The following is a 72,089-nucleotide window of genomic DNA, read 5'->3' as shown; positions in this document are numbered from 1 at the left end:
AGACTTAAATTTGTAAGTCTTTTCTTCAATTTCTTGTTTTTGAGTTTCTGTATTTTCCCTATATTTCCAAATTCTTTGGTTTATCATACTTTTTATGAGAGGGATTTTACCCAAGTTTATAGGATGCCTTATTAATATTACCAAATATTATATAACACTCTGGTTAATATGGATTTGGACACATTAAATATTATTTGGACACTTAGTTATTTTTTGTCACAAAATTCCAATTTGCCTTCAAGTTTAATGATCTACTTTTTTTTTTTTTATCCCTAACCCTAACCCTAACCCTAATAATGATCTACTTTTTTACAAGTTTCTGAGTTCTGATTTGTTTAAAAAAATGAATTAGGGTATCTGCAAAGTCCAATTCACTTCTATGTTTTTTATGCTAGAAATTAATGACAGGGGGATAATGAAGTAAAAGAAACCCTGAATATGTGATTGCCATGCATAACTTTTGGTCAAAATAACTTATCATTTTACCTTATGTTAAATGGTTAAGGCTTCTGCATTGACTATTTAATTTAAAATAAGTACCATATTGCCCTAACTGGTGTAGCTCAGTGGATTGAGTGCGGGCCTGTGAACCACACGATCGCAGTTTGATTCCCAGTCAGGGCACATGCCTGGGTTGCAGGCCAGTTCCCAGCAGGGGCTCATGAGAAGCAACTATGCATTGATGTTTGTCTCCCTCTCTCCTTCCCTTCCCCTCTAAAGATAAATAAATAAAATCTTAAAAAAAAAATAAGTACCATATTGAAAAAACTATTCCAAGGAAGACTGATTCAAAAAGACCTAGTAAAAAAATATCTTAAGTATAACAAGTGACAAGATGAGTTTATTGCTATCTATTGTAAATAGACTGTGTATCCATAAAAACACATAATAGAGAATAATTTCTATTACTATAAAGCTAAAAACACTTAACAATGGATTCCAAAATTGCCTTCCATCTTGTTCTTTGTTCCAATTCCAATTTTCTGGTATTAATATTCAGAATTTATCTTTCACCAAAAAGTCTAACTATGGAGAAATGGTCAGATTGGTGATGAGGAATTCAATGGAAATGAAATTCTACATGTAATTTAATATGAACTGCAATCAGGAATGACAATGACATTTTAAGGCTTTTCAAACTGCTTATTTGAGTCTAAAATAGCAAAGCTAAACCAGAATATGAGGCAGAAACCAAATTTTCAACTGATGCATTTTTTTAAATTCATAGTATATTAATATTAGTCTGGAAATGGCAGTTAACTACAAAATGAGCCTGTTTTAAAAATGTATAGACTTGTGGGGTTATTTTTTATAATTTATTTTATTTTATTTTTTCCATTACCATTTATCCCCCTGATACTAAAAAAAGATGCTTTTTCCTCATCATTTCGATGAATCATAAGATTACTCCAATTTTCTAATTATTCTTCCTTCATAGTGTTTCTTTTAAAATTATTATGACTACTTTTTGACACATATGCCCATATTGATAGACATCTTATGTTGACTTCTCACCTAGTATCATTTACTTATCCTAAAAGTACCTTCAAAAACCTGTGTTTTCTCTGCAAGTGTGAACAGACATATCCAGGAAGAAAGGTCAGACAGGCTGGCAACACAGGCGTATTCTGAACTCCCTCCTCCCAGGGACACATCAATGTACAGCAGCTACACAGCTACACATGGAGCCATCACTTCTGAGAGAAACTCAGAAACCAACTGAGCACCTTCTCCCCATTGAGAAAATTCCCAGATCAGAACTGCTAGGAAAAACTGGGACACACACTTGCTTTTGAAGCCCACCACAGACACAGTGCCATACAATCAGGAGGGAACGCCCAACTCCTAGCGCCTCTCTAAGGAGTGAAGCATTTGGATCCCACATCTAGCACCCAATTTTTTGAGACTTTCACCCATAGGATGGGCACCCCAAACACCTCAAAAGCTAACAAGAAACTCACAAGACTAGAGCAAACAAAATAGTTGTGAACCGGATTAGCACTCACTGTGGCCTTCCCCCCCCCAAGGCTAATTGCCAGATTATCACTTGCACTCACCATAAACATTTATTTGATTGGTTCCACCAATGTGCCTTGTATTTCTTGGTTAATTTGTGTATGAGCTGTCTTAATTGTAAGTTCCTCAAGTAAGGTACTACTGAAATTATGGCTTTTTTATTTTTAAGAATCATTATTAAATTATCATCTTGGAGTGAGTTTTTAATACATGTTTAAAACATTAATGAAACTTAAAGTATACATTATGGGCATACACAGTTAGATGTATATTCTCAACACCGACCAGGTTAAGCATTTTCTCTGGGCCAGGCACTGTTAGGAGCTTAGACTGTGTTAGTCACAGTCCCTCCTTGCAGAGGTTCTCATCTGTTAGAATAAACAGTTTAGAGCAGGGGTCCCCAACCTCCAGGCCGCAGATGGAACCAGTCTGTGGCCTGTTAGGAACAGGGCTACTCAGCAGATTGTGAGCTTGAATGTAATGTGCTAGAATCATCCCCCCACCCAACCCGCTCCGTGGAACAATCATCTTCCACGAAACCAGTCCCTGGTGCCAAAAAGATTGGGGACCTCTGTCTTAGACAATGGAAAGGACTTTGAAATATTCTTGTTTATCAACATTTTCTCCCCTTCACTATTGATGCTCAGGTATCTAAATATTTTGTGTTATTTTAAAGATACAGGTGGCAAATGCATTGGAATTTCTAATTATCTTAATTACCTTATTTTTTAGCCATATCAGTAACTTAGTGTTTTTCTTTAGTGTTGTTTTTGACATTATATGAATATGTAAAAATATAGTTGTAAATATTAAAATTGGAAGTATCCATCAACTGTCTGTGAACAAAGTCAAGAAATCAAGGGACATATTTACATTATATAGCATGTTGGTCAGACAGTTGCAATCAAGTCCTAGATTTTCTTTACATTACCCAGTGTGTGATATTAACTAGTCATTTCTTTACATTAACTAGTGCTTTTTAACTGTGTGGCAAGTTCTGCTCCCTCACCCCATCTGGTTTCCAAGTAGTCTATGTATTGTGGAACCAGAGTTCTCCTTGTAGCTTTCTCCAACCGATCCAATGGGACACCTCAGTTTCTGCAGGGTCACATTTCTTACTCTCTTCTAAATAATTTTCTGTTTTTACTCCATCATCTTCCCTTCCTCCACACCTGCTCACATTCCTGCTGTGTGGATTTTATATACACATGCACCTAAAATGCCTTCTTTCTGCCTTTGTGTTACCTTATATCACTATTTCAACCCTTTATTCTCTCTTGGCTATCAAGCCTTTTCTTACTATTTCAGCCCCATTAATCTTTTTCTTCTGATGATCTTCACATTCTACATTATCTCTCTTTCAGATGAGCTAATCTTTTTTTTAAATTCATGCATGTAAGCTATATTTAAATTTTTTAATTTTTAATTTATTATTATTTTAATATTTTATTTATCTTTAGAGGGGAGGGGAAGGAGATAGGGAGAGAAACATCAATGTATGGTTGCCTTTTGTGCGTCCCCCGCTGGGAACTGGCCTGCAGGGAACTGGTCTGCAACCCCGGCATGTGCCCTGACTGGGAATCGAACCGCGATTGTCTGGTTCACAGGCCTGTGCTCAATCCACTGAGCTACACCAGCCAGGGCCTAAATTTTTTAATTTTTTAAAATGAAAGACAACTCAACCACAAACTTAAACAGAATATAAAAAAAAAAAGAAAGGATGCATTACAAAGGAAAATATTTTAAACTGAGTAATTCAGGTATTATCCATAAGCACACACAATATTGTGAGGAAAAAGAAAACAAGACCAAATACAGTAAAAAGTAAAAAATAAAGCTAACTTGGCTTCCCAAGTATATTTGAAATATCTTAGTAGCCAGAAGTGTGGTCTTCTTTTGTGTCCCTTCCCAAGAACACACACATTCAATAAACGCTTGAAGGGCATCATGTTGCACTGATTCAGTGTCTTGTTCAGACTTTCATGATAGAAAAATATCCAAAAATCACTTTAGGTCACTTTTGCTTCCTTACCATGAAGCTTTTGAAAAATATAAGAGTTCTTTTTAGAAATCTAACACATGTACCCAGCCAATGAAAATATGAGGAATTGAATTTCCACATGTAATTCATTTTACTTACAGCAGGTTGGGTTTAATTTCAAAACTACCTCATTGCAACTACCCCCTTCACCTCCCCCCAAAATCCCTTCCTCTGTACAAATGTATTTCCACGTTTCCATCTCAGAATATGCACAGCTGTGAACCCATTCAAAGTTCAACAGCTGGTTTTGTCTATCCTTAGCATTGCTAAGAAATACTGAATGTCGTCCTGAAGAATGACTCCCAGGCTCACTGTAAAAGAAGTTTATTTTCTTATTTTTTATTTTCTTATTTTGATTTCATACCCAATACAAACAAAACACATTTTCTTCCCTTTACAATGTCATTTATTTTTCATACTTGGTACAGAGTGGTAATAGGTATCTGTTTTTTGCATATTCATTTCAATACATTATGTGGTTGTTTTCAGTTATTGATAGCAATTAGATAAAAGAATACACTATGTGGCATATAGATCAACCTGTTTGTCTGAGGAATAAATACTTCTAGCCATCTGCATTGTGAGCATTTGCATAGGGTATGAAAAACAAATAAGTGTGCTTTACCTACTCTTTCTGGTATTGATTACACTCTTACCCTCTCCCCACCTGCCTAAATGGCTTTCATCATCTCAGAGAAAGAAGAACAAATAAAAGATTGATATGAAAGATATTCGCTAGTTTTTAGCATGGACTTATTCCTCTGCAAATTGCTCTCTGTCATTTTTTCTACTAAACTTACTGATCTCTACGTGTGAACAGACTAGCTGACAGGCAAACTCCACAGAGAGGGAACAAATATGCAATTAGCATAGCCTTTTATACCCTCCATTGGCAGACAAAAAAGAAGGGGAGTTGTTCTCTAAGCAACAACTAAAGGTCGTATTAATTTTCTTTAAACTCTCCCTCCGGTTTCCCCGGGAGAAGTTGCTATGAGATTGAGCATATCAAAGTGAACTAATTATTCTGCGTGTCCAACCTGATGGATGATCTCCTAAGCCATAGCACAGCCCCTATTGTGCATGCCTCTTATGCTGTGTCCCTGTTCTTACTTGTTTGAGATTACTTGATTCAGTGACTGACAGTTAAGTGTGAAAATGGTGTGAAGTGGAGAACAGACATAGAATTCTATTCTATGAAAGTTATTGATGTGTGTTGGGTAGCCATGGTTATTTGACTCAGTTAAAAATCTTAAGAAGAATCCTCTGGTTTCTGATTTGTAAAGTATACCCCTATTATTGATCAGATATCAAACTACAGTTGTTTTCTCTCTTGAGAGATCTCATACTGCCTGTTTGAACAGCACTCCCTTTTAAGGGAGCTCTTCTGAAAAAGCAGGTACTCTACTCCTCCAGTATCAACTGATGGGATTAGGCAGGCATCTAATCCAAGGAAATAAAGCTACAGGTGCCCTTGCCAATGATACATGACCTATGAATTAGAAATGAACAAACAAAGTCAGGCAATCATGTTACTATTTGAGAAATATTTAATTATAAAATAGAAAACTCAGGCAGTTGGAAGCAGGGTAGAGGAGGACAGAATACATCAAGACTGCTATAAAATACAGAGTCTAAGAAATGGTTAACCAAAGCCAGGTGTGAACTAGTTATGATGGAGAAGCAGCCATATAGAAGCTCGTGTTGGAAAGACAGAATCAGAACATATGTAAAGAAATACCTTGTGGCCAGGGGAGAATCAGAGTAATTTGCTCCTAGAGCTGTCTCATACATGACAGCATTCCAGCCTGAATCCTGGTGTTCATGTTTCCTCAGACTGTCATCTCAGGGAGCTTGGCCAGGTCATGTGTTCCATGCCACCGGCTGACCCAGTGTATTCCATTCACTAACATTTACTTAGTGCCTAGTACAGGCGAACTCTCCATTAATTGTTACAAGGAAATCAAAGGTTTCTTTTTAAAGTGCGCCTCCCCTCCCAAAATGATCCTGTTTGAGATTTTCTATAAATCAATATTACTAAAATATCCCCACATCTCTTTCTAGAAAAAAGTAAATTAAAAATTTTCAAAATTCAGGTTATGGATAATTATACTTTTTTCCCCTAAGCAAAAATGTAATGACTTTTCCCTCCATTGAAATCAATACCATATATGAGTTTGGTTCCATTTAACAGTATTGATTATACTAGGGCAAAATTAATTTCTTGTCAAAATTTAATAAAAATGGATCAATATGTATTATTAATAGCCTTAACGTGCATTTATATAATTAAACAGTAAAGATGTACTGAACAAATTTTTAATAATATTATATTGTATTTACTATTTGACTATTAGTTTTCATATTGAATACATGTTTTCTCCTTAATATGGCCATGCATTAAAATTGCTGGATATGAAGCCATTATTTCAACTACATGTGTAGAATATAAATCACCAAAGGCTACTGTACTTGATTTCATTGATAAAAAGTTTTTAATGTCTAGAAGCAGGTGGGGAGAAATAAATGGAACTATAATATCCAGCATTCCTAGAAATGAAATTTTTTTCTTTTTAGAAAAATGGCTTTGGAATAGAAGGTATACATTAAACTGTATTAATAAAGCTTTAGCCTGAAACATGAAGTTGTTTAGAAACTTCATTAGCTACCGAGGACCAAGCCTCTAACTCAGAGAGGGACACTGCCCGTTATCCAGTTTGTTATAGAAGTCACGTGATAAGTATCATTTTGCCACAGTCCTTCTTGCTCCATTCTTGCTCATTCTCATGAAAGATGGAAGAATTGCTCTTTTGTTAGTTTTATTTGAAAACAAAGAGCCTGTGGGGTTGAACTGACGGAATTTGCCTTTACTTACCCCCACTTTTTGGCTTGTGTACATTCAGGCAGAGAATAGCAACAATTGTTAATAAATTGCAATGTATTAAATTATTTTAGTTAAACCCCAGTGTCATCATGCAAAATGTTTTTTATGGATGTAATCTACTATCTACTGTTATCTCAGCATGAAGGACATGAAATCTAGGCTCTCCTACCATTAATAAAGTAAAAAAATCATAGGTGTGAAAAGATGAGGGGAAATAGACTTTCATCAGTAAATGCATCTTTTCTTTGGGGGAAGTGAAGATTTTTCTTGGCATGAACTTAGAAACAAAGAGTAAGTAGCCAGCCTTGTTATTCTGCCTCTGTAATTCCAGCAGAGAGAATTGTTCCTCTTGTTGTCAGGTATCATTGAGAGACTTTTCTCGTACTATTGGGCATGGATTAGGAAGAGGGTAGCTAATTTTTCCCAGAGCTACTGTTTATTATTACCTGAGAAATGAATGGTCTGAAAAAAGAAGAGAAAGAAAAAAAAATGTGACTTGAACTCATCGTGTCATTGTTTGCTCTTCTTCAACCCTTAACCCTCCTCACTTTAACCAAAGTGATAAAAAAAATTTGAACAAGTTTTGCCCATAATTACCCTGGTATTTCAATATGAAACCATATGCTTAAGTGACAGTATAAAGTCAAAGACATGTTCAAGTATCTGGAACACAGAACAGAAATTTCATTTGAAGAAATATGATTAGAATACAAATGCAAATTATGTTTACATTAAAATGCATTAAGCTGGCTTTATCCTGAAGAGCCTAATGAAAATTAGTAGAATAATATATCTAAGAATGGTTCACATAAATGGAACATCTTTCCATTTACCATCTGAATATAGAAAACTTTAGTATGTATTATGCCACATTCTATTCTTTGGTAGCATCCTCCCTCTTCAAAATGTCATCATTCTGCCTATTTATAATTAATTCCAGTAAACAGAACATAAAAATTAACTTTTAAAAACTCAATCATTTTTTCTAATTTCTTTATTTTTATTGGTCATGTTGGAATCACATTCACTTAATCTAAAATTCATCAACTTTTGAGTAATATTACATAGAATCATCAAAAATAGAATTATTTTGACTCAACATGAGCTACAAAGTATATGCATACTAGCATACTTTCTTTGATGTAAAAAGACAATTGAAATATAATATTCTGGTGGAAAAAATAAGACTACTCTTGAACTCTTTTCTTACACAGCCACAGAAATTACTATTATTATTATTACCCAAGTTTCTCATTTTCTGCCTAGCCTTAAAGTAAACCTCTTGCAATAGAAACAAAACTAGAATAAATACCAGATATCATTACTATTCATCATGGATATGGGTAAAGTATTTTATTTCAGATTCTGAGGCTTGCTACATACATTTTCATGTAATTCTTCCAAATTTCTGTGAAAACATAGATTTACCATTTACTTTCTTGGGCTGTCCTACAAATATAAATGATTTAATGAGAAAAGGCAAGATGGAAAAATAATTACTGGAGGAAAGTCAAGTCACTGTTTCCATTATGGTTACTTTAGATTCCACAGCAAACATGTTTAATACTCTGATTGCTGATCAAGAAAAATAGGCCAGAACAGGGCATGTTCCTAAAGAAGTAGCACTGAGGGACTCTGCTACAGGCAGACTGAATTTACATTCTTGCTGTGTTCGTGTGGAACTTCTTTCTTAATCTTTTTGCTTCTACTCAACATAAATGAGTCTATGCCAAGTGTTTAATAATTTAAACTGCAGAATAGCTTCATGGTTTAAAATAAATTGACATCTCCAGTAAACACAGGGCCAGTCAGTCCCTTTTACTTTATCCATTTAGCTTTGTGACTTGTACTCAAAGCCATGTGCCCCTCCCAACTTAATTGTGACTAAGCCACTGCTACTTGGTAACAAGCCGGTTTGCAATGGTAATTAGTTTCTGGGATGAGAGGGGGCTGCCTGTGGTTAGTAACTTATTTTTTTTCTTTTTTTTATTGTTCAAGGACAGTTGTCTGCATTTCCCCCACCATCACTTCCCCCTCCCCCAGCCATCCCCATCCCCCTCCCCTGATCAAATTCCCTCTTGGTTTTCTCCCTGTGTTCTTTTGTCCATATTTTCCTGAAAACCCTTTCCCCTTTCCCCACCATTATCCCCTCCTACATCCCCTCTGGTTACTGTCAGTTTGTTCTTAATTTCAATGTCTATGATTATATTTTGCTTGCTTCTTTGTTTTGTTGATTAGATTCCACTTATAGGTAGGACCATATGGTATTTGTCTTTCACCACCTGGCTTATTTCACTTAGCATAGTGCTCTCCAGTTGCATCCATGCTGTTGCAAAGGGTAAGAGCTCCTTCTATCTTTCTGCTGCATAGAATTCCATTGTGTAAATGTACCATAGCTTTTTTTATCCATTCATTTACTGATGGGCACCTAGGTTGCTTCCAGCTCTTGGCTATTGTAAATTGTGCTGCTATGAACATTGAGGTGCATAGGTTCTTTTGGACTGCTGATTCAGGGTTCTTAGGATATAATCCTAGCAGTGAAATTATCAGATCAAAAGGCAGCTCCATTTTTAGTTTTCTGAGAAAATTCCATACTGTTTTCCATAGTGGTTGTACCAGTCTGCATTCAGCGCCCAGCAGTGTACTAGGGTCCCCTTTTCTCCACAACCTCTCCAACACTTGTTGTTTGTTGATTTGTTTATGATGGCCATTCTCACCAGTGTGAAGTGGTATCTCATTGTTGTTTTAATTTGCATCTCTTTGTTGGCTAATGATGCTGAGCATCCTTTCATATGTCTCTTAGTCCTCTGTGTGTCCTCTTTAGAGAAGTGTTTGTTCAAGTCTTTTTGCTGATTTTTAAATTGGATTGTTTGTCTTCCTGGAGTAGAGAGTCATGTGAGTTCTTTCTATATTTTGGAGATCTATTAGCTCCTTTTAAACCAATGACTCTATGTCTTTACATCTTTGTAAGATGGAACAGGGGCTTCAAGTCAGTCATTAATGAAAAATAGTTTTGTTATTTTCTTTATCTTTTGGGAGGCTTGCATATTTATCCTTTAGGTTTTTCTACTCCCTCCTACCAAGCATTTATTTTTCAATTTATTTCAAGATTCATTTTGTCTTTATCTCACCATCACACTTTTTTAGTACTTCCAATGCTTTATGTTTTTCCCATTTTTCAAACTTTGCTTCTATAATAATTTATATCCTCCTTATAGTTTACTTGATATTATATTTAGATGATTAAAGTTCCAAATATGTACATCTAATCTTGATTGTTGTCTCTACTTAAACTTTTCTCAAAGTTTCCATTATACTTTGAGTCTTTTTTAATTTTCTAACTACTAAAAATGTTTTCTTAATGCATAAATAATTTTAGAATTATATAACCTGGCCGATTTTCTCGTACTCAAGTGAATTATTAGATATTATTATCAGTAAAGAGATACTTGGAATGGAAAGATCACATTATCCAGAGCTAAGAGATATGGTTTCCTAAATAGACTCCTCTCTTTGCCTCCAGCAGGACATACTTTCTCTGTGCTTCATTTTCCTGAGCCCTAATTATTATATTAGAGTTACCAAGAGGTTCACTTAAAAAAGTGCATATGGGATTGTTAATGTGACATCAGATGTCTCCATAGTCACTGCTATCATTAGTATTAACAAAGTAGATTTGGGTAAGATAAGAGTGGTGCAGTGATTCTCAATTTAGTTTCAAATGCCAATACTGGCTACAATCTTTAAAACAAATCTTAGTAAAGTAAATCATTAAAATGAAAGCAAGGAATTTGGAGTAGATAACGTGATCTGAATCAGATTTAATTATCAGTATTGGACAGGTTACTTACCACCTTTCAGTCTCATTTTTTCCCACCTTCAAAGTTAGGATGATTATAATTCCTCTATCTCACATGGGTGTGTCAAGAATGAAATTAAATGATAAATTTAAACACACACACACACACATATATGAAAACAGTAAATCTCAGTGTAATTTGAAAGCAGTGTTATTATTATTGATTTGATTAGCTATGTATGCTTTTCTCCTCTTTTCAAATGAAACAGATTATCATTTCTCATTTTGTTAACAGAGTAACCATTTGAATGGTATAATTACAAAAATCTTACTCAAATCTTAATTTATGATACACTAACAGCTTCATAAGAATGATCCATCCAGATATATTCAAAATAACAAAATGTTTTTAAAAACACAGTCAACGGTAACTGAAAAATGTGAGTGATTCTTTCAGACCCACTTTAGTAATTTGTTTTCTTGACAGGGCAATTTTTCTATTAAAAGATCTAACATAATAGAACTTGTTAAAAATTACTTCGTGTAAGTAAACTGTGCGCAGAAGTACTGTAAAATAGTATGTAGGATCACAGACACTGTTTCCGCTAGGTCTCCACACGTTCCACATGTGTCACACACTGCTGTGGCAGGACATATTCAAGTTGCCACCTCACCAAATTACAAATTAATAGAGTCTGTGAACCCTTGAAAGCTACATAAAAATAATTAAAACCACAAATGGTAAATTCTTGAACACCAAGAACCTACGGTGTTCACTTAGCTTTGTACAGATTTACTCATTGAATAAAACAGAGCAGTGACCCAAGGCACACGGCTGAGGTCCTGCCAGGCAAATGCGTGACTCAGAAACCTTTGCTGCTGCAGACTCGTACATATGCCAACTGTGCGGGGTGACACCAGAATGGACTATTTCACAAGGACAGGCATGTGAGAGGTGGCATGGCACAGTGACATGTCCAAATTATCAGCTACCATCAACCTTCAGCTTTTGCCATCAGCTTATGCCTTGGAAGTGTATTATTTAAGCTCTATGGAATTTAACTTTCTTGTTTGTAAAATAATAATTACACTCTTCTCATAGGGAAACTATGAATTAAATGCTGCCATGTACATAAAGCATTAGCACAATCCCTGGCCCAAAATGAAAACCAAGTAACTAGTAACTTTCATCATTTTGAATTCTAGTAGTATATGAAGGCCACAGATGCCACTGATGAAAGCCACAGGACTCCTTACTGGTGTGCAATATTTTAAAACATCTTTAGGCTATAGTACCATTCGTACCACTTGTTGACTAAACTCAGAAGCATGTCAGGAGTTCGTCTCTACCTTTGGAGCCCTGCACAATTAAAGTAGCTGGTTACCTATCCAGGCCTCGAGAAGCCAGAATTTACAAGGATTTGATCATTCTTCATGGCAAATAATTTTGAGACTACAATACTTACCAGAGTGATAGGCCAACAAATATTAGATGATGGGTTAATATATATTTTAATAAGGAGGTAAAATGTCTCAATCAAAATCAAGTTATTAGCTATTACCATATAGTTAGTAAAATAGATGGCATATATTAAGAATTTAGTGTGTGTTAAGCCCCTTACATGAATTATTTCATTTAATCCTCCTAACAAATACATGAGAGAGACCCCACTATTACTCCCATTATATAAATTCATAAACTGCGAAAGAGAAAATAAAGTACTTTGCTAATGTCATATAGCTACTAAATACTGGAAAATGAAATGTGAAAGCCGTGGAGCTAATATTTTAAAGACTATATTTTATTTTTGTGATTTTATGAAAGAATCGAATATTCAGACTGCACTGTAACAAAAACAGAATATTTCAGTGAACTGTGAGCTTTAGATATATGCTTTAAATTTCTTTAGGGTGCAAATGGTATAAGTGCCGCCTATAATCAGAATCATGAGAAAAAAACATTTCATACAAGTTTTTATAAGAAGCTGTCCAATGAATGAAGTGAGATTAATGTGTAACTCAATGTTGTACTCTTAGGAATCATTACAAAATACTTTTCATAGAGGTTATTATCATTGGCTTGAATTTCTTGAAGAGTTGTAGCCCATCTTGTTAGTTAACAGGTATTAAAGGCATGAAGTGTCTCTCTACTTTCTTGTTTAAAGGGGAAGCCTGTTTAGGTCGTTTAGATAGACAGAATATATCTGGCTTTTGAACAAAATAAAACTTCTCAGTTGAATTAAAACATGGGTAGTTGAAGAAAAACAGGAACTTTCCCATGACTCCTCAAAAATGTGAAGTAAGGTAACAACAGTAGAAAACCTTAGAGGTAAAAGGATGTGACATATGATGAAAATGTTTCCTTGGAATGCTGACTGGACTAAGAAGATGAGTAATGGAAACCAGGGAGTTTAGGTCTCTTATGCTTTGGCTGTCTTCTTAGGGTCGATAGTGGCACAAACTCCTTCTCAGGCCTCATAGGAAACTTCTGTGTGGCATATCTTCGAGCCCCTACACTGTGTTTATATACATGAACATTTATACTTCCACACTTTGAAAACATTTTCAAAAGAGATTTAGCACTATGAATTTTTTATAAAAGCACTATTCTTAGTAATCGCCATGTACCTACCACCCTGCTGTGACCTGAACATACAAGGACAAATCACGTACATGTATGTGGTCTGGAGTTACACTTGCTCACTGGCCACCAGCTAGTTCTCTTTGGTCCACGCAGTGTAATAAGGTCAGGAAGGTCATGTGTGAAGGCAGCATCCCTCAGTGTATATTAAAGATGTCCCTGACGTGGCCAGGAAAACTAACCAAACATTTGTAACAAGTTTTGATTTTTCTCTTCTGCTTTTATCCCTATTTTATTTTAATCATTAGGTGAGTGATATATTTTTAAACGAAGGTTCTTGTCAATAGGCTTAATTCTTTAGATATAAGTTTCATCCCCCACTAGATGGAGGCTCTCACCAAACATAGCTTTTAAGTACGAATACAACATGCAATCTCATCTCAGCTTGTGTATGGACACTGATATGTGGGTGAAGAAAAGTAGATCACTAAAAAGTGGTCATTTTAATGACTTGGGGAAAAAAGAACAAAAGGAGGAAGAAAGAAAAAGGCAAGATGGCTTCTTTATTTATTTTTTTATTGTTCAAGTACAGCTGTTTCTATTTCCCCCACCACTCCCCCCGCCCATCCCCACTTCCCACCCCCAATCCTACCCCCCCTTTGGCAGATGGCTTCTTGAAATCCAGCCTAAATGTAGCACTTTTTAAAATAAAGAAAATAAGAAATCCTATTTACCTAAATTTGAGTCAATTTCTATTCTGTTTCAAATGAAACTTGTTTATTTGGATAAATATAAGGACACTTTCTCAAAAGCTTTCCAAAGTCAGCCCTGGCTGGTGTAGCTTAGTGGATTGAGCGCGGGCCTGTGAACAAAAGGATGGGGTTTGATTCCCAGTCAAAGCACATGCCTGGGTTGCAGGCCAGTTCCCAGCAGGGGATGCATGAGAGGCAACCATACATTGATATCTCTCTCCCTCTATCCCCTTCCCCTCTAAAGATAAATGAATAAAAATCTGAGAAAAAATAAAATAAATTTAAATAATAAATAAAGTCAGTTTAAAATTTTTTTCAAAAATCAAAGTTAGATTTCTCACCCGCTATAATTTGGACCTGCCCTTTTTAGTATCAGCAACATAATTGAAGTGAAAATGCTACCACTCGTCTTTTTTTTTTTAAGGATTTTAAAAAACATGCAGTTAATTCAATTGTTTAAAGAATTATACAGATTTCTCAAATTAAATGCAAATAATCACAAAATGCTTATGTTACACAAAAAAATGCTGTGCTTTTTTTCTTTACTTTTGTGTCCTAATTATCACTAATGCTAAAAAAATTCTAAGAATTATTTGATGATTGTTGAGGCTGTTGTGCTTCCTTTCTGGAATTACTAAGGACTGAGTACTCAGTACTGAGTACTGAATTACTGAGCTACCTAAGAGGTTTGCTGAAGAGGAGGCATTTAAAATCTACTGCGTCCTTATTTAAGTATGGAGAGTAGATGACATGTGGGGAACTGAGTCTGTGCATTTTAATTTCACTGTTTGGGAGGCTTTACCAAGCTAACTGCCCAATATTTAAACTCACAAAATTTGTACTTATCTGAACCCAAGAAACACTGTGTGTCACCTTGGTACCAAATGTTCTCCGCATCTCTCTTCCAAAGGTGATGGCCATGCCCTGTGTGTTTGCACCTTTTATTTATTGATTTATTTATTTACTCAGCCAGCTATAGAATGTTTTAGTTTTAATGTTCTCATCACACATAACGAACAACAGTGTTAAAATAACACATAGTAGATTAACAACAAAGAAAACAACAGTGTTAAAATAACACTCATAGTAGATTAACGTTCTCTCCCTGATGATTTATAGAGAAACCAAGCTGATTTCGGGCACTCTCAAGCACTGGAGTTTAGCAAGTAATCCGAGCAAAGAGGAAAAAAAACACAGTTGCAGTCTGAGTGTATTAAGGAAAGGTGGAAAGGCAGCATCGTTTTAATCTGCTTTCAAGGGTGAGTCATTCACCCTGTACCACTGCTGAAGTGAAACATTTTTATTGATTTGCAGATTAAGAATCCAGTTAAAAGTGATAAATCAATCCTTCTCATCAAGCTTACCACAGCATGTTCAGGAACTTGAAAGCAATCACTGCTGTTTGAGGGAAGCTTACTTAACTTGTGTTTCGTATAATGATAGAGAAAACTATAGTTCATAATGAAGGTTCTGTCTATTGAACATCGTGATGAAAAGTCAGAAGATTGAGCTGGCATAAATCAGCACATGAATCCAGAAGTATCAGGTGAGATGAAGAGCAGAGTTTACCCACCTTGATTATCACTGCGTTTGAAAGTCAGCTAGGAGTTCACCTCCATCGTGAACTTCTGTACACCTGGAACTGCTGTTCACAATTTTATCTTAGGATAAAAAGTACCTTAGATCAAAAAGTAAAACTATCCAGATACTACTGGTATTATATTATAATAGTAGACCACAATCAGAGATCAAAAGTATATTTATGAAATCTTGAAATTTAAGTATTTGTAAATAATTATTTCAAATCCTTTAAATTTGCTTGCCAGAAAAAAAAAGGGAAAAAAGCAGTGTTTTTCAAAGAGATATGAAGTATTTACATACTAGTATTATTATATTTGTATAATGTCTTGGTCTCTTTATATCAATTAGTTCTTAGAAGTGAGAAGAGACAAAATAATGTTACTTCATAAAACTGATTATTTCTTGGAAATTTTAGAATCTCACTTGTCAGCTTTATTTGAATAATTTAGTGAATGTCATAGTAAATTCAGATATTGTAAGAAAATCTAAAACTCCCTGGCCTCTAAATGGCACATTGGAAAACTGTTTTATATTTATACATATTGACTGTGGCAAACCTTTTATAACAAGTGTTAAGGCAAAATCACTTTTTTAACCCCAAACTATGGATCACCTCTGTTATAATGTAACTGATCAAGATTACTGAGCTTAATAACTTTTTTCTTACCTAAAAGATAATTATTATGAAACTGATGGGTTTATTTCAGTAAATAAAAGGTGTTTTATATGTCTCTTATAGTATAGGAGATACTATAGCTTGATTTTTAAAATGCAACAAATTATTTTTATGTTATTAAATAAAAATGCTTCTTTAATATTGTATATCAATGTTATAGTCTTTAAAAGCCAGCCTCCTGGAATCAGTCACCCTTCCAACTCAAAGATATGTTCATGAGCATCTCTGCTTTTACAGCAGATCAAACCTAGTTTCAAAATTAATCTAAATCTTTTACCCTTTGGTCAGCAATTTTATTCAAGGCAGTTAGACTATATGAATAACATAGAAAAAGAAACAAGTTATATACTCAAAGGTATTAATCATTGTTTTGTGTCATTGTGAAAAGTTAGAAATATCTGATATTAAGAGAATGAATAAATGATGATCTGTACTCTTAAGTGTAATGTTATACAACTATTAGAAAGTATATTGACTAGCATTATGTGAAAGTATTATACAACTAAACTGAGAGCTCCTGAATGCCAGGGAATCTGTTTTACTTGACTCATTTTGTCTCCTGTATTATTAGGGTTCCAGTAACTGTTGTAATAAATGCAGCATAGCATGTTAGCAGTCTATCACAACAGACGTTTCTTCTATCTGCCTTCACTAAGTCCAGCGTGGATGACTCCTTATTGGCAGACAGTTTTCCCCATGCAGTTTCTAAGAATTCAGGCTTCTTTGGCCTTATGGCTTTTCTTTCCCCTACGAATGCATTGTTCTCTGCATGTGGGCAAGGAAACAGAAAGAGCACAGAGAAGGCACAATGTGCCTTTAATGATCTGACTCAGAAGTGGCATGCAACCAATTTCACTTCCAACCCGTCGGTGCGTACTACTATGACATGGTCGATCTCAATGCAGGGTGATTTCCCAGGGATAACCCTGTTCCAGAGAAGGAGAAGCACGTATTTTAGTAACCAAATGGTTGTTTCTGCCACTTTTCTTTGTATAGGTTGTCTCTTTCTTTTCTTTGTATCACTGGGAAAATATCATGAAGGCATAAAATAGCTTGATTTTGGGGGGTCCTTCTTGAAAAATGAGCTAGAGATTAAGGCAGACAGCGAAGTATATAGAGTCTCATCCATCAGGTGAATGAGTTTACTCTTTTTTTAAAATATTTTATTTATTTATTTTTCGAGAGAGGGGCAGGGAAGGAGAAAGAGTGGGAGAGAAATACCAGTGTATGGTTGCCTCTCATGCGTCCCCTGCTGGGAACTGGCCTGCAACCCAGGCATGTGCCCTGACTGGGAATCGAACCACAATACTCTGGTTCGCAGGCCCGCACTCAAGCCACTGAGCTACGCCAGCCAGGGCTACTCTTTATTTTCTATAAAATGAAGCGGTATCAAAGGGTTTAAGAATAGGGAATAAGATGATCAGAATTGCAATTTTTCTAAATATATTATGGACAGCAATGCAGAGCACATACTTTAGAGGGTTAAAACCAGATGTGGAGACACAAGCTAGAAGACTAATTACTGCAGATGATAAAGACAATGGCAATGATGTAAAAGCAGAGTAAGACTTAAGTGGTGGGATGGACAGAACTTCAGAATTTCATTCCTAATTATGGCAAGGAGGTAAAAGAAAAGGCACATATGGGGAATTACTTCCTTGTTTAAAGCTTGTTGGACTGCACTTACCAACATAGAAAATTCATAGAGAATAATAGGGTTTTAGGGAAGAGTCATAAGTTGTGTTTTGGAAATACTGTGTATGACATGCCTGTGAACCATCCAGGAGAAAGGAGATAGTCTGCAGGTGGTTGACTTAAGCAGTCTTTAGATACAAGTACTAGACTGGACTTCATCAGTGAACGGGTACAGGCTGAACATGGGCAAGGTGGATGCCATCCTTGGGAAGTCTGTAAAGTGAGTAGAGGACAGGACCTGGGCAATTATCAGTTTTGAAAGATTAAGAAGGTTTGGATGCTGAAGTAAGAAATGAAATAGTAAAAAGGGAGACAGTGAAATTCTCACTGATACAGAAAATATACAAGGCTGTAGATTAATATGTGAATAAGAAAACATCAAGAACAGTGGGGAGATTTGTCTTAAAGGAGAGGAATGTTTTGTCAAGACTGTAAAGATGAAGGCAGATTCAGATGTAAGTGAGTTTTTTAATTTTAGAGACAGAGTTTATTCATGATAACATCAATGTGCTCAGTGGGAGACAAAAGTACTTAAGAAATCACAGAGGTCACTCCCCGAAGACTCTGACAAGGACCTGGAGTGCTTCCTGAGAGTCCTGGGGAAACTGTTGACCATACGGTGGCTGTAATTTGGTAAATAGATCTATGCTTGGTTTCGTTATTTTACTTAGGGCTATTTTATGTTTATATGAGTTTAAGCATCATTCCATACATTAAACGGTGCTCATTTAATTTCACATTGTAATTCTCAGGAGCCTACTAATGTAGTTGATTGTGTTATTTTACTATTGACATATTCCTCCCCTACAAAACCGCATTGGAAGATGCACGCAAGGGTAAAACTTGCCTTGTTTATACATGTTACAAAGAGGATTTCACTAACACTGTCTTAGATTTTGTTTTGTTTTGTTTTTAATTTGATCAATTTCTCATTTAATTCATCTGTAAATCACCTTAATAAAAAGTCTTGTTTTAACCTGAGAATAACTTTGTTTCAGAAGCTCTACATGTATTGTAAAACAGATTTTCTAATAACAGAGTTTCAAATCTTTCCTACCTGAAAAATGTACCAGCAATCCAGTCAGTTGATATTTACAAAACTGTTTACTTGTCAGGTGCTATACTAGAGTAGTAGTAGTGAGTTTCCATTCACAGACAAAGAGAGAGTGGCATTTATTCATGTAAGAATCCCATGGACTGAAAACTTCATGCAAAAATGTGCTTCACAATGGTATAAAACTATAAATAAAGGGTACTGTCAAATAAACACATTGTAATTGACTGTTAATATATCAAATTGTCTTCAGGAGTCTTAGGGACTCAGGAGTGTGTGCCAAACACAAGATTTTGTGGCATAAACCGTATGTTGGTAAACTTGTTTATGGGAACATCTATAAGATTCAATGGGCATGTAGACATACAGGTCAATGAATTAGAATATCTGTTGAGGAAATTTACTAAACAAATGCTCCACATCTTAAGTTCTGTGTGTGTCATGACTCTTCATATGACTTTCTGCAGCTCACTTTCAGTAGCAAGCAAAATGTGCCTGTCACTGTGATAAAGAAAATTATCTGAAGGAGAATAAATAACTTAAGAATTCTACCCCAGATTCAATGTGTTCCTAGAGTTGTTTTCTTCTTCTGTTTATCCAACAGTTAAGGACTACAAAGGAATATTCCACAGTAATAAATATGTTTATGATTACAGCAGGATGAAAGTAAAATATATCTATCATTACCTGTAAGTCAATGTAATCAATGTGTTTGAGGAATCCAAAAAAGCACTGACCAGAAAGTGAACTTACCAGATTAGGTACCAATTCAACCTCATTATAAAACAATATTTTGAATTATCATCAGGTATGGTAGAAAGAACACAGGCTTTGGAATTGGATAGGAAAGCTCCTATAATTCCAATTCTACAGCTTTTTACCTGGGAATTCATAAGGAACATTTAACATGGTTTAATTTTCTGGGATAGTAGTGTGTGCTTCACAGAGATAGTGTGAATACCCAGGCCAGGCAAAGGTAGATTTATAGCTGTGAGTATGCAAAGCACAGAATATATATTCTTGTGTTAGTATGTGTTAGTTATTGTATTACTTTCCATATAACCAACTGCAAACCTACTTTTCCCCCACCATGTATATACTCATTGTACCATTCAACAAATTCAGTGGAGTGTAGTTCCTTTTTAATTTACCTGTGTACTTAAAAGCAGAAAATACCGTAGGTGAAGATGCAAGAAGTTGCAGGAGCTGTATCTTATAATGAGACAAGCTTGGCGAAGTGAAGTTTCTATACTGTTGCTGCTAAAAAGAAGAAAATAGGGAAAGATCAATTTCACTGAACAGTAATATGTTATAACATTAACAAAACTGCCAAAGTCTAGTTGGCCTTACTTAAAATTTAAATAAATAAATACAGTCTAAGTGAGGTATAAATATTTCAGGGGTAAGATATCTACATGGAGCTGGAACGAGCAGAAACAAAAGATCAGGACCCTGAGACCGACAAAGTGAACTACCATATAAATCTGACTGGGGTCTGAGAATCAAACAAACAGAATAGAAGGTTGCCATGGTTCTCCGCATTTATGGTATCGCATCAGTGATTTCAAACATATTTAAAAATAAATAAATAAAGCAGAGTAAATCGCTCTAGAGATATTTTAGATTCACTCTGGTAAATTAGAGAATGAAAATAAAAACCATTTATTTTGACCCTGGTTCAGAGTTTATGAACGAATTGACCAATCACATTGTAACTCGGTCCCATTGCATTTGAAATCCTTTTGTTTTAATTGAGCAGGCGTTTATCACATGTCTACCATAAACAAAACTACACTGGGCACTAGAGAAGGGAGGGGAAAAATAAGGAGTATTTTAACTCTTTCAAATGTTAGTCGCTTCTCCACATTTATTTGATAAATTTTTGTCAAGCTGGGATGTGCGCCATGAAATCATGAATTACCAAAAACTGCAGGGAAAAAAATCACCTGTATCCTTTGATGGAGCATTTGATATTAATTTATATTCATTTAAATTTCATCCATGAGTTTGACACCACAAAACTAAATTTTTTATATACCACCACTTCATTACATGTGATGTAAGAATAGAACTTGTTTCTTGAACTCATTCAGCATTCTAATGAGCAGAATACAAATTTTGTTTCATTAAAAATAATGGAATCTCACTATCCTACAGCCATTTGAATGCTTTAAAATAGAGCGATCCTCTTTTTATTCCAGGAGGCGTATACAATAAATCTCATTATGAAAATTACCATACTCAGACTATCTTAATAATGCACATGCCAATAACTCCACCACCTTCAAACAAACAAATGATGATGAAAATTATGCTAGCACTGACAATAGTTAGGAAATATTATTGAGAAATAAACTATTTTTCTCTTATTTGTCAAACAGCTTCTTTGCTTATTTAACTAGCTAAAGGATGCCTAGATTTTGAACATTCCCATGCACTGAGAATGTAAAAGAATCTACAGAGAGGCATTGATAGGTTTGTTTTTTTTTCACACATGCACACCTGTGTGCCTGCACACATAAAGAAATCAATACATAAAATCAAATCCTAAAAAATGTTGAGCTAGGATTAAAAAGATACAGGAGTCTTCCTAGCATGTCATGAGTACCATTCCAATGGATTATCCAGCTGATATGCCATTGTTGCTGTTCTCTGTGCATTGAGACACCAGTCAGAGTAGGTTTTTATTCAGAGATAAGTAATCTGAAGCAGTCCTGGGCCTACCCCACTATCAGCTAAGCCCTCACTTCCCGGTTCCTACACCCCATTGGTGCCTACCACTATTCCCCCAAAAAGAGACTTAAGGAGTTAACATTGTGCTGAGCAGAGACATTTAAACTGCTCTCTAACAACTAGAGCAGAAGCAGCTGCAGACTAGATTGTAGATTGATTCTACAGTCTCTCAACCTCTTTCTGGGAAAAATCAGAGGTCAGGTTTCCTGTTCTGTACTTTCTACTTATACTAGTGCTTTATTTCCGGGTACGAGACCTATTTTAAAGGTGCATTTGTGTCACTGGAAAGGGACAAGACCTGGAGAGGGTCAGCTTTGGGCTGGCCTGCAGTGTGTGGGTTCTTGACTTCATGGAGGAAAGATGTCACAACAGGAGCCCAGGTGATTTTGAGAGTACATTTATTAAAGCAAGAGATATTGAAACAAAGGAAGGATTTAGGGTAGAAGAAGTAACAGGAGAGAGCCTAGTGGTGCTCTGCTTTGCCTTCATAGAAACATTTTAGGAAAGAAGTGAGGCCCTCAGAGTTTAGAAGAGAAAAGTAAAGGTGCATGCCTGAGAGGGAAGGGAGGCGTGGTCATGCTCCAGAGAGAGCCTGAGCTGGCGTCCTTTTTCTTTAGGGTTTTTATCTCTTTTCTGCAGGAATCTTAGGGGAGGTTTTAGGGGAGGGTTTCTGCAGAATAATCCTCTGCTTTCCAGGTGCATTCTTTAATATGCTAATATTATGCTCATTACAATGAGCACATTAGGGGCGTTTGGGATCATTCTCTGGTCAGCTTCGCTGCTTTACTTTTATCTTGGATCTGTCTAGCTCTAATCAGGTATCTCCTATTCGTTCTTCTGACTTCATCTGCCCTTGGATTTGGCTGACAAAAATGGCACTGATTGGGTATCTGTTACCTATCTTCCTGGCCAGGGTGATTTATGCTATTTATTCTCTGATTAGGGAGAAGAGGTATAAACCATCTGCTCTCAAATGTCATTGGTTGGGTAAGATAAGGTCTTGCAATTCACTAGTTGGCTGTAAATTGTTTAAATTGTTTGGCCTTGTTTAATTATCTTGTCTTACTTTCCCCATTCCACTTGCCAAGGAATTTTCTTAGCTTCTTACTATCCTGCCTCAGTTGTACAACCCCCAAGAAGAGTTCTTTCTCTGAATTTGCTCTACCCTTATCCCAAAATGCTCCAAAAAAGAGATTATCTTTATACATTCCTGTTAAAGTATTATATTCCTCTCTTTTCAAATACAATGGAGAGACCAATCTCGATGCTTGCTAAGCAACTTCTAAAATCCACTGTAATCTGGAATTTCCTTGATCTTATGCATTGAATCCACATGGTTTTGGAGTCAGACTCAAGTTGCAATTCTGGATGCTCTAACATTCTAGCTGGATTGTTTAAACTTTCATATCCTCAGTTTCTACCATTTTTAAGTGGGGTAGTAAAGCTGGTCTTCCACATCTCACTTATCTGTTTGAAGGATCAAATGAAACCCCTTGAATCAAAAGAAATCAAATTTAATTTTTGTGATATGAGACACCAAGTAAATGTAACGGTTTTAAATTTCTCTAATCAGAAAACACATTTTTAGGCTATTAAGCTGGCACTTCCTTTGTTGAAAATAAATGAGGGTAGCAAAGTAAAATTCCTATTTATTTTACTACAGTTAGCTGTAATTTATAATGTGTCTTAGATCCTATTATTGACTCTGGGATAAAAAGTTTAAGTGCAAAGTTAGGATTATTGTTTACTGATTATAGTTTAATTAATTACTTTATACACTCTATTTTTATCTACCTAGGACACAGTCAATAAACACAATTGCTTGCAAAAACCTATAGGTCAATTGGTTTCAGTGACTTTTCAAATCAGGAATGACCATTTTCATTCTGTATTTTATTTAAAACAGTGGTAGTTCTTCAAGCCTTAAATTTTTATAATGATTGCAGTTTAGATTAAGAGACAATTTGGTTGTCAAAGATAGGAGTTTCTAATCTCATTTTTACAGCTAATTATGGGGTAAGTTTGGAAAATCACATGCAAGAAAGAACATCCTTCTTCTAAATTCTCCTTAAGTAAAATGATAATAACCTTTACTTATTTTGTCTGCAACAGAGGTTTTGGGAGTATCTTGTTAATTGTAATTTAGAATTAGAGAACATTTAAAACTAAGCAAATAGAAAGATACTGAAACAAATGCCTTGTTTTTCAAGTACATGGGTGATTTTGTCCAGTTTTTAAAGTATACTTTATTGATTATGCTATTACAGTTGTTCCATTTTCTCCTCTTTATTCCTCTTCACTCTGCACACCCCTCCCACCAGCATTCCCTCCCCTTAGTTCATGTGTATGGGTCATACATATAAGTTCTTTGGCTTTTCCATTTCCTTACTATTCTTAACCTTCCCCTGTGTATTTTGTACCTACCATTTATGCTTCTTATTCTCTGTACATTTTCCCCCATTCTGTCCCATGGTCCTCCCTGCTGATAACACTCCACGTGATCTCCATTTTCTGTGAATCTGTTCCTGTTCTAGTTGTTTGCTTCATTCATTATGTTTTTTTTGGCTTTTTGGTTTTGTTTCTTTTTTGGTTTGGTTGATGATCATTGTGAGTTTGTCATTTTATTGTCCATATTTTTGACCTTCTTCTTTTTCTTAGATAAGTCCCTTTAACATTTCATATAATAAGGGCTTGGGAATGATGAACTCCTTTACTTGAGCTTATCTGGGAAGCATTTCATTTGCCATCCTAATCTAAATGATAGCTTTGCTGGATAGAATAATCTTGAATGTAGGACCTTGCCTTACATGACTTTGTCTTTGAATACTTCTTTCCAGTCCCTTCTTGCCTGTAAGGTTTCTTTTGAGAAATCAGCTGATAGTCTGATGGAAACTCTTTTGTAAGTAACTGTCTCCTTTTCTCTTGCTGCTTTTAAGATTCTCTCCTTATTTTTAATCTTGAGTAAAGTAATTATGACGTGCCTTGGTGTTTACTTCCTTGGGTCCAACTTATTTGGGACTCTCTGAGCTTCTTGGACTTCCTAAAAATCTATTTTTTTTTGCCAGACTGGGGAAGTTTTTCTTCATTATGTTTTAAACAAGTTTTCAATTTCTTGCTCTTCCTCTTCTTATTCTAGCACCCCTACGATTCAGTGGTTGGAACCTTTAAAGTTGTCCCAGTAGTTCCTAAGCCTCTCCTCATTTATTTGAATTCTTGTGTCTTTGTTCTATTCTGGCTTAATGTTTATTTCTTCCTTCTGCTCCAAACCATTGATTTGAGTCCTATTTTCCTTCCCTTCACTGTTGAGTCCCTGTACATTTTCTTTTATTTTACATTTCATAGCCTTCACTTTTCCCTCTATGTTGCTACCATACTCAACCATTTCTATGAGCATCCTGATTACCAGTGTTTTCAACTCTGGATCTGATAGGTTGACTATCTCTTCATCACTTAGTTATATTTTTCTGGAGCATTGATCTGTTCTTTCATTTGGGCCTTTTTTTTTTTTTTGACTCAGTGTACCTGTTATGTAGATCATAAACTCTGGATAAGCAGAGCCTTAGATACTCACCACTGGGGGGCAACCCACTTCACTGTATTGTGGTGCTGTATGTGGGCAAGGGGTCTAAGAGGGAACAATGCTGCTTGCTGAAGTCTTTGCTGGCTTTCAGTCACTTCCTCCACTACCCACCAGCAAATTGGGCTCTTTTGATGCTGATTCCCAGGTAGGCAGTTTTGTGTACATTCTAGGAGCCTGTGGGTCTCTCCAGCAACCTCTCTGGTGAGGCTGGGAGTTTCTCCTGCTGCCTCATCCCCCACAGGATTTTTCAATCAGATGTTTTGAGACTTTATTTCCTCATGCTGGCACCCTGGGTTACACGGTCTGTCTTGCTCCCCAGTTGTTCGTCCCAGTTTATCCGCATGCATATGTGGGACCGCCCGCTCTGCCAGCTACCACCTCACCTGTCCTGGTCCTCCAGCCACTGCCTTGCTGTGAGTCTTCTCCACCCTGAGTGCCCATCTCCACCTCTCCTACTGGTCTAGATGAATGTTTCTTCTTTAACCTCTTGGTTGTTGTACATTCATACAGTTTGATTTTCTGGAGGTTCTGGTTATTTTTTGTTTTTGAATTTGTTACTGTCCTTCTTTAGGTTGTGCAAGGAGGCAAAGTGTATCTACCTACACCCCCATCGGTCTGGAAATCTCTTCAGTGTTTTTTAACATCCCAGTAGCTGTGCATATTTGCATCTCTTTTGAGATTTTATATATTATTTATTATATGGTGGCATAGCAAGGTAGTGTTTGACATGGGATTAAATGCCTGCTCAACCACTTTCTAGCTTTGTTACCTTATACAAGTTATTTGCTCTCCCTGGAGCTCTGGTTTCTCTTTGGAATTAAAAAGAAAATATCCATGTCATAGTATTGTTTGAGATATTTTACTGAAAACAAAATGTGCAATAAATTCTCATAATTACTGGCATTTGTCTTTTCCCATTTTCCCTGTGCACACTTGGACTCAAATAGAAAAGGGTTTGATATTTAGTAGTAATGTTTACTTGCTAAGTCTACCAAATTATTTACTTTCTTGAATTATTTATTTTTATCAAAAGTGGACCTGTCACCCCAAAATAAATGTGATACTAGGTGTGAAAGTGCTTTACACATAGTAGGTATGCAATAACTGGTCATTAAGTAGACTTCACATTGGGGCTTTTTTTCCTGCTTTTTCTGCCAAAGACCTTGTTGAACAAGGACAGTTCACAAAACAAGCTGATCCACAGAGTATGATTACCTTCAACACAGAGTAAGAAGAAGGGGTAAAGAGCAAGGAGAGAAGCAACATGCAAGGTTTCATACCGAGAGTCTGATGCTTGGTGATAGGGTCAGTGTGCAAACAAGATAAAGGTTTCAGTTCTGCAAGTTGTGCCTTTGCAGTCATGCTGTTTTGAAACCTGCGCTTATTATGGCACATCCCGCCATACTTCGTCATTAAATCCCCAAATGCTTTCTCTGTCCTTCTACTTTCTCTCCAAGCACCACTTTACAAACACCTGCAGAACCAGAACAGTAACCAACTGTGTGGAGTTGCCTTGGTATTTCCAGGTTGGGAGTAATGAGAACTACAGAGAATCTGGATGAGAGTTTTCTTTTTTATATATTTTTCAGAATATTTTCAGGAAAAAAATGAATATTTATTCTTTTTTCAATCAATTTGCAGAACGCTATTATAGTACAAAAAATTTTAGATGAGCATCCAAACCCCATAACATAATGCTAAATTATAGCCTACATAGGTTAAAAACAAACATATTCACACCATTTTAAGAGGGAAATCTATGGTCCACCTCAAATAGATTCCTACTTAAATGACTCAATATTAAATTTGAACTGAATTAAGAATAGAAACTATTATTCCCAGATTTGATAACAGGAATAAGTTGGGAAATACTACTTTTTACAACATATTACTGAAGTTCATTTGATCAATATTTTTTATCACTTACTATGGAAGTTAATGTGGCAGTACAGAGGAGAGGGTAGATGAACTGAATAATTTTATGCTGTGTTTTGTCTTCAAAAATCCTTTGTAAACATTTTATGAATATGTAATATGGAGTGTCAGATTCCACTCTGTGTGGATCATGTTTTCTCAGAGGCGCTCCTTGATGTGTTAAAACTTTTCTGTAACTCTCTAGCCTCGACAAAAAGAAAAAAAGAAAGAGCCCCTGCTCTATGAAAGCAGTAAAGAGGACTATTTGGTCTGAGAACTTGTTAAAGAAAAAAAATATTCATAAGTTTTGTTACAGATGGTAAGGCAAACTTCATTCTAGGAGAGCTACTACAATGCGATCTCTTAGTAGGGGGTGAGAAAGTGGACTGAAGTCAACTCCAACAAGGACTGTGGGGCTTTATAACTAAGGAGTAGGATTGGGGTTCGAGAATGGAAATCTACTAAGAGGGAACATCAGGGTAAGGGAGATTCTGTGTAGATATACTGAACAGAATTCTTGCTGAAGGCAGGTCAGGGTGGTAGATATTAAGGGTGGGAGATGCATTTAGATTAGATATCTAGGATGGGCAGATGTCAAGGGAAGGGGATTATCACTAAAATGACTTAGTAGGATTCTTGCTCAAATTGGACTCCATAAGTACTAAGACAGAAGCTTAAAACCAGCCTAGTGGAGCAGGGGGCTCAGAGAAGCTTTAAATTTCAGTCAAGTCAAGAAGGAGTCTTGACTGAACCAGCAAGTATAAATGTTAGAATATATGTTGTGAGACAAGCAGGTGGACTTATTAGATAGGGGAAGGCAAATGATTCTAGCAGCTGATGAGCTTTTGCTTTATTGCTGTCATCTAATGTTGCCTTGTGACATTCTTCTGAAACCTGGTATTCTGCTTTTTTTTTTCAAGAGCATCGGTATGAACAATTGTTTCTTGAGTATTCAACTGCATCTCTTGGGAAAGTTGAGTGTTTGTGTTGGGTTCGGGTTTGGGGGCAGAGTGGGGAAGTACAGCAGAGAATTGGACATTGCAGACAGGGAGAGGGCGCCACGCCACCCCAGGGCTGCATCTCAAATCATGTGATTCATGAGAATACATGTTTTTGTTAAAAAAAAACTTTAAAATAAATTATTGCTTTCTCCTTTTGTGCTTTTCAAAAAGGCTAAGAAGAAAAAAAAGTGTCATATTTTATGATTCAGCTTAACTTAAACCATGTTGTAATATTAAATCATATTTCTGGAAAATATGCTAGTACATAAATTTCACCAAAATAGTTTGAAGACTCTACTTTAAATAACATGTAATGATATTTTTGCTATCTACTGCTAATTAACCCAGCATGCTTCATCGTTTTTCAGGATTTTTTAGTTAAAATAAATTCATGTGATAAAAATTCAACACAAAATATTATTTCATCTGTAGAATATATTATGTTTTAAATTGCATCAAGATATCCATTTTAATAACTTTAACCTACAAAAATAAACTTCTAATTAAATGTGTATTTTAATCAGTTGCTACTAACTAGAAGATAAAATCACTTTTAATCTATTCCTTGGATTCTTTATGCTGATAAAGCTAAGACAACAGATAACAAGCCAGCAGTAAATAGTGCTTTCTAGTGGATTGGCTCTATTTCTGGGGAGAGAAGGTGGGAAATTACAAAAAGAGAATCTCACCACAAACTCCATCTCTTGTTTCTCTTTCCAGTCATTTATGTTCAAGAAATGATGTTTCAGTCAGCAGTTTAACATTTGATGGTGCTGAGTTTTCTTAGTATTTTTGCCATCCAAAGGTTGTAGCAGATATTTAACACATCACAGCAATATTCTCTCCGTCCTTATTATGTAAAACCTAGACTGACTACATGTACATGTAAACCTATTCCCTTTAGAATATAGTTCTAGGATTTGCATCGTGAGAATCAACAATGATCGGGAAGTAAATATGATGAGCTCTGTGCCATCAGCTAGTGCATCTTTGCCGTCTGGTGCTTAGAGAAGCATTTGTCCAAAACCACACAGCTTGCCAATGGTAGTGCTAGAATCTGAATACAGGATGGCTGGTTCCAGGGGCCATGCTCTGAAACACTATTTTTAGCTACTATGCATCAAGGGTTGCATTAAAAATAATCTAACATAAGTTAGACTATATATAGTAAGAGTAAAATTTACTTAATGACATCATAGTCATAAATTTCCAATTTTCTTCCAGGCTGAAAGCTCAAATATTAAGATGTCTAACTGGCTAGAATAAGACTAGAAAGCTAACAAACCCACCGGCGAGATGACATTGAATGAAGTTTGGCAGGGTGACTCATCATCAGTTTATCAAAAATGGTGAGGAGCCAGAGCCCCAGTTTAAGGAGAAACCCTGGTCAAAGATATGGCACAAACAGAATGCCACCAGGTCTCGATCTGGTGATTTAGGGCAATGAGAGCAAGCAGAGAGTGTGATGAGGTTTGGGGAAATGATGCTAAACTATTCACAAATGATAGATCATAAGAGCTTTTTGCGCTAAGTGAGGGAGGGTGGATTTTACTCTGAAAGTTATGAGGAGCATTGAAGGATGTTAAGCAAGAATTAACTTGATCTGATTTGTAATTCAGAGTGATCATACTGGCAGCAATGCAAAGAATTGCCTAGGAGAGATTCCCAGGGAAATTGCAGTGGTAATTTTGTCAAGAAGTCATGGAATCAAACTTGAAGCAGTGGTGGATAGAACAGAGAACAGGGCTAGTGGTTTAAGGACTCAATAACCAATTGGGTATTAGGAACGAATGAGAGCAATGTAGGGCTTTCAGTTCTATCTTAGCATTTGCATAGTTCAGTTTCTCAGAAGCAGAATTCAGGCCTGAAGGTAAGCTAAAATTTACTTTTGGGTGAAGCTACAGGATTTTAAAATAAAATTTTAAAAAATTCCACTTTCTAAGCTTGAGAAAAAGAATCACTAGTATGTACTTGACTTCCAAAAAATAACTGAACCAGCTGTTTTATTGTATTATATATTGTGAGTCACTCAAGTGGAAATGTTCGATCTTATAAGTGATGAATGAAATTGTTTTCTTCTCTATGGAAACAATTTTCAGCTAATGGCCATGTGTTTGAAACCATTGATGGTTTCACTGGTATATCTTCCTTAAAGGTTTTGGTTCAGTGCTTTTATTTTATTTTATTTTATTTTATTTTATTTTATTTTATTTTAATGTTACATTTCTTTTTTAATTTAATTTATTTATTTTTAGAGAGAGGGGAAGGGAAGGATAAAGAGAGGGAGAGAAACATCAATGTGTGGTTGCCTCTCACATGGCCCCCATTGGGAACCTGGCCTGCAACCCAGGCATGTGCCCTGACTGGGAATCAAACCAGTGACCCTTTGGTTCACAGCCCATGCTCAATCCACTGAGCTACACCAGCCAGGTGGTGATGTTACATTTCTTGATTGTTGTTCAGGTACAGTTGTCTCCATTTCTCCCCCTCCACCGTCCCCTGCAACATATATCCCCACGTCCAACCCTCGACCCTACCCTCTTTGGCTTTGTCCATGTGTCCTTAATATGTGTTCCTTCATGACACTTCCCCTTTTCCCCCATTATTTCCTCCCCCTCCCTTCTGATTGCTGTCAGATTGTTCTTTATTTCAATGTCTCAATTTATATTTTGCTCGTTTGTTTTGTTGATCAGGTTCCACTTATAGGTGATAAGCCAGGCAGCGAAAGACAAATACCATGTGATCTCACCTATAAGCGAATTTTGGTTAAATTTTTAAAATTAGATTGCAAAGCTTACTTGAATTGTCTCAGGAGCATCAATTCTCTATTTATAGATTGGTTAATTCATAAGTAATTGCTCAACAAATGTTAATGATTTAAATCTTATATCACCAGCGCTTTTCATTTTCTTTGTAATGCCTTTAGAATTTGTCAAATAAGATTCGACCCATTCTAGACTTCAATTTCTTAAATATTCATCTCTACTTCGAAGATATTCATATATATATATATATATATATATATAATCAGAAACCATTACTCCTACTTAAGCTGAGATAATCCTGGTAACAATTTGGATTATAATAGTAAAATAGAGTATTTCTTTAAAAGTTATTTTCAATGTTAATGAAGTTAGAAAGCCAGCTAAAGAATAATAAGGCCATATCTATTGATATGAAGGAAATGTGCCAAGAATGCCTGGTAATGGCATTCAAATTTGTTTAAGAAATAATAATTACATGATGTTTAATCTGTGTGCTATTATTTTCTCAGTTATATTCAGAAATTATCCATGATTATTTTTGAGAAAAAAAGGTGATTTATAAAATGTAAATGTATAGATGTGTTCAAATCCTTATTTTATCAATTATCACGGAAAAAATCAGACCTTAAATAATCAAGAACTTCTGCATATAGTTTAATAATGTCAAACACACTTTAACTTGTAGGATTTCCACTTGACCCAAAGTAAATGCAGAGGTTTTGATCTCCCTGATGTTTTTATATGGTGAGCTGTGCACTGTTTGCATTCTCCTCCTTCACTTTGTACTGCCTGGTGATGAGCTCATTCCTTCAGCTGCCATAACAAAATATCACAAACTGGTGGCTTAAAAGCAATAGAAATGTATTCCCTCACATTCTGGAGACTAGAAATATGAAATCAAGTGTCAGCAGGGCCTTGTTCCCTCTGAAGGCTCTAGAGAAGAATCCTTCTGTGCCTCTTCCATCTTCCGGTGGCCCCAGAGGTTCTTTGTTTTGTGGCTGTGTCACTTCAATCTCTGACCTCATCATCACATGCCTTCCCCCCTGCACCTCTTCTGCATCTCTGTTTCCAAGTTTCGCTCTTCTTTCTCTTATAAAGACACATGTTATTGGATTGTGGGCTCATTCTTATTCATTCAGACTTTATCTTAACTTGATATATCTGTGAAACCCTCTTTTCAAATGAAGCTGTGTTCTCACGTTCTGGGTAGAGTCGAATCTTGGACAGCACAGTTCGACACAGTACACTGTAGTTTATTAATTCAATTTGAGTTAGAGTGGTATAAGTGTGTGTATTTCCCCTACACTAAGTTCTGAGCCTTTGCAGCATAGAAGTCCTGTTTCAATAATTTATGTATTACCAATAACACCTTGCACAGTGCTTCAGAATATATAGAGCCCACATAAATATATATTTAATTGCCTTGTACTGACTTCTGGTCAAACATGGCAGATTGAACACACATCTATTGCTGCTCCATCAAGAAACCCTGCAGATATGACTATAAAATAAATTTTAATATTTTAGCATTTTTAATGACAGAATAGAAAACTATAGGTGAACAAGATATGAACAGAATTTTGGAAAATGGCTCTGTATGAGAAATGTTAACTGAATTAGTGAAAAAAAAAAAGAATCTGAAATGTGCAGGGAGAGTAAGTAAAGATGAGAAGTAAGCTGCTTTGCCAGCATATTCTCAGAAAGGCTCAGGAATTGAAGAAACCAGAGGCCCTGGAAGGTGAGAGTGAAGTATGGGACTGAAAATACAAGAACTAGTTAGTGGACAAACCTGTTTAAGGCACAGCTAGGTCCCCAGAATATAAAATCCTCTCCCATACAGCCAAGTGACTACTCCAACCAAGATCTATAAGAGATGTGGATTCTCACCTCCCTTCATGGAAGATTATTGAGGAAGTCCCTGGATGCAAGGACACTGAGAATACTGAAGGGTATAGATTAGATGAAAGTTTGTAAATGAACAATATGGATTGCCTCTCTGTTCCCTTGCCCGTTAGAAAGTTAGCCGCCATGCTTATGCCAGGGCCAGGAACATGTATAAAGAGATTTTTTTTCTCTAAGAAAACCAACCACCCTACAAAAAATAAATAAAATACTAATATGTGCAGCTGTTCCATAGAAATGGTGGTTTGCTGCTTTATCAAGCTTAAATTAATTGTACCAGTCAGCAAGCCCTATCCCTGTACACAGAGCATATAAAATGCCTTAAGTCCCTTACTCTTAAATGTAAATGAATCTTTAAGGATCAACAGAAATTTTAACAAAGTCTGAAATAGAAAAAATGGAATAAAAATAGCAAATGTACAGAATATAAGAAGAGCTCTCAGGAAACATTCAAATGGCAATTCCCTCACCTCCTTCAAGTCTTGCTCAAATGTCATATTTTTTAAAAGGTTACCCTGATCACTGTATTCAAAATTGCAGAATGCTTTTTTCTTTATGTACTGTTTACCCATTTAGCCCTGTTCTTCATTTATTTCTCCATAACAAGCATTCTCTACAATAAGCCATTAATTATAGTCTACTAATTTACCAAAACCATTGTTTGTAGCCCTTTAGATTATAAGCTCATGGGGGCAGGTATCTTTGTTTATTTGTTTACTGATTTGTCCCAAGTACGTAGTTATCCCTGGTACACTGTAGAGATGAAATATTTGTTTTATAATTAAATTGCATTGATTAATTTTAAACTGTGCAGTGATAGCTAAAAGAATTGAAAAGGTTTGCTGTCTTGAGCACGATTTCAGAGCAGAAATAAGTGGACCAAATGCGATTTTTCTAAGACCTATAGTACTATATGTCATTTTAGCTGTTTAAAAGTATTCCTGGTAGAAAAATTTGAGTGGATCATTAAATCAGAAGAAATATTGAATTCCATTTTTTAGTACGTAATTTGCAAATGAGGCACATGAAGTAGCCAATGTTTGTTCCTTAATTTGTTTTGTCATGGAAGGCATTCTTGCTTTCTGTCTGAGACCGTGTGAGTGAATCCTGGGTCTCTGATTTACTTCGGGATTCTGCCAGGTGCCGTGTGCTGAGGAAACATGGATATGCACTTCCAACTCTTCCCTCTTCTGTTGCCATTAAAACCTCAGTTCAGATCCATATAGTAGACTGTGCTCATTCTTCTTGAATCTAATTGCAAGTTATAAACTTACTCCAAACATTTAGTACAATTCACATAATCACACCAGAGCAGGTTTTTTCATTTTGTTAGAAGACTTTTTAAATATAATGATAATGTATTGAAAGAACTAAGAAGTCATGGTTATTAGAATATAGTTTTCTTAAAAGAATGAATTGTTGAGAAAGTAAGAAAGAGAAAAAGCATATGTAATATGCATGTAGCCTATTTCAATAATCATAGTATATTACTATGGTCAATCCTATTTGATTTCCCCATAAATCATCTTAAAATTTCAAATCTTGTATAAAACCAATTAAGTGTCTTTCAGGATTCGAATATGGCACCCAAACTAATTATTATTATTATTATTATTATTATTATCATTAATAGTATCTATTGATATATAAAAATAGGAAAACAGAACCATGGACTGGAGACAAAGAGAATCTGTTTATTCTAATAGTAGGCTGTAGTGTGGAGTCTTTTAGAGTTTACTTCCAGATAATCGCTTTAATTGTTTTGGGTGTGATTTTCGTGCTAACACCTTTGCAATTATATTTAAAAATAGAAAAGACGGTGTTTTCTTTTGTTAAGCCAATGAATATTTACTGCCATGCAGTATGGTAGGCCATGCCCTTGAATAGCTTATCATCTAAAGAAAAGAACAGACGTGTAAACTAAAAATGCCAGTTCAGTGTGACAAGTTCAGTGATAGTGTGTACACAGGGCACTAGTTATTTGCAGGGGAGTTACTTCACAGTGCTACAAGAAATTGGTTATGGTTTCCAAGGGAAGAGCTAATGCCTGAGTTGAGTCATAAGGGTGGATCCAAATTAACCAATTGGGGAAAAAATGGAAGTCCTTGGAAAAATGCTAAGGCAAAGTATAGAGCACAACAAAAGAAACCAGGTTACAAATCAATAAGATGAATCAATATTACTAGAACATGAAATGGAATTTAGAGAGTAGAGAAGGATAAAACTGGAAAAATGATAAAAAATGAGGTGACAGTGGGCTTGCAAGCAATTAATTTATGAACTTTGTCCCATACACTGCATCCATTTTTTCACATGGTTTGCATAAGGGATTGGGGAAAGACAAAAGAAAAACAGATCATATCTGTCAAAGAGAGATACCTGTTCAACCACAGGCATGTATAGTGTGGGGCCAAGCGTACAATAGGAAGATATTTGTCTTCCAAGTTATTCTGAGCTTGCCAAAGTCATAAGAGATAATTCCTGGCAGGTAAAGCCACAAGGAAACACCATGGCATATTTGCAGGAAACGAAAACAAATAAACAACAATAAAAATGCAATTATAGAATAAATTCTTAGCAATTGCGATAAAAATCAGTTTTTCTTGAATCTCAACCTCATGACTTACTTCTAGGACCATAGGATTGGTTTAAATAACTGTATAGATGACCTTTGGAATTTATAAACTATGCATAAGTAATACAAAATAGCATGATAGTTAACAATTTATCAATTTTTAAAGATAGTTTTTTAATTATGGCCACGGTAGGCTGACATAAAGTAGCTAGACCTTAAATAGTGAATGAATCAGTATAACAAATAGAATATATATACTTCAAACTGAGTTTGTATTCTTGTTGTTATTTCCTCCTAGATGTTGCCTAGCTATTAATGATGATTTTTTTAGTACTAAGAAAAATTAGGGATTGTAGACAGTGCTTTGGGAGTATCTCCTATGAATAACAGGGGTCTACTGGACCCATGACAGCAGATCACTTCTTCAAATAACTGATTAATGTAATATAATTTTATAACTAGATGAAAGTTCTATCCTTTAGTAAATCCTATTCCCAATGCATTAAACAATCAAGACAAATTAGATTATTGTTTAATTACAAGTAAGCTTTAATTGAGGCAGCTTTCAAGGGAAAAAAATCAAATGATGAGCATAAGATTCAAAGTAACCAGTTCTGTAAATATAGAGCAGAAACCGTAGGTAAGTGTGAATTGGCAATTTGATGCAGGCCCACAAAACTCCCAAATTACAAAATGTATTCCCACTGCTATACTTCTCACTGACTGGTTTTAGTTCAGTCTAGCAAAGTGCCATCTTTATAATGTATCTTAGAATAACTAAGTATGTTTCTTCACTAACCATTTTAATGCTATAGGCAAACTGCCTAATGATTATTTGACAAGGAATGCATCTCAACTGGTAGTTTCTGGATAAAAGTAGGCAAGATTTCTGCTCTGATAGCTCCTAATTAGGTCATTCATATTTAAGCATCTTTAAGAACTTTATCTTGTAAGGTCTGAAGAAAATATACTTTAAGGGGATAGGAGGGGGTTGAGGGAGAAAGAGTGAAGAGGTAAGGGGATTAAGAAGTACAAGTAGGTAGTTACAGAATAGCCATAGGGATGTAAAGTACAGCATAGGAAATTGAGTAGCTAAAGAACTTACATGCATGACCTGTGGACATGGACAATGGTATGAGGATAGCCTGAAGGGGTAGGGGGTGCTGGGTGGAGGGGGAGTGAATAGGGAAAAATCAGGACAATGGTAATAGCATAATCAATAAAACATAATTTTAAAAGACTCTAGCTCTAAACATATTTGTAAAATTAGGCATATTTAAGTGTCTCGCAGGATTGGTAAGATCAGTCCGCCTTGTATATGGCATGTGGCAAGATTACAAAATTATATTAGTTATTGTGAATGACAAAAGGTTAATTGGTTAATCACAATAGCCTTAAATTATACTAACAAATTCTGTGTTCATTGAGTGCTTGTTTTGTGCCAGATACTGTGTTGGGCTCAGTTAAGACATAAATGAACAATGCCGATGTAATATTGATGCCTTAATGAGTGTACGGTCTCTAGTTGGAGAGGTATATTATTTAAATACTTATTAAATAAGTGGATAATTACATACTTTGCACTATAACTAACAAACTCATAGATTAAAGCAGGGACCCCTAGTTTTAAATGAGCAAAGTCAGGGAAGATTTGCATGAGGAAATGATATCTATGCAAAGATCACCATGATGAAGAAGAGCTATGTAGAGATACGACTGAGCATACTCAGAGCCTCTAAGACAGGAAGAGCACGGTTAGTGTCATTGTGACACCTTATCTGAGAAGGAGCTTGAGACTCATAAGAGTGCTAGAGAAGTAGGGACCAGATCATTCTGTTGACACCGTTTGTCATTTTAAGTAGCTTGAATTTTATCCCAGGTATAATAGCAATCACTTGGTGAATTTAAGTAGAGTGGCACACACGAGTATTTTTAAAGGTCATTCAAAATGCTGCGTGACACATGGAGTGAAGGAAGGCTGGAGATGCAGTGAGTCTAGTGGGGAAGACATTGCACAGTGTCCAGAGAGGTGACCAGAAATGAACAGATTCATAAATAAACAGTGCTGAAGTAAAAAATAAGAAGAATCATATGTCAGTAAAAAAAAAGACAAGACAATGTTTTTGTCTGTTTTCAGTTTGAGCTACATGCAGAGAACATCATTAGTAAACTATGTATGTGTTATGGAAGAATATTTAGACCTAAATCTGTCAAAACAAAATGACAATGAATAAACAGGTTTAGATTTCAGTTTTCCAGTTAGGCTGGCGAATAGACAGTTGCTACTTGAGGCCATGAAGACTTAGGTTGTCCTCAGCACCTGTATATGTCTGTCCCAGACACCATCCTATCTTGTTTTAAAAGGGAAATGGAGAAAATAGGTCAAACTAATAGTGATTCACCTTTAAGCAAAATATTTTGGACATCAAGTCACTGTGGTCATCATCTTATGATCATTAAGACCTGTAAGGATGGTCTCACTCATGTAATCTTTAAAAATGAGAAGGGGTCATTTTGAGAGTTTTTCAATATAATGTGAAGTCCATGATAGTATATAAATGATCCCAAATAAGGACAATTTTAAGTGACAAAGAACCATACAAAATCCATGCTGGAAATCAGAGTTTTTCGAACCCAGCACTATTGACATTTGGGACTCCATCTTTCTTACAGAGGCTGAGCTCTACATTATTATACCTACTAGGTAACAGTAGCAACACACGTTCCCCTAAATTGTGGCCATCATCAGAAATGTCTCCGAACCCTTGCAAAGGTTCCTGGGGCCAAAATTGCCCCTGATTTATAAGTACTGCTGTAAATCCACCTTTCTGCATATTTGCTTTTTCACTCATTAACTAGTATTGAAATAATAAAATCTTATATTCATTACCAACATTTATATACTCTATAGGTGATTAATCAATTTGCTATTCTAATTAGATTTACTGCATGCCTTCTTATATTTGCTGGAGACACAATTAGTTTTTCTCACCATACATAATCTTCATCTGCCAATAGTCATGATCTACGTTATAATTATGGTAGAACCTGAAGTGATTAGGGTAATAATGAATTTGGTACAAAAACTGTGAAGCTTAGTCAAAGTATATTAATTAGCAAACATATTTAAGTCTTTTTTTTTAACTAAGAAAAATAGGCTACTTTCTATTTCATACTCATTGTAATGGAAACATTTTTTAAGCTGGTATTGCTGGCAGGATTAATGACTGCCTTTTTGTGTAATCATATTTTATAAGTTTTATTATATACAAATTTGTAATGGATTCTATTGAACGGCTAATGGATTGGCTTCTAATTATTCAATATGTAAATAATTCAGGACAATTTAGAAAAAGAGAGGTATTAAATATAGACAGCTCATTGCTAAGGGAATTTTCTCCTGTGTACTCATGTCTTCCCTTCAGTAATCCTTATCTTTTCCCTCCTGCTTTAGCTACTTTATTGCTCCTCTACTGATTTGGTTATCATAATCTTTGCAGCACTGCGAAACACTTCAAGTTTCCTCTGCCACCTTCCAAAAAAGTCAATGCAAATGTCTATTATACATTTTATAATTAAATATTCCTTTAGCTTCTGTGTCACATTTAATCCAGTATCTTGCACTACTATAAATTTTGATTTTTTCTGTGCATATTTTATCCACCATAAGTGTTACACTGTACAGAAGAAATTAAATCTGTTTTCAAAATGAAAGGTTATGAAGGAAATGTATGCTGTGAGGACCAGAAAGAAGCAATCCCAGTAATCAACACACATCCCAACTGCCTCATCTCTGAGAAAGAGCAAACATTTTATGAGATGCTATTGAGAACAAAAAGAATTAAAAGATAAAACTCTGCTTGTGTTTGTTTTCCTTCAAACCCTATTTTTTAAATTAATAACATATAATGCCAAATTTATCAACTTCCCAGTTTTAAACTTTTTTTCAGTCTTTCTATTGGTAACACTTCTAATTTCCCAGTTTCCTAAGATTAAAAACTTGGGGTTGTCTTGCACCCATCCATTGTCTCTCACGTTATAAGTCACTTACTTAATTGTATTTATTAAGCATCTACTATGTGCCAGGCATTATGCTAGGGTATATCTATACCAAACATAAAATAGTGCTTAAACTCTGTAAAATAGAAGAATACTGATAGGGCTAGTTCAGGGTTATATGATTTACTGTGCAAAGCTTTTAAAACTGGAACTGACAGAATTTAGCTCTGTCTCACTGCCAAGACCCATGTTAACCTTAGTTATTTAACACTTATATTAATCCTTTATCCTCACCTCTCTACTTTGAATTGTCCAGTATTTCTCCCTGTTGTACTTATCAATAAAATGAAATTTTCTAAAATTTCTTACCCAGCCATTAATATGGAGTTATATTATCTTTTATGATCATGAAGTATTCTGACAATTTATACAGTAATTAGCAATAATGAATATCTAGCTCTTATTTAAACTTATTTTATTAGGGTTAATCACTTTTATATATTTCTGGGAAACTAGCTGAAATAACCCTCTCTCCCAATCTGTAAACCTTTTAGGTGGATACTCAATAAAATATAATAAATGAGAATACTTGATTAGCTTAGCTGTGTGTATTGGATATTGGCACATCTGCTATTTAACCTTTTTAACCCATGTCAAGGACTTTTTAGTGAAATTCTGGAAGAAAGCAAGTCTCTCAAGTATTCTGATTTTTCATTATTTTCATTCTACTCCTTTATGTTCATAACCCCCCGCCCCAAACACACACCTGTCTCTGCATTTTCTCTCCTGTAAAGATGGCAAAAAAAAATGAAAACAGATTTTTTAAATTATTTTTTCCCACCACGAAACCTAGTGTGACTCTAGACTTGTGATTAGCAGTGGATTTCTGAATCTTGAGTAAGAGACCAGGAGTCTCTGGAGGTGATGGGCAACTTCTGGAGAAATTCGGAGAGACTGCTGCTGAGTCTTGCCCATGCCACTGTAGTCTAAGCTAGGAGGAGCCACTAACATGCAGTGTATTTGAACTCTTACAGAAATACACATTCTCAAAGTCGTATGCTTAAAAGTGCAGAGGTTTGAACATCTATGAAAGTCGTAAAACCTGCTGTCTATGAAAGAAAGACCTTAACACCAGGTGCTTTAGATGGAGCTGTCTCATCTTACATTCTAATATCTTCTAGAACCTCCCACGTCACTTAGTGCAGGCTTTGCTTTAGGATTCCTGCTGCTGCAATCAAAGACAATGTAAAATGTGTTTGAATTCTTTTCTGTGTCTTTATGATTCATCTGCATGATCCTGTTAGAAAGAAACAGGATAACCCCAAAACTTTATGTACACGGTCAAAAGCAATCAGAGCTATATTTTAAAACCACAGTCCTCTTCACTTCATGTTTTCTCTATTTGCTGACATAGACATAAATCCCAGGAGATAAAAGCAAAGCAGATTCATAACACTGATTGGAAACCAACTTAACCCCCACCCTCACCCATCACCAACACTTGCCTAAGGAATAGGAGGAAGAGAAGGAAACGACCATAGTTTGTGGGTGTATACATTTTTAAATTAAAACAATGCATTTTTAATTGCATAAGTTTGAACATATGGTCAAGACAATTATAAAAACATTCTAATTTGTCAGGAGGAAAAGAGAAATAATGATGGAGCAATTATCCCTCTGAACTTATTTCTTAATTATCCAGGCAAGACTGCTAATGGCGTCCGTTTCCTAGGTTCCACTGGCAGTACAATAATTAAAGGTCTTGCAAGAACATTTGCCCCAAGGAGACATAAGGTCAAAATGGTACACTCGGAATATAAACCTGAAGTCTAATATGAGTACAAGTTCATGGTGCAGAACCGGCAGCCTAGAGATTTTTATAGCCATTTTGTTAGTCATAGAATTTATTTTGTTTCATAACTCTAAGCCCCATTAACTGACCATGATTGGTAGTCTAATAATCTAGGTATTAAACATAAAGCTGAGGCTGTGTCTGATGGGGTCATCTGAGTCTTCACTACCAACAAAATAAACGTAAATAAACAAAAACAAAAACTGAGGTGGCATCTAATATTAGGAAAATTTGATTTCCTGACTCTCAATCTTGTGAGTAGTAAAAGCATAAACATTAATATGCTGGTAAAAGAGGCATTCCAGCAGAAAAGTGGGTCTATGCAGTTCTTAGAGAGGAGCGTGGCCCTTCAATCGCCCGCGGGAACCACAGCCTACATCCCCCTGTGTACAAGAACCGTCCACAAGCTTGCGTGTTCTAAACTCTGACAGTGAGGGAATGTTTGTAGGAATCAGCTTCCATCAAAAAGAAGCTGAATGCTTTTCTATTTTACTTCATGACACAAAATACCATTTGTTTATACAATGAAATATAAATACTCTTGAGAGAAAAGTCATTATTTTTCCTTTACGAGAATCCAAGAAGGAAAGATCCCTTCAAGACTCTTGAAATTCACCTTTGTTGTTTGAGCAGAGCTACTCTAATAAGAGTATATATTTGAAAGGTATTTGGTTGTTCATATACTTCTAAAACAACTATTTTCTTGTCAAAAACTGTTTTAAAATACTTAGAACTACATCGTGTATGTCTTTAAGTGATAAATTATATTCTTATGTGAGAAAACTGACAGTAGGATTTTATTTTTCCAGAAAGCAAAATACAGAAAAAATGGAGTAAGCCTGAAACATACACTTGTTTTATTTATGTTGTTTTCAGTATATACACTATTCTTCTGACATAATTTAACTTTCAGCTTTATGAATATTTAAAAAATTGTTTTCAGTAGAAGGTGTTAATTAGAATAGGAGCAGCTTTTGCCTTACTTATTTATATAAGCTTTATACACAATGAATAGGTTTTCTCTAAAATCTGCTTTGAAGGGCATATTATCTTTTTTCTGCACTTTCAGTGTCCCATTGTGAACCACAAAGTTCATATTTACAAAATTAAAATTTTTAGCACTTTTTTATTTACATAAATTAACTTGGATTTGAATAATATATTATTTGCCCTCTTAAGGTTCACTGGTACAAGTACTTACTAATTAGAATTTGATTTCTTTAATAACTATTATTTAATTTAAAGCTTTCTTGGTGACTCTGGGGGAAAAAAGAGTATTCCGATACAGGATGGCCTTACTTCACCATACTTTTTAAATGTGAACTTATGCGATAGAGGATAGGATTTCATAGAAAATTACCTCTTCAAATATGAACTAAGGTTTATCTTAATATAAATACAGGTGGTTGCATATAGAAATAGTTATACAATGTCTATTGCACAGGTTAGTATATGCAAACATTTTTTTCTCTGGCAGCGGAAAGGTCCTAGAAATAACACCGCCTTAGAACGATGAGCACACCTACCTCCCAGATCTGTTTTCCAATAGCGTTTTCAATAAAAAGATCCACTTAGTGAAATGGACAATCCTTGGACTGGGGCAGGAAATACACAAGAGGACCTTGGGGCAGGTTGTAGTGTAAGAAAGTGAGGAAGCACCCCAGTGATGGGGACATGTCAAAGGGACAAAGGCAGTGGGAAGAGTTCCCCATAACCAAGGTTGGAACACACAACATGTTCCACAGAATAAAATAGCATCAATTTTTCATCTTAAGTACAAAATACATTTTTATAAACCCTTGCTAATACGAATAAATATTGAATAAACAGATAAGTGGAAGAGAATAGATAACTCCCCTGCATCAAAGAATATTAAAACCTTTACCTAGATTCTCTGCTTTCATGGCAGTGAAGCATAACTCCTCACTTTATTTGTGCAGCCTGTTCATAGTGACTTCTTTCCAAAGTGTGCATTATGCAAAGGGAGAATCAAAAAGTGGCTTTATAGTGGAGAAATTCGGCAAATTCCAATAAAGGGGCATACTACATTATACTTGATCAACACTCCTCCAAAATGTCAAGGTCTTCTAAACAAGGTTAGAGTGAGAAGCTCTTGCAGCCAAGAGGAGCCTAAGAGTATGTCACTGCTAAATGTAATGTGGTGTCTCGGATGAAATCCTGGAACAGAAAAAGGACTTTTTTATGGACTTTATTTAGTAATAATGTATCAACACTGGTTCATTAATTGTGACAAGTGTACCACACTAATTTAAGATCATAATAATAGGGGAAAATGGATGTAAGATATATGGGAACTCTTTGTACTATCTTTGTAGTTTTTATGTAAATCTAAAACTAGTTTAAAATTAAAAGGTTTCAAATGCCCTCTAAATAAACTAAAAGAAGAAAACCTATTAAATGTTACTTATTCTCAGTCACTGAACAGTAAATTTTAAGGCTTTCTACACACTGGGGAAAGTGACAGAGGTGACCCTGAACAAATGGTTTTAATTTCTTGACCTTGAAGCCTTCTCTTACAGCATAGAGGTAAAGAATAAGTTATGCTTCAATTAACTTGGAGGTATCTCAAGTGAATAAAATGATATTGAGTGAGAGGTGTAATATATAAAACAGAGGACAATATGTGACCATGACTGGGCATCCGAGTAGCAGGAGATGTTTTTACAAAGCCTTTCTGTAACAGATGTTTTTACAAAGCCTTTCTGTAACATTATGTTTCCTCAGTCTGTTCTGGCTTAGGAATAGGCCCCTGCCCCACAGGGTCAAAGCCATAGGCAAAGCTTCATGAGTCTTCAGTGAAGATGGGGTAGGGATTTACATTCATGTTTCACTTTATTCATTTTACCTGACAGACTGGAAAACCTCTATGGAAAAGAAAACATAGGGGACAGGAAGTAATCATAGAGGACAGCTTAGGTTAAGTAAATGAATTTAAAATCAAGAAATTTATAATACATGATTGAATTATATACATGTATATTATAATATGTTCACACATGCACACACACAAAATCCTCTTTGAGATAGAATTCTCCCATCTGGAAATCTAAAAATATAGAAAATGAGGAAGAATACTATAAAAATCTTCAACTATGTTATTTTCCCCAAAGAAGAGACATTTTCTGACTTTTTATCAGGTAATTATAGTAAATAAACTTTGATTACAAATTATCCTTCAGATAATTAACTAATGGATGAGATAGTTTATATGAATTGTAGAAACAATGTAGCTTACTCTAATGTATCCCAAATTTTATACATAATATTATCACATTAATAGCATACTATAAAATCAGGTCTTCCAATAAATACTGTGAAATGATGGTTTATGTTATTGATATGCTAGAATCTACCCAAAATCTCTAATGAATTTTCAGAGCAAAAGGTTAAGATGTTTTCCAATAATTATTCAAGGAAGCCAGTTATTTATACATCCGCTCTTGGCACATTCTTTAAGAATAGAAATCCTGAAATGTCTTTATGTCTGCACTTCATTCTAAGAAAAAGAGTCACTTAAATTAAGGGCCATCTTAGAAGAGACTCGATATTTTGAAGGAAAGTATAAGATTCCTTTCTAAAGGCTATTACTTGATAATAAAAAAATCACTAATCCTAATTCAGGGTTGTCATATTACTCTTGTAAGAAGTGATTATATATTCAAAAGTTAATATATGTGGCTCAGAAAACTGACAGTATATATTAACCTTTTAGGTTATCTGTTTATATTTTTAAGAAATTGATACCAACCCTATTTTAGGCAGAAATACTACATCTTGTAGCTAAAGAGAATAACCTGTTGAGTCCCATTTGCTACTATTTCTGTGATATTATGTAACTCAGACCTTCTTGGTTTTCAATTTTCTACACTGTGAAACAAAGTGAAAGCACTAGATGATTTCCATCAGTACTTCTCAATTTAAAACATTATGATACAAACTCACTGATCTCAAAGACTAGGCTTTGTAGCTATCACAGAGGAGAGCTTGTCACACTACATAAATCATTTCTTGACTGAATGAATGATCTTATAATGTTCATCACAGAGAAAATAAGTTATCAAACTAATCTCCCATGTTGATGAATCACTTCCAAATATTAATTTTTATTGTTCATGCTAATCATAATGCTTTCATTCAAGAAGTTTTCATAAAAAGTTGTTAACTTAGTTTGGCATCCTGACATGACACTTAAGAATTGTAGTAATTAAGCATAATTATAAAATGCAAATAGTTAATAAATGGTTAATGAGATGAATGATTTATAAATGGTTAATAAATATCTAGTCTTTTTGCTGCTTGACACATGAAAAATAAGTTGCTAACTATTCGTAAGTGTTATCAATCAAGTTATTTTTGTAATGCATATGTATCTGGGTATATATTTGCAGGACAACTTTATAAATTTCTAATGGAAGATGTTAAACTAGCCAGTAACAGGAAATATGTGCCTCTTTAAAGTTAAAATTTAATTTGCATTTGTGTTCTAGAGGGTCACTATTTTCTAGTTCAGTGCACTTGTTAGTAAAGTCTGCTTTCATGACTATGACTACCAGGAAATAGAAGCATCCATTTACCTTAACTACAAAATTCAAGCACATTATATCTTACTGCCAGACAATAATCTTGGTAGTTAAGTAAATACCCCTAAATCAATTAGGATTAACCATAACAATGTGGCCATCATACTGTTTGATGATTTTATTGCTTATAAATATTTTTCTCTCTTTTTTGACATATTCAAGTATACTTGAATATGGCATTCAAATGCCAGGTAATGCCTGTACGGATACTCAGATTTGTATTTAACTTTAAAGTTTTCATTATGATGATTGTCCTGGGAAAGTTCACACCAAAATGTTCAAGAAAGTACAAGTGTAGAGATATTGTGACTGAAGAGGGTCCAGACTGGGAGTAGGACAGAGTGATTTCATAGGTAACATAGCACAGCATCATACTCTATAATTGCATATGTATATAAATTACACATGCACACACAAATAAAATATTGTTCAAGACAGAATTTTTTCCAGATGGGAATCTACATGGTAAAAACTATGAGGAATATTGTAAAAATCTAAAAATTGTGATTTTTGTGAAGAAAGACCATTTTCTTACATATTAAAAAGGTATTCATAGTATATAAACTTTGGTTTCAATATACCTGTTAGATACAATACCAGTGGGGAAAGCCAGTGGGAGAAATCAGATGAGAGTGTAAACAAATTTGCACATGTTCATAAACCACTCCAAAAAGTCAAATTTTGAAGAATATGTAAAATCTTTGAAGATATAATGAGGAAAATAATATAACTTCATAAAACATGTCATGAGACATAATGTTGGGATGAGAAGAAGCAAATTGATTTGACCCAACTCTTCAAATCTTTGTCCATATAAACCCAAGAGTTGCTGAGAAATAGCCAGAAATCCATAATGGTAAATTTTGTGCTGTATTTAACTAGTACAGGTTTCAACTAAGCAGCCTTACGTTGCCTCCTAACATTTCACTCTAGATTTGAGAAGAAGACAGGAAAGTTAAAATTGAGAAACAAACAAACAAATACATAAATAAATAAGTGAAATAAAGCGAGCCATGATCTGAAGCATTTGAGAACAAATGAGCGGGCTGCCTTGGCCGCTGCTCTAACACCTTCTTCCTAGAGATGTGTGTCTCGGTGTTTTCCTAAACTCTAGTTTACTGGCTGATTTGAGATACATGTTATGGCACATCTGGATGTGAACAACAGACGTACAAATATGTTTCTCAGGATTATCTTCAACATGACACATTATTTTATTGATTCTTTCAAAATTACTGTAAATAAAAATCTTCTAGATATAAATTTGTTCCACAATGGGTCCTTTGATTACCCCTTTTATTAATGTAATTTATGCAAAGCCACCATTTCTGCCCAGGATTTCAGACTTGCAAAATAACTGAGAAAACTTTCAAAGCCTTGAATTTTAAACATAACTTTGCCACAAATGGTAATGTCCTGAATAATTTCCCTCTATATGTCTAACTAGTCTTCATGAAGGGTGGCTGGAGGGAGAAATTATAAAGTAGCCTACAAAGCTGCAAATTTTACCATATTATATGATTTAACACTAAATTTTTATTGTGCTAATTATATACTTTATAACAACTTCTGAGAAGGAAAATGTAATGTTGAAACAGTAAAAAGACACCTGGTGACTAGGTCATTTTTAAATGAGAACAGCATATAAACACTTTTTTTGCCAAAGTTTCTCTACTAAAACATTTTAAAATACCAAGCAAAATTTTAGTAGTTCCCAGTTTGCATTCACCCCCCTTTGTTTACCATTTGTTCAGAATTTTTTAGCATTTATTAATTGTCCAGGTATTATGCTAGGCCCAGAGAGATCAAACATGAATGAGACTCAGCCTTTTCCCTTAAATTTTTCACTGTTTGGTAGGGAATATAGATGTGCAGAATGATAATTACCATAAAATGTGATTAGGATTAAAATGAGAGAGTGAAAAGAAGCCAATGGATCACAGAAATATGAGTGACCTAATTGGTCTGGGGAGTCAGGAAAGGCTCACCAGAGCATGTTACATTTGCATGATCTTAAGAAAAAGATGAGAGTTTTTCAAGTGGAAAAAAATCATTAAGAATACCCATGGCCATCAACAGAAATAATGTCTAAAGATTCAGTTGTGAATGGGCATTATAATTTCTACGATAATCGTGGCAGAGCTGGAGTTTAGGTTGTATAGTGGGAATAAGTAATAGAGATGTGATTGTAATGCTGCTAGTGGCAAGATACAAACAGAGGGCCATGTGAATGATGCTGATGGAGCTGTTTTTTGCCCTATTATTAATAGCATAATTGATGGTTTAACTAGGACTCATCTGATGACAAAAAATGAGTGCAATAGCTGAGACAACAGATGTATCACAAGACTACCATGAGCAAACCGGAGTGTGTGCTTACCTACACAAGAGAGACCAGAAGTTTTAGGTGTACCAAGAACCTAGTAAGATCTATGTATTTATTGCAATAATTCTTGTAGAAGTAAGATGAAGAACTAGAATAAAATTTAACAGAAAACCTTCTAGAGCCTATAGTAATAGTTGCAGTAATGACATAAGTCCTTAGCATGGAGATGGTAAGGAAATGGAATTCAGGAGATATGCCTGAAGTAGAATGGGCATGCTAATGTGACCAATTAAATGTGGAGTGGAGAGAAGAGAGGAGAGAATGTCCACCATATCTCCAAAAAGTTTACCACAGAGAGTGCGTGTACAGTGACAACATTATTTAGGATAAAGAATTCTGTAGGAGGGAAAGTATTGGGTGAGGGGTGGGAAGAGAAGGGTTATGTCATGAGTTCAGTTTTGAGCATGTTAAGTGTAAAAGGCCTGTAGTGGAAAGGCTTTTCAGTAGACCTGAAAATGGAAAGTATCCTGTGGACTGAGAAGAGAGGTTAATTTACAGATATATAGCATTTTTATAGTTATCTACATAGAAAGAGTAGTTGAAGCCATTATAACAGATGAGGTCATTCCTTTCACTTATGAGACGTAGAGAAAAAAGAGGATCAAACTAAGTGTTATAAGAAACACTAACACTTAGTAGTTCCCCATAAAAGGAGAAGTCTGTGACCCAGACAGAGAGGAAGTGACCAGAGTGACGAGGAGTGTTAGGAACATACGCTGTGCTTGACGGACAGATGCAGCAGGGGGGTTGGGGCAGAAGGCAGAATGTGCTGACACAAGAACGTGGAGCATGGAGTGATTATTCTTCCAAGGAGTTAGCGATAAAGAGGAGAAAAAGGACTGAATGTTAGTTTGAGAAAAAATATTTATAGGATAGGTGATTCAAGATTATTCTTTGTGAACTGAAGAGAGTCAGAGTGGGAGGAATTGTTAGCATTACAGGAAATAGAGGATAAGTCGATGGAGCAGTATATGAGGCAGGTGGGATGATTTCATCTGGAGGAAAAGGGAGAGGTCTTCCTGTAAGACTGGAGAGAAGGTGACAAGGCCAGTACCACTCTGAGAACATACAGAAGAAAAGAGAAGGTGAAAAAGTTAAAAGGTTTCCATTACTAAAGAGTACATTTAAACAGCAATGGGTGTTATTCAGTAAACATTCAAAACTATTCATGACAAGTATGTAAGATTTTATACTAAACTTTAAATAGTGAAAAATGGAAGTGGAATATTATTTTTATGACTAACAACTTTTCTACTCATCTGCCTATGAGTGACAGTCATGTGTGACAGATGTTGTTCTGTTAGCCTGGTGTTGTAGAATATTTGTTTAACAATGAGCTGGTACTGAACTGATACTTTCTGAGTGTATCTTCTGCACCACATGCTATTGGTTATGTTCTTCAAAAGGTTTTTTACAAAAACATTGTTATCCACATTAAAACAAAGTGCAATCCAGGCTCAAAGAGGTTAAGATTAAGTGGTCACATAATGAGTTAATATTGGTGTCGAGGTCCTACCACTGAAATCTATAAGCTTTCCATTCTCTGCAAAACTATATGGATGGTTTATATTACCTTTAAATTAAAATTCTAAAAAAAATACGTTCATGAGGAATGACTTAACATATCAGTTCTAGATTTTTGTCTTCGAAAACCCGTGAACTGACAGAGAAATGAAAGATGTTGGGGGAATGCATCTGTGACATTTCTTCACTGGTGGGAGAAGGGGGCTAGCAAATTTGGGTAATTTCATATTGTTTTATTCACACACTCAGACTTCTGGAGGCACCTGCCTGTGAAACAATCAGGGCATTAAGAAGGGAAAGGTAAAATGAAACTGGTAACCATGGCAGGAGCCTATTTATGATTCTAGTATGATGTTAGGGTCAAAAAGTTTTAAGGGTTCCTTGAAACTGAGATCATGACAGAACCAGAACTGATAAACTTAATCACCTCCGCTGCAGTGCTATGGCTGAGCTGGACCCAAAGGACAAGATGGTCTCAGTTGTGGGGAACGTGCATAAGTAGACCTGAAAGCTAGGATGAAATCCCACAAAAGAAGTACTTTAGGCTTGTGTTGAATATCATACATTCCCTGATCTAATCCTGGACATTGCTTATAAAAGTACAAGCATCAAAACTGTCTCGGTTAACTACTCTTAGAGATATTACATTTATTTTTAAATGCCAAGAAATCTGGCAGGGTGTGCCAGTAAAATTGTATCATAGTTGTTATTTTTGCGGATGCAAAGTCTGGTTGTTTCTGAAAAGTCACAACTTAAGAAAAATTGACTATAGTAAAGTAGATTATAATTATTTCTTGCTTATCAGTTTTCCTTTATGTAAGTATATTGGTAAAGGAATCATGAGGTACTATGAATTCTTCACTATGGGCCATTTATCACACAGAGTCAATATATTTCCAGGATATTCCCTATGATTAATGCAGTACAATTACAGACATGTATGTATAGGCAGAGGCAAGAATCATTTTATGGTAGAGAGAAACCATTTTTTATTTTTGTCAAGTCTCAGTCAAAATTCTTTCTCTGTTCAATAATGAATTTAAAATGATGCTCACTTCACTGATCCTAATGGTCACAAGGAAAAGGCAGCTGCAAACATAAAACTAATCAGATAGTTTTGAGGAACACTCTCATTTTTCTATTTGTTCTGTCACTAGTGATAATTGGGCTTACTTTTTAGCAGTTAGATACTTGCTGTATAAAGGAAAATATAAAACTAAATTAGAGATGTTATGTTGAGCCTGAGAAAGAAATGAGAAGACATAATTGAACCGGTAAAGGGTTCATTTGTAGATGGGACATTTCCTCCTGGGAAATGAAAGATCTCGCAGCAATACAATGAATATACTTCTGATTTATGGTAATTAATTCTGAATGTGAATTATCTACCGCAGTGCTCACTATAGAAAATGAATTGTACAACTGAATTATCAGGGTCTTTGAAGTAAAATTAGCATAATCTTAGCAGAAAGTGATGTTTTGTACCTCATCTTCACACTGAAAGCACAGATCAAGCCATCCTATCTTATTTCACTGCCCAGAGGTCCAATTATAAAGAGGAAATGAAGCAAAGAAGGAACAGCTTTCCTATGTATTCTTCCATAACCCAAGTTTCTGGATGTCACACTGGGTTTAGAGGAAGATTGAGATACCTTCACTCCATTAATTCTAACCTCAAGATAAGTCAGATGAGAGTACATATTGTCCCCTGTGAAAGAATGTTTCTTCAATTTTGATATGGAATAGTGTAGTCAAAATTGCTGAAAAGTATACTTACTTGTCTCTACTAAAGTGACATAATTAGAATGTGTTCTAGCAGAAATTTAAAACCACGTTGCTTGAATTTGTACATTACTTCGACTTGGGCAGTTTATTTGGGCTTTAACCATAATTACTGGCTCTATCAAGGCTGTAAAATTCAAAGTCAATGTTTGGCCTTCCAACTATTTTTAAAAGAAAGAAAATAATGGGCCATATTTATTATCTCTTTTAACTGCTAGGTAGGAGGGTAGCTAAATCAAAATTCTAAAATTAGTTATGTTTAAAGAGTAAATTGTAATATCATATCATGTAATAAATATCATCCATTCAAGAGAATAAACTGTGGTGTAATTTGTACAGTAAGAACCAGATATAGGAACTGAATTTACACAAGTTCAAATAGTTACATAAAAGCAGAAAACCGTAAGCCATCTGAATGTTTCCATATGTCCAAGATTTAGTTAACAATAGAATAATTTCTGAATTTAAATTGTCATTTTCTGTTATTTAACTTTGTAAACTGAACTTTATGTTTTAGAGCAGTTTTACTTTCATAGGACAATCGAGCACACCAGAGGGGCACAGATGTTACCACTGGTCAGCCCACCTGGGCACACCTTTGTCACCCACAGTCCACAGTCAGCCTTCACTTCAGTCGTACATTCTCTGGATGTGGATAAATGTATCATGGCATGTATATACCATTATACCATTCCACAGTCCTAACACTCTTCTGTGCTCTGTCTATTCATCCTGCCCTCCCCTCAAGCCTTTGCAACCAAAGATTTTTTAATAGCTTTGCCTTCCAGAATGCCACATAGTCAGAATCATACAATATGACATTCAGACTGGGTCCTTTCACTTAGTAATACACATTTAAGTTCTCTCATGCCTTTTAGTGGCCTTCCAGCACATTTCTTTTTAATGCTGAATAATAGTCCATTATCTAGAAATATTAGTTTAGAAATAACAGTTTAGTTATTTACTCACTTACTGAAGGATATCTTGGTTGCTCCCAAGTTTGAACAGTTATTAATAAAGCTGCTATTAATATGTACATAACATATATAGTATATAATATATATAGTACATAATAATATACTATATGATTCCATTTCTTTTTTAAATTGTTTTTATTTCTATTTCATTCCCCCCCTTAACCTATCCCTTGGCAACCACAATTCTACTTTTTCTCTCTGTGATTTTACTACTCTAAGTACCTCTTATAAGTGGACTCATACAGTATTTGTGACTGATTTATTTCAGTTAAAATATCCTTAAACTTCATCCATGTTGTAGCACAATTTCAGAATTTCCCTCCTTATTATGGTTGATTACAGAATTTATTACAGCTGAATGATATTTCATTATATATATATGAGGGGATCCAAAAAACTTGAATTTATGTATTGAAAATTACGTATTTATTCTTACTGTGTTGAAACATCAGTTACCTTCAAAATATTCTCCGTTTGATGCAGTAAACCTATAGAGACTTTTTACGCAGTTCAAAACAGTTGTTTTTTAATTTAGCTTTTCTTAAAAAATTTTAAAAGATTTTATTTATTTTTAGAGAGAGAGGAAGGCAAAAAGAGAGGGAGAGAAACATCAATGTGCAGTTGCCTCTCACACACCCCCTACTGGGATCCCGGCCTGCAACCCAAGCATGTGCCCTGACTGGGAATTGAACTGGCGACCCTTTGGTTCACAGGTCAGCGCTCAGTCCACTGAGCCACACTAGCCAGTGCTCAAAACAATTTTTGAACTTACCGATTTTGATGATTTTAGTGCTCCTGCCATATTTTGTTTTCCCTCTTCCACATCAACAAAATGTTCCCTTTAGAGGACTTTTCTCATCTGGGGAAACACTAAAAAAAATAGTCACTTGGAGTGAGATCCACTGAATAGGAAAGATGGGGTATAGAAGTCATGCCATTTTTGGTCAAAAACTCCTAAACACTCAGAGTGGCGTCAGCAGATTTGTGCCTAAATTACTCATCATAAAATGAGCGAACACATTGAAAGAGTCTTCCCCAAAAATTCACTGAAGTTCAAGGCAGCCTCTCACAAAAAATGCCAGCTGGTACAATGATACAGATGAGTTCCTAGAACACTCACCTAGTGGAGGAAGCCTGTACTACAAGGGCCCCACCCTCCAAAACATAATTCTGTTTTATTTGGGGGGTCCATCCTCATATAGTATATTTTGTTTATCCATTCATCTCTCCATGAATATGTGGATTGCTACCACATTTTGCTATTGTGAATAAAGCTGCTATGAAAATGAGTGTATAGATATTTCTTTGAGGCTCATCTTATAATTCTTTTGGGAATATATGTAGAAGAAGAACTGTGGAATCTTATGGGAATTCTATTTTTAATTTTTTAAGTTATCTCTAGACTATTTTTCACACCAGTTGCATAATTTTCTGTTCCCACCAACAGTGAACAAAAGTTCCAGTTTCTTTACATCCTTTCCAAGACTTGTTTTTTGTAAAGCAGCCATCTTAATGGGACTTAAACAGTATCTAATTATAGTTCTAAATAACATTTCCTTAATAATCACTCTTGTTTAAATACCTTTCCCATGCTTATTGGACTTTTACATATGTATTTTATTAAAATGTCCATGTAAGTCCTGCACCTGTTTTCATTGGATTGTTTGATTTTTTGTTATTAAGTTTTAGGATTTGTCTATATATTTTGGGTATTAATTTCTTATCAAATATGTGATTTGAAAATATTTTTCCCATTTGTGGGGTTGCCTTTACTCTGTTGCCACTATCTTTTGATGCACAAAATTTTGTACTTTTCATAACTTTAAGGAAAATGCTTTTAGTTTTTCCCAGTTGAGTATGATGTTAACTATGGATTTGTCATATATGGTCTTAATTTTTTTGAGGTATATTTTCTCTATTCTCACTTTGCTGAGAGTTTTTATAATAAGTGTCTGCTAGATTTTATTAAATTTTCTTTCTGCATCTATTGATATGATTATATAATTTTTATCCCACATTATGTTTATGTGGTGAATCACATTAATTGACTTGTAGATATTGTACCAACCTTGCATTAACAGAATAAATCCCACTTGATCAGGGTGTACGATCATTTTAATGTAGTGCTAGATTCAGTTTGCTAATATTTTGTTGAAGGTTTTTACATCTATGTTCATCAGGGATATCGGCACATAATTTTTCTTTTCTTAAATTTAATATATTTTATTGTTCATACTATTACAGTTGTCTCATTTTTTTCTCCCCTTTATTCTCCTCTGCCCTACACCCACCCTCCCAGTATCATTCCCCACCTTGGTTTATGTCCATTGGTCATATATATAAGTTCTTTGGTGTCTCCATCTCCCATACTATTCTTAACTTCCCCTTGTCAATTTTGTACCTACAATTTAGGTTTCTTATTCCCTGTACATTTTCCCCTACTCTCCTCTCTCCACCTCCCCACTGATAACCCTCCATGTGATTTCAATTTCTGTGATTCTGTTCCTGTTCTAGTTGTTTTCCCAGGAGATATGTGTGTATACATATATGTATACACACATATAATATATATACATGTATAAAATATACATATATACACATATATGCACATATGTAAATATGTGTATATAAAAAATATGTGTGTATGTATATATGTGTGTATCTCATATATATATGAGAAGTGTTTGATATTTCACAGACTATATTTTCTTCTAGGATTTTTGTAGTTTTAGTCTTCCATTTAAATCTTTAATCCATTTTTAGTTTATTCTTTTATATGGTATAAGAAGAAAGTCTACTTACATTTTTTGCACATATCTGTCTGATTTTCAAAACATAATTTCATGAATAGACTTTCTTTACCCCATTGTATGTGCTTGCTACCTTTGTCAAATATTAATAGACCATAAAGTCATGGACTTATTTCTGGTCTCTGTATTCTGTTCCATTGATTTATATATATATCTGTTTTTATGCATGTTGTTTTCATTACTATCACCCTGTAGAACATTTCTATATTAGGTAGCATGGTTCTTCCAACTATGTCTTTTGTTGTCAAGACTGCCATGGCTATTTGGGGTCTTTTGTGGTCCATATCACCTTTCGGGATATTTATTCTAATTCTGTGAAATATGTCATTGGTATCATGATAGGAATTGCATTGTATCTATAAATTGCTTTTGGTAACATAGACATTTTAATAATGTTAATTCTTCCTATCTGTAAACATAGTATATATTTCCACTTATTTGTACTTTCTTCAATGTGATAATTTTCCAAGTACTGGTATTTTATATCCTTGGTTAACTATATTCCTAGTTATTTTATTTTTACTTGTTTCAATTTACTTGTAAATGGATGGTTTTCTCAGTTTCCCTTTCTGATAGTTAACTATTGGTATATAAAAACGCAATTGATTATTGGATACTTATTTTATATCCTGCTACTTTACTGAATTCATTTATAAGTTCTAATAGTTTTTAGTGGAATCTTCATGGTTATCAATATACAGTATAATATTATCTGCAATTAATGATAGTTTTACTTCTTCCTTTCCAATTTGGATACCTGTTATTTCCTCTTTTTGTCTGACTGCTGTGGTTAGGACATCCTGCACTATGTTTAATATGAACAGTGAAAGCAAACATCCTTGTCTTGTTCCTGATCTTAAGGAAAATGGTTTTAGTTTTTCCCTGTTGAGTATGAGGTTGGCTATGGGTTTGTCATTTATGGCCTTTATTATGTTGAGATATAGTCTTTCTATTCCCACTATGCTGTTTTTATCATAACTTCATGCTAGGTTTCATCAAGTGGGTTTTCTGCATTGATATGGTCATATAATTTTTATCCTTCATTTTGTTTATGTGGTATATCATGTTAATTGATTTGTAGATATTGTACCAATCTTGTATACCAGAAGTAATCCCACCTGAATCTGGTGTATAATTTTTAATGTATTTCTGGATCCAGTTTGTTCATTTTTTTTCAGTCCACAATAGAGGACATATTCATTGATTTTTAGAAAGAATGAGTGAGAGAAAATGAAAGACAGAGAGAGAGAGAGGAGAAAGAGACACACATCAATGTGACACAGAAAACAGTGACCAGTTGCCTTGCATACTTTCCATGACCAGGGATTGAACATGCAAATTATGTATGTCCCCTGACTGGAATCAAACCTGCAACCTTTCATCGTTTTGTACGACACTCCAGCTAACTGAGCCACACTAGCCAAGGAAGTTTCCTAATGTTGTTTTGAGGATTTTAGCACCTATGTTCTTCAGAAATATTGATGTATAATTTTCTTTCTTTTTAGTGTCTTTATTTGGTTTTGGAATTAGTATAATCCTGGCCTTGTTAAATGACCTTTGGAGTCTTCAAGTCTTCCCTCCTCTTGAATTTTTTGGAATAATTTGAAGATAGGTGTTCATTCTTTGAATGTGTTGTAAAATTCTCTTGTGAAACCATTGCTCCAGATCTTTTGTTTGTAGGTTTTTTTTTTAATTACTGCTACAATTTCGCTTATTGTAATGTGTCTATTGAGATTCTCCAATTATTTCTGATTCAGTTTTGAAAGATTGTTTGTTTCTAGAAATGTACCCAGTTCTTCCAGATTGGCCAGTTTATTGGCATATCATTAATCATATTTTCTTACAATCTTTTATTTTTCAATGGAGTCAGTTTTCACTCCTCTGTTTTCACTTCTAATTTTATTTACTTGGATATTCTATCTTTTTGTTCTTGATGAGTCTGTTTTAAGGTTTGTCAATCTCATTTATCTTTTCAAAGAACTGGCTCTTGGTTTTATTGATATTTTGTACTTACTTTAGATTCTATTTTGTTATTTTTCCTCTGAGCTTGGACATTTCCTTTCTTTTACTCTCAGCTTTGTTAGTTGTTCCCTTTTAGTTCCTCTATGTGGAACTAAATTATTTAATTTATAAAAGTCAAAGTTAAATTATTTGACTTTTTTTTCTTGTTCTTGAGGTAGGTTTATAATTCTATGAATTTCCCTCTGAGGACTGCATTTTCTGTGTCCCACAGATTTTGGATTTTTGTGTTCTCATTTTTTGTTTCAAGATTTTTCCCGATTTTTTTCCTCTGATCTCATTGTTGACCCACTCATTGTTTAGTAATATGTTATTTAGCCTCCATGTCTGCATGTGTTTTTCATTTTTTTCTTGTGAATAATTTTTAGTTGTATACCATTATGGTCAGAGGTATTTGATATTATTTCAGTCTTCTTAAATGTATTGGGACTATTTTTGTGTCCTAACATTGTCTATCCTAGAAAATATTCCATGTTCCCTTAATATATATATATATATATATATATATATATATATATATATATATATATATATATATAATGCTGATTTCATGTGAAATGCCCTGAAGATATCAATAAAACTTTAAGGGTGTCCAACCTTTTGGCATTTCTGGGCCACAGTGGAAGAATAACAGTTGTCTTGGGCCACACATTAAATATACTGCAACACATAATCAGAAAAAAGTCTCATAATTGTATAAATAAATTTACCATTTTGTGTTGGGCTGCATTCATAGCCATCCTGAGTTGCATGCAGCCTGTAGGCCACAGGTTGGATACCCCTTATTATTAAACCCATCTGATCTAGTGTGTCATTTAAAGCTACTGTTTTCTTGTTGATTTTCTCTATGGAATATCTACTCATTGATGTTAATGGGTGTTAAATTACCCTCCTATGACTGACTGTTTTACTGTTGATCTCTTCTTTTAAGTCCAACATCATTTGCTGTATATATTAGGTGATCCTATGTTGAGTGCATAAATATTTATAAAGGTTATATACTCTTGTTGGATCACTCCTTTATCATTACATGGTATCCTTCTTTGTTTCTCATTATAGTCTTATTTTAAAGTCCATTGTGTCAGATATATGTATTGCTATTCCAGCTTTTAATTTTATTTCAGTTTCATGAACTATCTTTTCCATTCCTTTATTTTAGTCTGTGTGTATCTTTACTTCTGAGGTGGGTCTCTGTAGACAGCATATATATAGGTCTTGTTTTCTTAAGCATTCAGCTACCCCATGCCTTTTGATTGAAGCATTTAAGCCATTTACATTTAAAGTGATTATTGACAAGTATGTATTTCTTGCCATTTTATTCTTTATAACTATGTTGTACTTTCTTCCTCCTCTTCCCCTCCTCCTCCTTCTTATTGTTCTTCTTGTTCTCATTTTTCTTCTTCTCCCTCCTCCTTTTTCTTCTTAAAGAAGACCCTTTAAAATTTCTTTAATTCTGGTTTGGTAGTAACAAACTCCTTTAGCTCTGGAACTCTCTTTATTTCTCCCTCAAATTTAAATGACAGCCTTGCTGGTAAAGTAGCCTTGGTTGTAGTTCCTTGCTTTTTGTTACTTTAAATATTTCATACCAATTGCTTCTGACCTGGAATGCATTTGTTGAGAAATCAGCTGATAGTCTAATGGGAGCTTCCTTGTAGGTAGCTAACTGTCTTTCTCTTGCTGCTTTTAAGATGCTCTCTTTGTCTTTTACTTTTGCCATTTTATTAATGATGTGTCTTGGTGTGGGCCTCTTTAGGTTCATCTTGTGTGGGACTCTCTATGCTTTCTGGATTTGTTTGTCTTTTTGCTTCACCAGGTTAGGAAAATTTTCAGTCATTATTTCTTCAAATATATTCCAGTCCCTTGTTTTATGCTCTTCTCTCTCTGGTACCCTTATGATGGGGATATTGTTATTCTTCGTGTTGTCCCAAAGTTCCCTTAAACTATCTTTATTTCTTTTAATTCTTTTTTGGTTTGTTTTTGCTGCTCTTATTGGGTGTTTTCTTCTACCTTGTCTTCCAAATCGCTAATTCAGTCCTCTGCTTCTTCCAACTTGTTTATTCCTTCCAGTGTAGTCTTCATTTCAGATATTATATTGTTCATGTATGACTGTTTTTTATGGTTTCTGTGTCCTTTTTTATGATTACTATTTCTTTTATTAAGGTCTCACTGATTTCGTCCAATCTTCCTCTAAGTTCCTTGAGCATTCTTGTAACCATTGCTTTGAACTCTATGTCTGGTAAACTGCTTGCCTCCATTTAATTTAGCTCTTTTTTTTTTTCTGGAGATTTCCTTTGTTTCTTTATTTGGTAAATTTCTATGTCTTTCTATTTTGGCTGAAATGTGGTGTTGGGTTTTTTTTGGTGTTTGTTTCTATGTGTTAGGAAGATATACTAAAACTTCCAGTCTTGGTAGGGTAGTCCTATGTAGTAGGAGTTCTATGGAAACTTGCATTGCACAGTCTCTTGATTACCTCCTCTGATTATTGCAGGGATGTCTTATGTGTGGGTTATGTGAGCCCTCCTGTTGTAACTGAGACTTGATTTCTGTGGCTCATTTGTGTGTGGGGTCTACTCATGGGCTGGCTTACTCTTGGGATCAACACCAACCACAGTGTATGAGCTGCTGTGCAAGTGCTGATCACACAGAGTGGAATCTGCCTCAGCAGGGTCTGGTGCCTGCCAGGATCTCTCTTTGGGTAATCCTCATGTGAAGCTAATTGGATCCTGCTCTGATACTGTATGAAGCTGGCCATGTGGTTTGCTGATTCTGAGGCCTCTTGGGAGGGACTTTGGTGTAGTGTCAGATGCTGCCTGTGACTGACTCCAGAAAACCTGTTTGAATCTTCAAAGCAATTCACAGTTTGTGCACGGCAAGGATCAATTTGTGCATCAAGGCTCACTTTTACCAACATGAACCTGGGGTGAGGTCAGCAAAAGTCTCTAGGAACCCTGAAGTCCACCTCTGCCTGCCTCTGCCTGCCTCTGCCTGCCAGCTACCTTTTAGGCTCAATCACTGAAAGATCCTCTGGTGATACTCATGTTGCATGCAATAGATTCTCAGTGAGTCAACAGGTAGGGATGAGAGGTGTCTCTAGACTATGTGGGTTAAATCTCTCAACTAGTGTTAGGTCTGAGTCCACTCAGAAAATGTCCCCAGGTATACCAAGCCTAGGTGCCACCCACTGGGTGCTCACACCATTGTGGTGGGACAGGGTCTCATAGAATTGTCAAAGTGAGGACAGCAGAGTTTATCGGGCCTAAATAGACCATGATTTGACCATGTGAAAGGAAGGTTCTGCACTGTTTGATCATGTGAGGAAAAAATTTCTTGTCCTAGAGCTATATGCAACTAAGTCTGTCTCAGATTCTCCCAGAATCCCAATCTCAGCTGAGAGCGGCCATAGAAAGTCATGAGAGGAGAAGATGCCACTCAGGTTTGGGGAATTTGGAAGCATTTGGCCCCTGCCCTAGAGCCACACAACTCAAACTTTCCCAGACTCTGCCCAGACCTCTGCAGGGGAAGCCACCCAGAGTCAAAAGGTTGGGTTGCTAGGATCTCAGAAAGTGGTGCTAGCAGATCTACCATGCAGGGGAGGCACCAGTCAGGATCACAAAAAAGGGGGAGGAATTGACTTTACTTCAAATCCACACAATTCAGTCACTGACACCCCTTGAGTCTGCCCAGACCTCTACGCCCCAGCTGAGGCCACTGACTCCTCCCTAGGGTAGAAGCTCCATGGGGTGGATTGGCAGGAAAAGTAGAGGTTGAAGCAATTCCATCCTGCCATGCTGATGTCCCATGAGGGGTATACTCTGCCCAAGAAAGATGGTGCCCTTGGTGAAGTAGAATGACTCAGCAAAGAGTCCTGGTGGTTGTCCCCTCACCTCTTTCTCCAGAACTAAAAACCTAGTGTATCCTTGCACAACTGTGGTCTGCTCACACTCCTGCCTCTGGAGCCCAAGGTGAGTGGACACAAAAGGAATTTTGTGCATTGGCCCTTTAAGAAGGTACCTGAATTTCTAGTGGACTCTCTTTCTCTGTAGACAGAAACTGTGCTGCTTTTCATAGCCACATATAGTGGATGCTTCTTCTAGGCTCTGATTTCCTGGACTGAGAACCTAGCTTGGGTTTGAGATCCCTCACTTCTCAGGGGGAACTGCTTCCACAGCCAAGATACCCCTTCAGAACCCCAAGTGCTTGTCCATGGAAGTGGGCCAGCTTTTTACAAGTTTCTGTACATCCTGTTAGTCTTGCTGTAACTTCTATAAATGTTTGGTTATAAGAGCAAGGCTTGGTTATAAGACAAGACTCCAGCTAGTCTTCAGTTGGTTATTCAAGTTGATTGTTTTATATTTTAGTCGTACTTCCAGTTTGGTCTTGGGAGGAGGAGGGTATAGCTTCCACCTAGTCCACTGCCATCTTGGATTCCACTCATTTTTAACTTGAATGAAGTCTACCTTATCAAGTTTTTTTTTAATGGATCTTGCGTATGGTGTTATATCTAAAAAGTAACTGCCATACCCAAGGTCACCTAGAAATTCTCCTATTTTATACTCTGGAAGTTTTATAGTTTTATGTTTTACATTTAGATCTGTGCTTGATTTTGAGTAAATTTTTCAAGGCTTAGGTCTGTGTCTAGATTTATTTTTTTGCGTGCAGATGTTCAGTTACTCTACCACCATCCTTGAAAAAAATTATCTTTGTTCCATTTTATTACCATTGCCATTCTGTCAAAGATTAGTTGACTATATCTATGTGGGTATTTTCTTCACTCTCTCTCTGGTTCTATTAATCTATTTGTGCATTATATTGCCAATATCACTCTGTTTTGATTGCTGTAGCTTTATAGTGAGTCTTGAAGTTGGTTAATGTCAATCCTCCAATTTTTTTCACCTTTAATATTGTGTTGGCTATGTCCGATCTTTTGCATCTCCATATAACTTTAAAATTATCCACAAAATATTCCTGGCTGGTGTGGTTCAGTGGATTGAATGCCAGCCTACAAACCAAAGAGTCACTGGTTTGATTCCCAGTCAGGGCACATGCCTGGGTTGCATGCCAGGTCCCCAGTAGAGGGTGCGTGAGAGGCAACCACAAATTGAACTTTCTCTCCCTCTTTTTCTCCCTCCCTTCCCCTCTATTTAAAAATAAATAAATAAAAATTTCCACAAAATAACTTTCTGGGATTTTGTTTAGGATTACATTGAATCTATAAATTAAAATAGGAGGAACTGACATCTTGACAATATTGAGTCTTCCTATTTATGAACACAAAATCTCTCTCCATTTTCTTAGTTTGTGTTTGATAATTATCATCGAAGTTTTCCTCATATAGATCATGCACATAATTTTTTAGATTTATGCTAAACCATTTCATTTTTGAGGAATGGTATTATAAGTAGCGATGTTATTCTATATCAATTATCACTCATTCATTGATGGTATATAGGAAGGCAATTAACCTTTTTGCATTAGTATTGTATTCTGCAAGCCTGCTATAATATTATTTATAGAGCCAAGTGTTTTTTGTTTGGTTTGGTTTGGTTTCAGTTATTCTGAATTATCATTTTTAGTCTGTTTTACATTTATATCTTATTTATTTATTTATTTATTTATTTATTTATTGCACAGTCAGCATCAGAAAGTAGCTTGTTGGATCCCAGGTTATCCACTCTGCAAGCCACCCTCTCTTGGTACCTGTCCCCACAACTTGGATCCTATATTTAAGGTCCAGCCTTAATTACACTGAAATACTTGCCTCTCCTAAGACTCATGAGGAAGTTCTATGTGCAGATTTCCTTAGACTACAAGTGAGAGTAAACAGCCTCTACTCAGCCCATCCCTTATAGTACTACCTGTCCTAAAAGATCCCCTGCCATGTTGAAGTATTACATGTAATGGTAGCATATTGGATGCACCCCCCACAATCTGAAAACATAGAACCAGCCAATTAACCTTTGAATATCCACATAAGAAAAAAAAATATGTGACTGTTACAAAAGAATATGCATGACCCATGGACATGAATTCAGTGGGGAATTGCTGGAGGAAAGTGGGGTACCAGGTAGAGAAGTGAAAAGGGGGGAAATTGGTACAACTGTAATAGCATAATCAATAAAATATATTTTAGAAAACATAAATAAATAAATGAGGCAAATCTATATATTTTGGATATTATTTAAAAATGAATGCCAAAAATTGGAGTCAATTATAACTCTTGTACTGAATGTATAATATGGCCAGATTTTGAAAAATAAAAGGTAATGTGTTAACATTTATTAAAGTACATAGAAAGATATATCTGGGTAACAGTATAGCATGCTGTTAAACGTGACCACTTCAAAGTTAGATAGGAGTGGACAGAGGGAAAATGGAAAAGTGAGGGGAATTTTCACTATCATATAAAATGATAATAATTGGGTTTTTAAATATCTTCTTATAAGAAGCAGTAAAATCCTTTATGGTCCCTTTTTACCATTAGTGACATCTCATTGTTTGTAATGTTGTCTATGACAGAAGTACTAATGTTTACAAAAGCAAACTAACAAAAGGAATGTATAAATTATGTTTATGAGTATGTTATACCTTTTAAATTATTTTTTGTGTGTGTTTTCTGAATCACTAGTAAAGGGAAAATGAGGTTGTATAACTGGCTTTATTTTCTAAAATTATATCATTTAAAAATGCATTTTTTGAAATAAATTGCTGCTTCCAATTATCTATGTTTATGTATATGTTTAATCACATATACATACATATATAGAGGCAAAATGACTTTAATTCAGCTTATAATTTGAAAACGGAACTTAAACTGTCCTTACAATCATGGTGCAAAATATGGTCAAAATATAAACTTATGTATAAACATTACCTCTTAGGCAACCATCTGGTGTAATGTATTTCCTTGACTTTATAAATAAGTGAATATATATTTTTCATGCTATGTTGTTGTGTAAGTACAAACTAGAGTTTATTTTGTGTCAACAAACAATGAAAAGAGCAAAGAGCTGTGACAAAGAGCATCTGACCTGGCAGAGTGTTCTGCCAATAACCCTCTCTGCTCCCATCAAAATTCTGTGTGTACGTATGTAAGAGAGGAATATATAATATTAGGTATACCTTCCACATCTCAGAAAGTTATTTAATCCTTACAATAATACTTTAAGGTAAATGTTAGCATCTTCACGTTATAAAAGAAGAAATGGAAACTCAGAGAAGCCAGATCCGATGACAATAAGCCATAGGGACCTTTCATGACGCTGACTAGCTTTTTACCTTACAGCCTTCTGCAGGCCAACCACTTACCACATGCTGCTCTCTGTTTGCTAAAGTGATGGCCCTCTACCTCTGGCGGGCTCCTGATCATCTATGCTCCTGACCTCCCAGACCTATCATCCTACATTAAAACATGCATGCCCTTGATTTGGTACAGTGTCCTATTTGTATTAAACTTTAATAAAATAACATTTTTATAAGAGTTTACAAATAATACACGGGTGGGCAAAAGTAAATTAATAATAATAAATAATACAATAATTAACAGAATAAACTGTTTCACACACAACTGTCAACCTTCTTTTACCAACTTCTGTCTATTGTTATGCTATAATGCTAGGGTTATTTTCTTTTGCATAAAATCTTACAATTTGAACACACAGTGTAATGAATTTCCCACCATCTATAAGAATACTGTCAGCTGCATTTCTAAAATTAGCATAGCATGCAGTTTAATGGCCATGACAATAAGAATGAAATTCTAAAGATGCTGAAACTTTATTAAAAGGGATAAGTACCTAATTGCAATATTTCAGACATGCGAGCAAACATTTGATAAATAATTTAGGACATAATATCTTACTTGGCTGCCTTTGAATCATTGTATTCGGTTAGTTAGTACTTAAAAACTATTTATCATTCATTTGTTTTTATTTGTATAAAAAACCTAATTCTGTAACAAATTTTGGAAAGCAAAGAACCACCTTTATTGACATATTTTCTAGCAAAATAAATTTTAACAACCTTATTAACACAGTAAAAGTTAGTAAAAATTAATTTTGTAAATTCTCCCCACCTGTTTGACCTGTTTATCTTTTCAGTGAAAAATACTTTTTTAAAGATTTTATTTATTTATTTTTAGAGAGATGGGAAGGTGAGGAGAAAGAGAGGGAGAGAAACATCAGTGTGAGGTTGCCTCTTGTGCACCCCCAATTGGGAACCTGGCCTGCAACCCAGGCATATGCCCCGACTGAGAATCGAACTGGAGACTCTTTGGTTTACAGTTCCATGTTGTCTACAGAGCTACACTAGCCAGGGTTCAGTGAAAAACACTTTACCACTGGGACTGAACAGAAAAGAAATGTGTCTGTAGAATTTTTGTAAAAGCTGTTAAGTTCTCAAAAACACAGATTTCTGGATTTTAGCATTTCTTGGCACTTAATAAAGATTAGTTTGAGAACCCATAATGGTATAGCTCCCAAAATGTTGATAATTTAAAGTAATCAAACATGTTTAGGATATTCTTCAAAGGTTGGTTAAACATCTTATAAAATTCATTAGTAAATCCATCTGGATCACACAGTCTTTTCCAGATGGGAAATTTCATTACCACCCATCATTTTTCATGTTTTTATAGGTATAGTTTCATATGGGGAGGGCTGCAGATAGATGCGTATATAATAAGTCAACATAGTTGTTTAATATCTTCAATATGTTTAATATTCATTCAATATTAACTCATTCATTCAAATTCATTTTGTAGAGCCACATGTACAAAATTAAAATGCTGTATTTTTGTTTTTCTTCTTTAACTTATTATGTGTTTATATTAATTTGAATAAATGTTTTAGAATCGAGCCCTTAAATTTACTCATAGAATAGAGCCTAATGTCTTAAATTTTTTTAATTACATTTATTGTTTGTGTTATTATACTTGTCCCATTTTTCCTCTTTCCACTGCTCTACCTAATACCTCCGAAAGCTCTCTCAGGCAATCCCCACACTGTTGTCCATGTCCCTGGGTCATGCATATATGTTCTTTGGCTACTTTATTCCATATGCTGTTCTTTACACCCCCATGACTACTCTGTAACTACCAATTTGTAGTTCTTAATCCCTTCAGCTTTTTCACCCTTCCCCCAACAACCCTTTTCTATCTGCTAACATTCAAAACATGCTCTGTATCTCTGATTCTGTTTCTGTTTTGCTTGTTAGTTTATTTTTTTTAGAATCAATTTTTGGTAGATATGAACTAGTTGCCACTTTGTTGTTCATATTTATGGCGTTCTTCTTCTTCTTAAAGAAGACCCTTTAACATTTCATATAGTATTGGTTTGGTGGTGATCAACTCCTTTAGCTTTTCCTTGTATAGGAAGCTCTTTATCTGCCCTTCAGTTCTAAATGGTAGTTTTCTTTGTTGGGTAGAGTAATCTTGTTGTAGTTCCCTTCTTTTCATCATTTTGATAAGTCTTGCCAATCTTTTCTGGCCTGCAAAGTATTTTTTAAGAAATCAGTTGACAGCCTTATGGGAGCTCTCCTGTAGGTAATTAATTGCTTTTGTCTTACTTCTTTTAAGATTTTCTCTTTGTCTGTAACCTTTGGCATTTTAATTATGATGTGTCTTGGTATTGGTCTCTTTGGGTTCACCTTGTTTGGGACTCTTTCTGCTTCCTAGACTTGTATGTCTCTTTCCTTCACCAAGTTAGAGAAGTTTTCTTTCATTATTTTTTTCAAGTACATTTTCAATTTCTTGCACTCTCTTCTCCTTCCAGCACCCCCATGATGTGAATGTTGGTATGTTTGAAGTTGTCTCAGAGGCTCCTTACACTGTCCTCATTTTTTTTTTGCATTTTTTCTTCTTGTTATGATTGATTGTTTTGATATTGTTGTTATTGTTATTTCCCTGTATTCCAAACCACTGATTTGATTCTCAGCCTCATTCTTTCTACTGTTGATTCCCTGTACATTGTTCTTTATTTCAATTAGCATATCCTTCATTTCTGACTGAATCTTTTTTATGCTTTTGAGGTCTTCACTAAGTTCATCGTGTATCTCTATAACCAGTGTTTTGTACTCCTCATCTAGTAGATTGCTTATCCCATTTCGTTTAGTTCTTTTTCTGGAGTCTTATTCTTTTCTTTCATTTGGGCCATGTTTCTTTGTCTCCTCATTTTTGCCATCTTCCTGTGTTTGTTTCTATGTATTAGGCAGAGCTGCTATATCTCTCAGGCTTGGTAGAGTGGCCTAATATCATAGGCATACTGCAGGGTCCAGTGCATAGCCTTCTTTATCACCCATGCTGGGTACTGAAGGTTTGTCCACCATGTGGGCTGTGCACACCCTCCTGCTGTAGTTGAGCCTTGATTGCTGTTACCATGTACAAGGTCAGCCAACTACTAAGTCACACAGCATAAGCTACAGAGTTAGTTGCGGAAGGATGGTGACTACTAGTGCTTGGCTTGGAGGTGCCTAGGTGAGACCAAGATGTGAACCAAGGCCTGTTTCTTCTAGTGCCAGGCATTTGGCAACTTAGCAAGAGGTACAGGGCTTGCTGAAGCAAGATGCTGCTTGTTTGAGAGAATTTAGAATAATCTGAAGCATGAGCCACAACAACCATTGGTATGGAAGAGCTACTGGAAACAGGTTGGGTGAACTTGAAAGTTGGCTGAAGCAGGGCCTCAAGAAATCACCAGGGTGGGGCAAAAAACCATGAGCATGGTTGATGGAGTCTAAGATTTCGTGCCCACCTGCTGGCTCTGTATCTCTGTCGGGGGAGAGATCAGAAAAGAAACAGTGGCCTCTGCCAGCACTTCTGTCTGGGGGAAATCTGTCCCCCAGCTCTTGTCCTGATGCTGGACAACTCCACTATTCCCCGTATGTCTTTGATACCTTTCAGTTTGCTGCCTCACACTGGAGCTGAGCGAGTAAGTCCAAGTAAGTCTGTATGTGGCCTTTTAACTGGAACTCCCTGAGACTCCTGCATTTTTTGTCTTCCATAGCCTTAAACCTTGCTGATTTTTTTTACAGTTAGAAGTTATAGGGACTTCTCTTCCTGGCACTGGAGCCCTGGGTTGGGGGGCCTTGTATGGGGCTGGAATCACTCACTACTGAAATATCTCTCCCAATTTTTATTCACCGCACATGAGTCTGGAACCAGCCCATTCCATGTATCCGCCCCTCCTGCCATTCTCAATATGGTTTCTTCTCTAATTTCATTACTGTGTTCTTATTAATTTTGTGGTTGTAGGACTTCCATTCAGCTTGATTTCTGATTGTTCTGTAGAAGTAATGGTTGTTCTGTAGTTTGGTTGTAATTTTGATGTGGTTGTATGAGGAGGTGGGGCATGTTTACCTAAACTGCCAACTTGAGGGGCAGAATGCCATATTTCTGATAAGTCTGAGTAAGTACAAAGTCTTTTATTTGTAAACTTAATTTTTATTGTGTTTAATGTTGTTTCATAACAATCTAATTAGAATTCATAATATGTAAGGAATAACAAAACTCTAAAGTCTCAATTCATAAACTTCAGTCTGAATTTATCTATGAGAAGATAGTATGACATTCCTGAAGTAGTTTCTCACCTACAAATATAGTCAATTATGAATCAGAAATATGTACATTTTTATTTCAAATAGTAGAAATGTGATTATGCATTATTTAAACCTATACATTTCCTTTTATTTTGGCAGCTTCATCAATACCAGATAGTGAGGTATAACATCCTGAATATAAAGTGTTCTAAAAATGTTAAGTTCTTAAAAATTGGTATTTTAAGAGACAGCCATTAATTAATTGGTAGAGATAGAAAATATTCATAAACATACAAAATTAATTACTTAGATATTTGGTAGGATAATTTTTTTTAAAAAATTGGTGAATACTTATTAAGCTAGGCAATATCATAGTTACTAAAAGCAAATATAAAATATATAAAATACTTAAGAGTTTAGGTAGAGAGAGAAGTGCAGTGCAGGCAAGAAGTTAAATTACTGTTTGGTAAGTGAGGTAAAGAGCATGTACTAAGTACAATGGAGGCAAAAGCAGGGTGCTCTGCTCTCCTTGAGTATTATAAAAAGTTCCAAAGATAAAGAGTTATTACAAATACTCTACTGGATTATGTGAAGGAAAGGTTATTTCAGACAAGAGAAACTGTATGTGCTGAAATACAGAGAATGACACATTCAGAAACTTGAAAGTAGTGTCTTGTTTGATTTTTTACAATGGCTGTGAAATATTTGTTTGACTTATTTTTACCCACCCAGTTAGTGAAATAATAGAATTAGGGATAAAAAAACACATCCTACTTTTCCCTTGCACTAAGGAAGAGAACTTGCCTTAAAGGAGAGACCAGCACATTAGAGGTGTGTGATCTGAAAATGACTGAGGTGAGTATTGTCTGTGAAGTTCACAAATACATGTAAATCATTGTCCCTCATGAAATTACTAAATTGGCCAAAATGTCCCACTGGCAGTACTTCAGTTAGAGCAACATTAGACATTGGGCATTTAGCTGAGCTGTAGCCTATTTTCCTTCCAGAGTTTAGCTTATGTCTTTTATTATCCCAAGAAAGGTGTTATAATAAATTCAATTGAGGTGTTCTCTTCCTCATTGCTTTTTTCCCCATGGAGCATAAGGCATAGTTGGTTTACACAGCTCAATCTCCTTCACAGCCAGGGGACGTTCTGGTATAGGAGGGGCATTCTTCCCTTACAGACATGAACATGCACATATACATACACACACACATGCACACACACAGCTGTTTCATTCACTGTGGTCAGATGCAATTTGTTCTAAAGGAAGAAAGATGAGTAGTGAGTGCCTACACTAATCCACACTTTAGAGAGGGCACAGATGGGACATTTGATTACATTAGAACTGATCTTCAAGCATACCCAGAGGTTGGAAGACAATATTCCCAGGGGCAGCAGCTCTTATCTTGGTGACCACATCCATTCTACTGTTGGGGCTAATGAGTAAGACCATCCCAGCCCAGGGAAGGTAATGTAGGCTTTTAACAGCAGGTGTTGCCTAATGGAACGTGATACAGAACAGTCAGGCATAGGTTTCAAGCCTGAGACATATGAACAAAAAAAATAGTTTCATCTTCTTCAATGTGGGTCCAGAAATATTTTTCATTTCATAATGCCCTATATCATTTATATCACTGAAAGCGGTGACTCTAAGCCATTCTTGGGGAAAATACACACACATGTACATATTCCACATTTTATAATAGAAGTTTATCCTGATTTTGTCTTTCAATTGAACCTCTCTCACTATTTGAAATTGGCAAAATCCATGATTAAAAAGGATCAAAGGCAAATATTTTCCAAATTCAATTTTGCTGAGCATGACATGTTAACAGATCTATCTGGGGAAACACAGGGTCTTTGCTAGCCCAACTGGTTTGGGGAAAATGTGAGTAAGACTAAATAAGTTAAGTTGGAGGATTTCTCATAGATTTATTTTATATGTTCATATAAATTCTGAATCTCTAAGGAAGTAGATAACATTGAGTATTCCCTGAATTATTTAAAAGTGGATTTTTTTATTTAAAGAATATTATGAGCACCCCCCTTGAGACTAGTGTTCTATGGATTGAGAAATACTGGTTTAATTATAACAATAGTAACCACTAATGTTGATTCACAAAGTTTGGATTTTGTATAACTTGAATCATCCTAGGAATGTGCATTTTTAAGATACTCACAAATTGGTCTATTTGACCAAACAACAGATTCAAGCCATGATCCACACCTCTGACTAAATAATTTATTCAAGTTAGGAGCAGAGGGTGAAATGGAAAGATTAGACATGCTTGAGGATTCCCCAAATCTGAAGGATAGGAAAGGATAATAGCAAGAGTTGGGATAAACTGATAACCTCCGTGAAGGTCTGTATTAAATAAAAATGACTCCTGGAGATCTGACACCTTAAGTCTTTACAAGTCATCATGTTGGTTATAGCATAAACTGCTGCAATGTAATCTGAAAGACTTGGTTGAGCATCTACCCTGCGGTCATTTACCATGAATGTTTAAAGTTGGAGATGGAGGAGGACGTGAGGTCCAGGGAGCTCGTGTGGCTGGAAAGGATCAATGAAACATAAAACATCAAAGGGGAGAATAAAGAAAGTGGCATGGTGAAGCAAACATAATAAGAAAAAGTGTGTATATGCTATGCCATGTGCAAGGGGAAAGAATGAAAAGGGGATTTAGAGTCAAACAGGAAAAAAGGAGAAAGGCTTTATAAATGAGGATTTGGGCACAGCTTTGAACAAGAGGGACATTGATAGAAAAAGGGCATCCTAGATGGAAGAAACAATTTAAAAACTTGTGTGCAGGGAGAGGGGTGGAGACCTGTTCAGACAAAATCATAGCTTCATTTCTTTGAATTATGGGATTGTGGGAAGGTGTGACAGGATGGAAGGCGAGAAAAGTAGGTTGAAGTCAAATCGTGGAAAATCTTGAATACCGTATTAAAGACTGTGAAATTTCCTTTATACGTACTGCTGAACTTCTGAAGGTTTGGAGAATGTTCTTTTAAGGAATATAATGAGAAAACTAAGGGAGGAGATGAACAGGAATACATACA

Source organism: Artibeus jamaicensis, unplaced genomic scaffold, assembly GCF_021234435.1.
Source record: "Artibeus jamaicensis isolate MK-2021 breed Jamaican fruit bat unplaced genomic scaffold, CSHL_Jam_final scaffold_1964, whole genome shotgun sequence".
In the NCBI taxonomy this organism is placed as follows: Eukaryota; Metazoa; Chordata; class Mammalia; order Chiroptera; family Phyllostomidae; genus Artibeus; species Artibeus jamaicensis.
Note: the sequence above shows the minus strand (reverse complement) of the source record.